General features: G+C 29.7%; 1 protein-coding gene and 2 long non-coding RNA genes across 3 annotated transcripts; 1 reads left to right on the plus strand and 2 right to left on the minus strand.

The window, feature by feature from the left end:
* Window positions 1–9,362: 9,362 nt before the first annotated feature.
* LOC133031868 (uncharacterized) lies at window positions 9,363–10,341 on the minus strand. Its single transcript, XR_009684926.1, has 2 exons — window positions 10,172–10,341; window positions 9,363–9,537 (listed from the first exon to the last, which is right to left on the minus strand). It is a non-coding gene; the product is annotated as an uncharacterized LOC133031868 (long non-coding RNA).
* A 24,276-nt stretch (window positions 10,342–34,617) lies between these two features.
* On the minus strand, window positions 34,618–37,664 carry LOC115705428 (uncharacterized). The gene is made up of 5 exons (XR_009685138.1): window positions 36,983–37,664; window positions 36,766–36,864; window positions 35,574–36,392; window positions 35,288–35,380; window positions 34,618–35,027 (listed from the first exon to the last, which is right to left on the minus strand). It is a non-coding gene; the product is annotated as an uncharacterized LOC115705428 (long non-coding RNA).
* A 20,460-nt stretch (window positions 37,665–58,124) lies between these two features.
* Window positions 58,125–59,333, plus strand: LOC133032623 (peroxidase 15-like). Its single transcript, XM_061106663.1, has 2 exons — window positions 58,125–58,413; window positions 58,567–59,333. Exons 1-2 carry the CDS (start codon window positions 58,201–58,203, stop codon window positions 58,774–58,776), a joined length of 423 nt encoding a protein of 140 aa, XP_060962646.1. The 5' UTR covers window positions 58,125–58,200; the 3' UTR covers window positions 58,777–59,333.
* Window positions 59,334–72,089: the final 12,756 nt, after the last annotated feature.

Raw genomic sequence — 72,089 nt, forward strand, 5'->3', positions numbered from 1 at the left:
CCAAATTTCTAAAGAAAATTAAAGTTGTATTAACTACGAAAGTAAAATATTATGATATTTTTATAAGTAGGTAATCGTTTAATTAAAGCCCGATATGAAAGTCCATTAGGTTTTAATAATATATTTGTTAGATTTAATTAATTGTATAGGTGGTATTAAATAATATTATTATTTGATTAATGTTAGAAAAATCGTAAGTTTAGAGAAATTCGCAGGTTTAAAAACTATTTTACTAAAATGACCATATCTGGAGTTTTATAACTTCGATTGAGGTGATTCCAGTGGCGTTGGAAAGATAATTCAAAGATCTATAAATTTTGTAGAAATAGCTATATCATAATTCGTAATTTTTCTAGGTCAAAACTAAGCCCTAAAGTTACGATATTGAGAGCTTACAATTTAAATTTAAAAGTTAGATATTTGTTTATTTAATAATTTATTATGTTTATATGTTAATATTATTATTATTATTTATAAAACTAAACCATAGTATAGGTTTCATTAACCCTAAAATTATATCGTTATATTCTTCCCACCCATCTGAGCAAGAGTAGCCCTAAAATTTTCAAGTCATCTTTCCATTATATCCTTAGCCAAATCTAAACCACTCTTCACTTGAGGTAAGAAACTTTACATTTACTTATTTATTGATCACAATAGGAGAACATTCGTAGGTCTCCTTTTCTTATTTTTCAAAATGAATCATGTCTCAGTAAAACTGTCATATCTCTTTAAATACTCATCTGATTCTCACAATCTTGGTGTCTATAGAAAGCTTATTGAATTTCCCATAATTCTTATGAAGAAATGTTTTACTGAATCGAAATTTATCTATGTCAATCTGTAAAAAAATTTTGTAAATCATTTTTTCATATTTTCTATACAAGTTGTCTCAGTAAAATCTGAATATCTCTCTCAATAATGATCCGATTCTAGCGATCTTGGTACTCTTTAAAAGATAATTCAATTTTGTAAATGTTTTATGAAGAAAGCATTCACCAATAATTGATTATTCTAAGTCAAAATTATTGTTTAATTGCTGTAGTTCGAAATCCATTTGTTTCAGGATTTCTAAAAAACTGTTTCGGTATAATATTTATATCTCTTACGTTATAATTCCGATTTTAAAGATTTTAGTGTCATTAGAAAGGGAATTTAATTTTATAAAACTTTTATGAAGAGAGTATTCTCTGATTTGGAATATTTCAGTATCAAAACTTTGTATTTCCGATGTCTCCTGTGATTCGTTACTCCATATTCCTTCTCAGAAATAATTTCAGTAAAATTATCATAACTCTCTCAGTTTTAATCTATTTTTAATGATCTATATGTCATTGGAAAGATGATTGAATTTTTTATAATTTTTATGAAGGAAACTTTCACTGAATTTGTGTAGTTATTGGTCAAAAATAGTGTTCTTTCTGCTGTACTGTAAAAGTACGAATTTTAATGTTAGGGCCTTGACCCATGTGTTGTTATAGGTAGTAGTGATGAGATAACAAGTCTTAAGCAGCGGGATTTGAGGTAAGGAAATTAGATAGTTTTGTATTTGTTTATCTGCATAAATTTAAATTCTTTATGTATTGAAATATGATTTATGATTTGTTATTATGAATATGTATATGGTATTGAGAATGTGTGGTATGGACACAATGTGAGTTTGTGAATTGATACATAAATTATGGTTGTATGACTTGTATATGTTGTATGTTGTATTTGTATGTTTCAGGTTGTATGTTGTATGTTGTGTTTGTATGTTGCATGTTGTATGTTGTATGATAATGTCTCAGGTAAAGTGGGGGACCATGGTGGGGTATGATACGGGATAAGGCCGTTGAATGTAGAGATACCCTACCCTGCATTTTACTGAGTCGTGTATGGGATTGCTATGGTGGGTATGATACAGTGATGTTACTGTTGAATATAGAGATACCCTATCCCATAACAATGGTAGGGCTGTATAGGCCCAGGTTATTATATGGGCAGATTACGCTCAGGATATTGTAGGGCCAGGCTAGGCCCGGGTTATGTAAGTAATGTATATGATATGCCAATGTTATGGTAATGACATTATTATTTATAGTATTGATATGATTATGTTATGAATATGGTACTGGAGTTATGATCTCTGTATATATGTATGGTGTGAACAATTATTGTAGACCTATATGATAAAGGTTTCTATGTATACAGTTATTTGGTTATGGTTGTAAGATAAGGTGTATGATATTGCTAAAACTTAATAAATATATTAATGGTATGTGTGATATTATATGATATTTTATGAAAAGCATTTCCTTACTGAGCTTTTAGCTCACCCCCTTACTTTCCCCTACAGGTATTAGACAGGGAACATTGAATGTAAGTTTGATGAGTTGGGTCAGTTCTGGTATGTATACTGCGAGGGGCTATGGACGAGCAAACAGTCTAGAACGTTGGTGGAGCCTTATTTTTGTTTATTTATAGTAAAGTAATCTGAGCTCAGTGGGATGTTACAAATTTATTTTTTTTTTTTGCACTCAACTACTTATTTTGTTTTTAATATGAATGATCATTCACCTTTTTGCATATTTATTGTAAAACCCACTGTGTATTTCTAAACAGCTTTGAATCTTTTTAATTAATGCATCAAAATTAGTATTTTGTAAAATAAGGCAAAATATTGGGGCGTTACAGCTGGTATCAGAGCCTTGACCTAGCCAGAAGTGTGGTCGACGAGGACGTCGGACCCTGTAAGGGGGTGATTGTGACAGTCAGTAGTCCCGTAATCCGTAAGGGGAAATACTGGGTAAGCTGTGCAATCCCACATCGCTTGGGGAAGGTCAAGTGGGATGATTCTGAAAATGTGTAGTTATGGGACTACAGAGTTGAAGAGAGCTTAAATGGATTGATTAGTACTACCTATATCAACAAGGTGCATCTTGTTTTTCGGTAGCTCATCACGAAAGAACTCCACAGTTAAGCGTGCTTGACTTGGGGTAATTTCAGGATGGGTGACCTCCTGGGAAGTTTTCTCAGGAAGAGTGCGAGTGAGGACAAAGCACGCTGAAAACACTTGTGTTGATTTGTAGGGTCAGTCATCATTCCATGAAGCAGCCAGAGTGACGTACTCGTGTATAAGAGCCATGAGTCCGTGGGTGTAAGGACCCAATGGAGGCTTGAAGCGAGGACGTTACAAATGGTATCAGAGCTGATCGTTTCTTAGCCCGAAGGATACTCACAGTATACATACAGAAGACTGAAAAGATCCCTCTCACTATAACGTAAGTGTTAGTTTTAATATGCTTAGTATTGCTATTAATAGTTTTATATGTGATACATAGATTTTTGTTAAAATATGTTTCCTAGAATTAGAGCCTCATCTGTAGTGGGTGCTTAGAGAAATTAAGAGTATATTACCTCTTATGATTGATTACACTTTTTTACGAAGAAGATGAATAGGTTTTATATTTCTTTATTGCCTTGAATTGATCTAGGAAGGACAGTGTTCCTTTCTTGAAAATTTAGAATAAATTATATTAGGAATTCATAAGACTTTGTTTGATAAATAGAATATTATTAGTTAAGCTTGACAACATTAAGTTTAGATATGTTCATGGAGTCTTCTCTCCCTATAATTGAACTCTTTTGTTTCTATTAAATCACGCTTTCTTGTAAGTGCTCACACATGCAACTAGAAGATCAGTTAGAATCAATGTGAAAGGAACGACCAGTAGAGGTGGGGGCTAAGGATGTGTGTTCCGACCCACAAATGGTTGATGTTCCAGATCGAACCCAATAGTAATTAAGGCTAACGATCTAATAGAGGCATTGGAAGGAATGTGAGCATGACTAAGACGATTCGTTGAAGAGTTTTCATAGGCTCAGCGCAATAGATCATCAACACTAGTAGTGGAACTTGAAGCACATAATGAAATGTACCAATAGCCAACTAAGTATCGATGCATAGAATTACACCTGTCTACAAATGGTTAAAGATGAAGTCTCTACACCTAGTTATGAAAGGAAGCCCAACCTATAGGGAGTAGGGAATGATTTAAGATAGTGGGTGCTATACTAGACTAGATAGGGTATTTTATGAAACTCACTTATTAAGAAAGATGAAAGAATAGACCTATAAGGAGCAAGTACTATCTTGATGGATATTCTATGGATACACACCCCTAAGTTAGATGGTAAGAAGTATGAACATTGTATACGAAGACTTTAGAGAAAAGTTTATTATACAAATTAGTCCAAAGAGGACTATGCCATCACGTAGAAAGGAGTGTAGCGTACTGAACAAAATCTAGAATAAGAAGTTAGAAAGAGACCTGGTATAATTTTTTTTTTTAAAGTAATGACTTATGAAGGTATCTTGAACACCAAGAGATAAGTAGAGCATCAACAAATATTAGATTACCGAAGGAAAATTGTAAGCTTCAAACTCAAGGTCAGCTACTTTGTGAGGAGACAATAAAGTAAAATGCGCATGGTTTTGATAAAGAAAATTTCAAAGGAGGAATAAAAAGAAGATTTAGACACGGCTAACAATTTGGGTACAACATGAATGAGAGGCAACACAGAGGACAACTATACAGAACAATTCAAACTGGACAACTTAGAGATCATAGATACAGCTTTGTAAAGGATGAAAAAAATAAACAACTATAGAAAGTAGATCATAAATTCAAGACTTGAGGAAGAGGGGAAATTAATATTCAAGGGTGACATCCCTAGATTCTAAGTACCCATCGATACAACAACGGTGTAGATCATAACTCAAGGAGAAGAGGTTAGGAAAGCTTCACTCAAAGGCAAGAGACAAGTGAGACAGAACTAGGAATAAAGTGATACATCTAGAATAATTTCATGGAACGACAAGGACCATACGAGTTTTTGTGAAGTGTTGGAATTATGAAATGATCAAGCAACATAAAAGGCACAGAGTATGCAAATGATGTTGGAAATTATTTTACCAGGATCTTAGATTTACTCACAAGTATGTTGTTTAACACCCTAAATATGAACTTTCTAAAACGATAAAATAAACACATATAAAGTTAAGAAAACCTTACATTGATGCAGTGGAATTAATGTCTCATTCCACTCAGATCTCTAACCCTTGTATCCTTTCTGTCGCAGAGTATTATCAAGATCTGAGCCCAAATGTCCTTCTCTTTGTGTTTGATCATTCACAGTCTTCCAATCTATGATTGAGTTACCACTTGCTGTGTGTGGGCACTTACCCTGTCACTAAGGTTTGAAATTTAGAAGAAGAAAAGAGAGAGAGAGGTTCGGCCAAGAAATAGAAAAAGGAAGGCTGAGTTTTTCTGAAAAATTGTTTTTCTGAAAAGTAGTGTTCTATTTGACTGAGCAATCACTTTCTATTTATAAGCAACTACTAGGTTTAGGTTAGGAATTATTTGGCATTAAAATAATGAAAATATAAATTTGAAATTCCACATAAAGTGGCCGGCCAAGGTGTATATAATGGGCCCCACTTGGTTTTGCAGTTTTAACAAATTTTATTTCTATTTTCTCAAAAACGCCAATTTTCCAATTCTAACCATTTAAATGCAAAAACTAATTATTTAATAACTAAAATAGATTATTAAATAATATTATCATTTAATTTAATTATTAATTAGACATATAAAGTCCATTAATAAATAAATAAACGTAGAATCTCTTTTCTTTACAATTTCGCCCCTGCTTAGTGAAAATTCATAAATTAGACATAGTCTAACTTTAGAATTATAATTGATTAATCACAAATCAATTATTGAGTCATACAAGCAATATGTTCTCAACTAGAATGGGGACCATGTATCTATATGTGGAGCTTCCAATAAGTGAACCGAATTTACTAAGTAAATTCCTACTTATTAATTCTTCGTTGAATCCACTCTTAGAACTTAGAATTGCACTCTCAGACTTATATAGAGCATATTATATGTTCCACGATATAAATATGCTATCTCATTTAACCATTGTTATAATCTTATTGTGATCAAAGATCCTCTATATAGATGATTTATATCGAGATGGGATAATTTTACCGTTCTCACCCCTCAATGTATTTTGTCCCTTAAAACACTTAGCTACCTGTAAATGATGTTTAGTGATCTAAGAATTAGTCACTTAAACAAGAGCTCATCCATTTACTTCTATTTGCTAAGCTCGAAGGGAATCATCACTTGACTTCTATACACCAGTGCTATAGATTCCATATTTATGTTCAGCACTCCCACTCAATCATACTATCATGTTCCCAAAATATACGTATCACCCTGACCCAAAAGTAGGCTTAACTAATAAATCAAAGAACATGAATAGTACTCCTGAGTTAAGCCTAAGCATATCAGGATTTAGATTCTTTTAATCTTAAGATCAACTACTGATATTGACTTGGAAAGATATAACGGTAAGTTTGTAATATCTTAACTAAGTTGCAATATCGGTCCAGTCCAATGTATACTCCATACATTCGAAACTAGTATACTTTACTAATGTCCTGGAAAGAACATAACACTTACTCCAAGTGTAAGTACACATCATCGCTGATTATAACATTAGTGTAAATCCAAAACACTGATGAAACAGGGACTTAGTCTTTTGATTCATATGATCACAATCACATTCCACTGTGTTGACGATACTGTAATTGTGAATAAACATATGATCCGGATTTAACTGATTTTGTGTATAAATGTAATAAACATATTAAACCATTAGCATGTAAAATTCATGCAAACATTAATCACTTCAAATTTCTTATATTGATAACTCATCAGATTGTAAAGGGTTTTATTTAGGGCACAAAACCCAACAAACTCCCACTTGCACTAACATAAAACAAACTATGCAAATAAGTCAATCTGATGTCTTGATCATAAGATCAAGTTATTATATTTGAATCCACCCAAACTTCTGGAAACTAGTTCATAAATACATTTATGAAACATTCTTTACTATATGCTTTACTCATCAAGGGATACTGAACTCCTTTACTGTTTCAAAGTACATCTGAATGAACAGAAGACATATCTCTCATATTTTAAAATATGAAATTGAGATAATACAGTGTAGACTTTTTTTCAGTAATATAACTTTCTGGTAATTTCAAATTTACAAAGTTATAATTCTTCTCTGGTAGAGCTTGAATTATTATAGAATAATTCCTCCACCCCCAAAGTAACCACCATCTCATAATTTTCGAACAAGTTAGTGAGATACAAGGATAACTGATATACAGTTCCTTAATATCTAACATATAGATCACTTCCATAAATCTTTCTTGAATATCTTCTAATGTTCCTTATTTGATTACATCTCAGATAGCTCCCACTCAATAGCAGATGTCTGGTTAAATAATACTTTTAACCTCTTTCTTGTTTGGAGAGTTATCTAGTTGTGACTTATTAGTCTGAAACTTTAAGTTAAGACTAAGTCATCAACATAGCAGACTAGTATTTGAAGTGAAAAATACATGCCAGAGATTAAGTAATCAAAATTAAGATACCATAAAATGTTATGAGAATTAAGAATTCTTGGTTCAAGTCATTCGAATAGACTGAACTAGAGTTCTATTATCTAATTCTCATAATTCTGATAAGTTATATCTATCCACATGAATGGTTAGATTTGCTTTTCAGTAGTGTTCTTAAGTTCCTATCACAAGTGTCAACCTAATGAAGATGGGTAAAGAATTTTAAAATTCTCCCACTCAATTAAGGTAGTGTGAAACATTATCAAAGAACTTTTATAGGTATCAAATTTTTACTACAACAGTAAAACGAATTGGAACATACAATCAAGATCAAGGATTTATATTGATAATAGCTAAGTCATTATATTACTTCCATGTTTAAAGAAAATATGTGTTACATAGGGTATTATGGAGTAGACTCCACCCCTAAGTATATAGAGATTATGATCCATTCCTAAAAGGTTGTAAAGATTGTAAAGATCATGATTCTCTAAGTGTAATAGAGTTAATGTGGAGTTGAAAACATTCTAGAGTTCATTAGATATAAAAGATCGTTGAACTGCATAGTTTTCTTAACTTTTCTCCACCCCTATCAGATCAAAAGATCCTTTTATTAAATAAATTCTTAATAATTGTATTAAAATTAACAATTATTAATAAACATATAATTAATTTCTAGTGTTTATTTAATATAACTCTATGAAGAGTTGTAAATATTATAGAATTTGCATCAATAATAAAAAACACTACACATACAAACATATAAATATAATGTGGTAATTGTTGTTTAAGATAAAGTAAATGAAGCTCAATCTCATAAATTGCAATTGGTTTGAATTCGAAAATAATATAAACTTTATTAATAATAAAAAAAAATGTATTGCAACAATATGAGAAAAACAGGGATAAAAATCCTTTACTAAAATTCGAAATCCAAATTGTCTTTAAACTAAAACAGTTAATTCAAAAAATAGATAGAAGAGCTTCATCTTCATCTGGACGATTTCACCCTTGGTCCAGCTTTCCGATCCAACTCATCTGAGTTCAAGTAGCTTGGCCTATAAGAAGAAGAAACAAATAAACAAAGTTAGTCCAGAATCATAAATCCAAGTGGATAATAATTCACTAAAACTCTTAAAGTTTATAGAAAGAAATACCTTGTTTCTTTGCAAGAAGTTTAGGACATTGGGGTTTCCAATGACCTTTCTCATCGTTAAAGAGAAACACTTTCCTTTGAGTGTAGCATCACCAGAAGCAGCAGCCTTTTTGTTTTTCATGGCTTTTGCACGCTTCTTGGTGTTCTTCCACTTCTTCTTCGATTTGGGTTTTGAAGCAGAGGCAACATTTGCTTCAGATTTGACCGTCCCATTACCATTCCCAGAATTTTGAGGCTTACTCCCTTTCTTCTTGGGTCCTCCAATCAAATTTTCATAAGTTTGAAGGTCATTGACTAATTCATGAAAGTCTATGTCCTTCTTATTCATGACATAATTGTTGGGTTTTATGCCCCAAATAAAACTCCATTTCAATATAATCTATTTTATTCAACATCAATAAAGAAACAGAAGTATTTTTCATTCATTTGTGTATGTTTTGGTTCACTTTATCAATTGCTTGTCTATTTGATTTATAAATTCATCTTACTTGATCTTGTTTATTGTGTTCTCAACACTTTGGAAAGTAAACATGACTATGTGAATAAAGTTTCCTAGATTTATCAGACACAGGGTTTTACTGATATGAAATCTACGACAAGAGTTTACTTGCATTTAGAGAAATGCTGTAACGCCCCGATTTTTCGAGACGTCACACTAGCTAGTCCGTTTAAAACCATTTAAGATAAAGACAATAAAAGACTTCTTTAATAAAAATAACTAAGCATGAGATCTCATTATTTTTAAAACAAAACATTTATTTATTCATAACTTTAAAATATAAAGCCTTACAAAAACTATTTGAATCATAATCTTAAATGAAATATTTTTAAACCAAAACATCGTGACAATCCCCTAACATGTAATCCATGCCTCGAGCTCGCCACCCTCACTGTATAGTTTTGCCTTTACCTGCACACAGAGTACCCGTGAGCTAACGCCCAGTAAGAAGAGCTATGTAGGACATAACCCCCCAACCAGATAACATAGTCATAAGTATAACAATATCACAACATCAAATCAATTCATACCATACTTGCATACATATAACAACATGTCATATCACATATTATTCTTACATACAATACAACATCATATCACAGTGTAATCTTAACGCATGCTATACTCACACACATAACACATAGTATCTTATCGCACATTGTCCTCACATACGATAATCTACTCCCACTCATGTTGATCAGACATGAAGTGTAACTTGCCCTGCCTTGTGCTGTTCTCACACTCGGCATCCAATAGGGCAATCCCTTTTCACAAGTTGTACTCACCCATGAAAGGATAACCTGCAAGTAAACCCATACAAGCAGCCAAAAATATATCCTGCAGTGCTATGCTCACACCAGCAGCAGAAAACCTATCCTATAAGTGCTATTCTCACACAAACAGTCAAAAGCCTTATCACTATCACACACTAATAACATTAGCATAAAACAACAATCTACCATAGAATAAAACATGTAAATACAAACCCATAATACAGTTGTATGTTTCAACATACACCCTGTGCACAGATGTCCACTCTTCTTACCTCAGTTGTTAAGAACACCTTCTTGCTACTCCAAGCACCTCAATAAATTTTCTTGTTGAGGACAAGATCCTCAAATCCCACTGCTTAAGACTTGTTATCTCGTCACTACTACCTATAACAACACATGGTTCAAGGCCCTAACATTAAAATTCGTACTCTTACAGTACAGCAGAAAGATCACTATTTTTGACCAACAAATATACGAATTCAGTGAAAGTTGTCTTCATAAAAATTATAGAAACTTTCATTATCTTTCCAATGATATAAAGATCATTAAAAATGGATTAAAACTGAGGGAGTTATTATTGTTTTAATGAAACTAGTTCTGAGAAAGAATATGGAGTAACGAATTACACAACTTAGCAAAAATACAAACTTTTGACATTGAATGGTTCAGAACTAGAAGATAACATCTTCATCAAAGTTTTAGGAAATTAAATTCCCTTTCCAATGATACCAAAATCTTTGAAATTGGAATTATATTCAAAGAGATATTACAATTTTACCAAAACAGTTTTGCAAGAACAAGATTCAAGAAACGAATCACATGATATTGAATAAAACTAACTTTTTGACATAGTATGACTTCGAATTAACAAAAAGTTTCTTCATAAAACTTATGGGAAATCGAATAAGCTTTCCAACGATATAAAAAGCTCTAAAAACGGATCAATATCAAGAGAGATATCATCACTTTACTGAAACTTGTTTTTCTGAAAACGAAAAAATATAATAGATCCGAACCCTAGATAACATTTAGCATTATTGAGCAAGAAAAATATTTCATACCTCTTCACATATTTCTATTCGATGTCTCAAGCCCGCAAGCCTTGATTATAAATCCAAAACTTTAAGAATGAAGGTAGAAAATAAGAAGAATTGTGGAAGGTTTGAGAGGAGCAAACATGAAGAAGAATGAGGCTTGACTAATTGGTTTGGAGAGGAAAAATAAAACTTTTAGGGTTTGATAAAAGAGATTATGAGATTATCGTATTCTGATAGGTTTAGGTTAACTAAAAATAATAATATATAATAAAATGCTAAAATATTATTAAATCAACAAATATCTAAATTTTTAAAAATTTAAAAGTAAGCCCTTTATTTCGTAACTTTAGGCTCAGTTTTCACCTAGAAAAATTCCGAATTTTGATATAACTATTTCTACAAAATTTATAGATCTTTGAATTATCTTTCCAACGCCACTGGAATCACCTAAATCGGAGCTCTAAAACTCTAGATATGATCATTTTAGTAAAACAGTTTTTAATCCTGCGAATTTATCAAAACCTACGAATTTTTGTGACATTAATTCCATTATAATGTTATTTAATGCACTCATACAATAAATTAAACCCACTAAATAATCTATAAAACTCTAATAGACTTTCATATTGGGCTTTAATTGAGTAATTAACCTAATTCGTAAAAACACCATAATTTTACCTTGACACTTACTATAATTTCAACTATGTTTAGAAATCTATCAATACTATTCTAAGCAATAGTCTCTATTCACTATGAGTAGAAATAAATGAATATTTATTCTCACACAAATTGTATAACAAATAAAATTTAAAATATATGTATATTTTTACCGGGTATTACATTCTACCCTCCTTAAAGAAATTTCGTCCTCGAAATTTAACTACCAAATACACGAGGGACTTCATGTTTGTCACCACTGACTACATGACCTCCTTATCTACCTTATGGACCCAACAAATATGTACTTAACTTTTATCTTATTGGTCAAGCTACAACACATATAACATATACAGCCTAATTTAAGTATTGTTATTCCTTTATATATTACTTAAATAACAAAGCATACTCCATCACAATACTTACATATACGTGCTTTAAATACATAAATTTTGCAATAACATGCTCGTAATTTTATATATATAAAAAAAACTCTTCTCTTATGAACATCCTTATATGCCACTTGAGAACACATTATACAATACAAAAATAACAAACAACAAGGAGTAGGGTAGAAGAACTTATGCAAACTTCTCTTTAGTTGTTCCCATTCTTTCATTGAATGTTAATTTTTTTTTTAACTTAATTTCCTCCATAAAGCTACAATTCCGTTATTATAGTTACGTAGCATAATTATTAAGAATGTTGCCCTACACATAACGATCCAATATATCATCAACAAACCGATGTCATTCAAACAGACCACATGTCTTCTATAAATTACATGAACTACATGTAAGCTAAAGATCGTTAAAGGTCTTCTTACACATGCGAGCTAGCCAATATATAGGCTTAGAAGCATACAAGTTAACATACTCTCAGGAATGAGCTACATGCATATCACTATAAAAGAAACATTTACTAATCCATCCAACTAATGAAATATGAATAAAACTTTCTATCAAAATCACTCTTTCTAAGAATAACTCGAGAACGAAAATCGCTTAATCCAATTCTCATATATATTTTTCTTTACTCGCTTAATCATATACCATTTATTTGTACTAAACGAAACCATTACATATATGTAGGGATCACAACCCTAACATCATACTCATAGCACAATCATAGCAATAACATATAAAAATTATTTCAATCATATCATGTCTTTACCATAACATTGGCATATCATAGCCATTACTTACATAACCTGGGCCTACCCTAGCCTTACAATATCCTGGGCCTAATCTGCCCATATAATAACCTGGGCCTATGCAGCCCTACCATTATTATAGGATAGGGTATCTCTATATTCAACAGTAACATCACTGTATCATACCCCACTATAACAATGTCATACACGAATCAGACAAATGTAGGGTAGGGTATCTCTACATTCAACGGCCTTATCCCGTATCATACCCCACCATAATAATTTCAAACACGACTCAGAAAAATGCAGGGTAGGGTATCTCTACATTCAACGGCCTTACCCCGTATCATACCCCACCATGGTCCCTCACTTTACCTGAGACGTTAGCATACAACTTGCAGCATACAACACACAATATATGAATGCAACATACAACATATACAAGTCAAAACAACCCTAATCAATATATCAATTCATAAACTCATATTGTGTCCATACCACACATTCTCAGTACCACATACATATTCATAATAACAAAGCATAAACCATATTCCAATACATAAAGAGTTTAAATTTATGCAAATAAACACAAACAAAACTATCTAATTTCCTTACGAATCACGGGGCTACTGACTGTCACAATCTATTCTTCTATTATAACCTTAATGATTAGATTTCACCCTTAACCAAAATTCAACTTAATTATTTCTAATAAAAGAGTAGAGCTTAAAATATCTATCCATTAACACTTAAAAAAAAACAAACTTAAGAACGTACCAATAGTTATATATGTCTAATTTATTAAACCTGAAACATACACTCTCGTTAGAAATACTAATATAACAACTAATTTTTTTTTTTTCCTAACATACTCTATTCCAATCTGCTTATAACGCAATTTCTTTTGAAAAATACTATTCTTATGCTCCTTATTTATGAAAATAAGTACAACTCATCAAAAATCAAACTTAAATTACGTAATATAGCAATACCTTGAAATATTTTCTTAATTTTTTTTTCCTTCCAAAAATATCTCATTGATCGAATCCTACCCATAAAATTTTAAGACATATTCTTCTAAACACAAAGAAAACTTCTAGTTACACTGAAGATGTAATGCAACATAAAATATGTAAAACTAACATGAACATATTGAAAAAAAACTTACAGTACAGTGAGTCGAGCTCGTCTCGTGGCAATGAACTTTACATGTTAGGGTCAACCACATCCTTTAGGACCGTATTGCTCTGATACCATATTGTAACGCCCCGATTTTTCGAGAACGTCACACTAGCTAGTCCGTTTAAAACCATTTAAGATAAAGACAATAAAAGACTTCTTTAATAAAAATAACTAAGCATGAGATCTCATTATTTTTAAAACAAAACATTTATTTATTCATAACTTTAAAATATAAAGCCTTACAAAAACTATTTGAATCATAATCTTAAATGAAATATTTTTAAACCGAAACATCGTGACAATCCCCTAACATGTAATCCATGCCTCGAGCTCGCCACCCTCACTGTATAGTTTTGCCTTTACCTGCACACAGAGTACCCGTGAGCTAACGCCCAGTAAGAAGAGCTATGTAGGACATAACCCCCCAACCAGATAACATAGTCATAAGTATAACAATATCACAACATCAAATCAATTCATACCATACTTGCATACATATAACAACATGTCATATCACATATTATTCTTACATACAATACAACATCATATCACAGTGTAATCTTAACGCATGCTATACTCACACACATAACACATAGTATCTTATCGCACATTGTCCTCACATACGATAATCTACTCCCACTCATGTTGATCAGACATGAAGTGTAACTTGCCCTGCCTTGTGCTGTTCTCACACTCGGCATCCAATAGGGCAATCCCTTTTCACAAGTTGTACTCACCCATGAAAGGATAACCTGCAAGTAAACCCATACAAGCAGCCAAAAATATATCCTGCAGTGCTATGCTCACACCAGCAGCAGAAAACCTATCCTATAAGTGCTATTCTCACACAAACAGTCAAAAGCCTTATCACTATCACACACTAATAACATTAGCATAAAACAACAATCTACCATAGAATAAAACATGTAAATACAAACCCATAATACAGTTGTATGTTTCAACATACACCCTGTGCACAGATGTCCACTCTTCTTACCTCAGTTGTTAAGAACACCTTCTTGCTACTCCAAGCACCTCAATAAATTTTCTTGTTGAGGACAAGATCCTCAAATCCCACTGCTTAAGACTTGTTATCTCGTCACTACTACCTATAACAACACATGGTTCAAGGCCCTAACATTAAAATTCGTACTCTTTTCGCGACGTCACACTAGCTAGTCCGTTTAAAACCATTTAAGATAAAGACAATAAAAGACTTCTTTAATAAAAATAACTAAGCATGAGATCTCATTATTTTTAAAACAAAACATTTATTTATTCATAACTTTAAAATATAAAGCCTTACAAAAACTATTTGAATCATAATCTTAAATGAAATATTTTTAAACCGAAACATCGTGACAATCCCCTAACATGTAATCCATGCCTCGAGCTCGCCACCCTCACTGTATAGTTTTGCCTTTACCTGCACACAGAGTACCCGTGAGCTAACGCCCAGTAAGAAGAGCTATGTAGGACATAACCCCCCAACCAGATAACATAGTCATAAGTATAACAATATCACAACATCAAATCAATTCATACCATACTTGCATACATATAACAACATGTCATATCACATATTATTCTTACATACAATACAACATCATATCACAGTGTAATCTTAACGCATGCTATACTCACACACATAACACATAGTATCTTATCGCACATTGTCCTCACATACGATAATCTACTCCCACTCATGTTGATCAGACATGAAGTGTAACTTGCCCTGCCTTGTGCTGTTCTCACACTCGGCATCCAATAGGGCAATCCCTTTTCACAAGTTGTACTCACCCATGAAAGGATAACCTGCAAGTAAACCCATACAAGCGACCAAAAATATATCCTGCAGTGCTATGCTCACACCGGCAGCGAGAAAACCTATCCTATAAGTGCTATTCTCACACAAACGAGTCAAAAGCCTTATCACTATCACACACTAATAACATTAGCATAAAACAACAATCTACCATAGAATAAAACATGTAAATACAAACCCATAATACAGTTGTATGTTTCAACATACACCCTGTGTACCTGAGATGTCCACTCTTCTTACCTCAGTTGTTAAGAACACCTTCTTGCTACTCCAAGCACCTCAATAAATTTTCTTGTTGAGGACAAGATCCTCAAATCCCACTGCTTAAGACTTGTTATCTCGTCACTACTACCTATAACAACACATGGTTCAAGGCCCTAACATTAAAATTCGTACTCTTACAGTACAGCAGAAAGATCACTATTTTTGACCAACAAATATACGAATTCAGTGAAAGTTGTCTTCATAAAAATTATAGAAACTTTCATTATCTTTCCAATGATATAAAGATCATTAAAAATGGATTAAAACTGAGGGAGTTATTATTGTTTTAATGAAACTAGTTCTGAGAAAGAATATGGAGTAACGAATTACACAACTTAGCAAAAATACAAACTTTTGACATTGAATGGTTCAGAACTAGAAGATAACATCTTCATCAAAGTTTTAGGAAATTAAATTCCCTTTCCAATGATACCAAAATCTTTGAAATTGGAATTATATTCAAAGAGATATTACAATTTTACCAAAACAGTTTTGCAAGAACAAGATTCAAGAAACGAATCACATGATATTGAATAAAACTAACTTTTTGACATAGTATGACTTCGAATTAACAAAAAGTTTCTTCATAAAACTTATGGGAAATCGAATAAGCTTTCCAACGATATAAAAAGCTCTAAAAACGGATCAATATCAAGAGAGATATCATCACTTTACTGAAACTTGTTTTTCTGAAAACGAAAAAATATAATAGATCCGAACCCTAGATAACATTTAGCATTATTGAGCAAGAAAAATATTTCATACCTCTTCACATATTTCTATTCGATGTCTCAAGCCCGCAAGCCTTGATTATAAATCCAAAACTTTAAGAATGAAGGTAGAAAATAAGAAGAATTGTGGAAGGTTTGAGAGGAGCAAACATGAAGAAGAATGAGGCTTGACTAATTGGTTTGGAGAGGAAAAATAAAACTTTTAGGGTTTGATAAAAGAGATTATGAGATTATCGTATTCTGATAGGTTTAGGTTAACTAAAAATAATAATATATAATAAAATGCTAAAATATTATTAAATCAACAAATATCTAAATTTTTAAAAATTTAAAAGTAAGCCCTTTATTTCGTAACTTTAGGCTCAGTTTTCACCTAGAAAAATTCCGAATTTTGATATAACTATTTCTACAAAATTTATAGATCTTTGAATTATCTTTCCAACGCCACTGGAATCACCTAAATCGGAGCTCTAAAACTCTAGATATGATCATTTTAGTAAAACAGTTTTTAATCCTGCGAATTTATCAAAACCTACGAATTTTTGTGACATTAATTCCATTATAATGTTATTTAATGCACTCATACAATAAATTAAACCCACTAAATAATCTATAAAACTCTAATAGACTTTCATATTGGGCTTTAATTGAGTAATTAACCTAATTCGTAAAAACACCATAATTTTACCTTGACACTTACTATAATTTCAACTATGTTTAGAAATCTATCAATACTATTCTAAGCAATAGTCTCTATTCACTATGAGTAGAAATAAATGAATATTTATTCTCACACAAATTGTATAACAAATAAAATTTAAAATATATGTATATTTTTACCGGGTATTACAAATGCTATGTTCTTTCCAGAACATTGGTTAAAGTAAAGCTCAGGTTGGATGCATGGAGTATGCATCGGAAGGGACCGATATTGAACTTTGACTTAGATTTATTAAACTTACCGTAAAATCTATTCAAGTCAATATCGCCTAGTTGATCCTAGATCAAATGATCTTAATCCTGTTATGATTAGGCTCAATCTTAAGAGGCTATTCGTGTTCTTTGATTTGTTAGTTAAGCCTACTTTTAGGTCAGGGTGATACGTACATTTTCATGAAATCTATAGCTTCTATCTGGCGAATAGTAAGCAAAGGATGATCTCCTTCGAGCTTGACCAAACGAAAATAAATGGTGGAGTACTCATTTCACATAAGCTGAAATATCATTTATACGGGGTCAAGTGTTTTAAGGATAAAATACATAGTAGGGTGTAACGGTAATCTAATCCCTTTACAGTGTAGATCATTCATATAGAGGATCAGTGATCAAATTAGAATTATAACAATGGATAACTAATGATGTATCTATATGGTGGAACATATAGATCATTCTATATACTGAGAGTGCAATTCTAAGTTCTATGCGTGGATTCAACGAAGAATTAATAAGTCAGTGAATTTAGGTAATAAATTCTTGATCTGCTTATTGGAAGCTCGGTTATATAGACCCATGGTCCCCCCACTAGTTGAGATAATATTGCTTGTAAGACTCATATAATTGGTTTTGCTTAATCAATTATAATTCTCAATTTAGACTATGTCTTTGTGAATTTTTCACTAAGTAAGGGCGAAATTGTAAAGAAAGAGTTTTAGGGGCATATTTGTTAATTATGATACTTTGTATGGTTCAATTTATAAATATGATAAATGACAATATTGTTTAATAATTATTTATAGTTATTAAATAGTTAGAATTGGCATTTAAATGGTTGAATTAAAAAATTAGCGTTTTTGAGAAAATCAGATGCAAAAGTGATAAAAATGCAAAATTGCAAAAAGTGAGGCCCAAATCCATACTGCCATGGCCGGCCACTTTTATAGGAATTATCCTCTGATATTTTTATTATTTTAATGCCAAATAATTCAAACCTAACCCTAGTGGAATGCTATAAATAGATAGTGAAGGTTTTAGGAAAATTACGCTTTCATTCAGAAAAAACCTGAGCCTCTCTCTCTACCTTGGCCGCCCACTCCCTCTCTCTCTTCTTCCTTAAGATTTCGAATCACTTAGTGATTAGAGTAGTGCCCACACACAGCAAGTGATACCTCAATCATAGTGAGGAAGATCGTGAAGAAAGACTTTCAGCAAGAAGGAGTTTCAGCACTAAAGAATCAGAGAAAGAGATCCAGGTTCAGATCTTAATAATACTCTGCGACAGAAAGGATACAAGGGTTAGAGATCTGAACAGAAGGAGTCATTTAATTCCGCTGCACCCAATGTAAGGTTTCCTAAACTTTATATGTGTTTATTTCATCGTTTTAGAAAGTTCATATTTAGGGTGTTAATCAACATACTTGTGAGTAGATCTAAGATCCTGGTAAAATAATTTCCAACAATAATTTGATGTATAGGGCAGAAATGCTGGAGTCAGACTATTCAAGATAAGACTTACTTGAGTAGTGTGATCCATTTCAGCACCATGATCCTGGGCTTCTTGGAAATAACTTGCCATGAGGAGAACATGATCACGCATGTTTTGATGGGGTTCCATCCGTGCATTGATGTACTTCTTAGTCGCGTCGAAGCGAGACTGAAGAGATGCCTTACCGAATATCTCAGTCAACTTCGTCATTACTTCAGCAGCCTTTTTCGGTTTTAGAAAATCGAGTTTTGAGGGTGTCAACCATGCTGGAAAGCATAAAGTATAGAGCTTTGTCATTTGCTTTTTGCCAACGCTCATACTTTTCTTTCACAGCTTTCGATGCATTATCTCCAGGCACTTCAGGAGATGGCTCAGTTAACACAAACAAGGCACTTTCTCCTATGAGAGCAATATTAATGTTCTCATGCCATTTAGGAAAGTTAGATCCATTTAGCTTATTTTCAGTCAACAGTGATAACATGGAATTCATCATGGTTATACAGGATACTACAAAATAATAGAAATCAACAAATAGAAATCAATAATGGTTTAACACAAAATCAATTCAGAAATTATAAGCACATAGCATGTAGGAATGATAAGAGAAAATAAAAAAAATTCAATCCTAAATAATTTCCAAGGTTTTTCAACAAACTGATATCAGTGTCCCGTTTAGGCGAGAGTCAAAGCTACCATCTATTGAATAGAGTTGTCAGCTCATCTAAAATGTTAAACATTCTAGCAACCTTTTATTCGATCAAGATTGGAATCCAGCGTTGTCCCGTTTAGGCGAGAGTCAAGGCTATTCTATCTTATGAGCTTCTACCATTGTTTCATAATTTGCAAGTCAAATATGGTCGCCACCATTAGGGTGATCCATACCATATAAAACACTTACAAACTACTTATCTTTCGAGATTAAACGGTGCGAAATTGCTAATGAACGTTCCTCCATTAGGGAGGATTACTTACTAAAACAAACGCGATGTAAAACCAACAATGGAGATCGAATATCTTAATAATAATAAAGCTCATTCTTTAAAATGTATTTTCTTTATTATTCTAATAAATATATTCATTAAATATCGAATTTAGAATTAAAATTCAAAATAAGAATTTAATTTAATATTTATAAAATTATACTTAGATGGTGATTGAAATAAAATGAATTATTTCCATCTTAGTAGTAATTTTGAATATAAATATTAAGAAAATTAATTTAAGTTGTATTAATTTAAATTAATTAGCAACTTAAAATAAATTTTCATAAGAATATATTTATTGAATTCGAAAAATAAAGTATAAAACTATACAAATTTTCAAAAATACTTAATAATAAATACTTAGAAAAAATACTTCAAGCAAAAATATTACCTATCTAGATTTTCCTTTGACTAATTAATTCAATTTCTAATAATATATTTAAATTTATTATTTTAAATTAATCAATAGATGAAAAAATCATTGATTTAAGTTGGTCCAAGAATTAATTAAAATAAATAATTAATTTACAACTCAATCTATTTTTCAAGATAAATTCAAAATTCTTGCATAATTAAAATGCAATTTCGAAATTGATTAATAAAATATTAAAAAATATATATATTTTGAAAATTATTTAATTTAAAGTTGAAAAAAATAAATTCCAACTAAAAAATAATTTTCTATTTAATTAAGTGTCATGAAAAATAAATATTTATGTATCATGATGAGAATCAACTTAGATATTTAAATTTTTCAATTTAATTAAAGGTATTAAATTCAAGAAATAAATAATTAAGTGTAGAGAAGGCTAATTAATTATTAATTTCTAGTTTAATACTAGGAAAAATATACTTAAATAAAATTGTACCAAAATTAATTATTTAAATAATTAATTTCACAATGTATAATATTTTCCTATTTAAATATTAGAAATAATAAGTAGTCTAGAAATAACTATCTAGAAAATATCTTATTTGACTAAGTATCTTTTCAACAAAAATTTGAAAAATATCTAATTTAAATTGTTTAGAAAAAATCTAGAACTTAAATAATTTAAAATTTAGATTTAATTAAATATCAAAAATTAAGTTGCAACCACTTAATTTGAAAAATATTCCATTTTAAGTTTAAAAACTTACTTAAAAAATATCTTAAGAAACTTTAATAACTTATGCCTAGGATTCCTCAACTTAAAATAAAATATTCAAATTTAAGTTAGATAAGAAAAATCAGTTGATACATGTAACACCCTAACTAACATAGGCGTATTACGTGATTTTTAAACATGCTGTGCAGCTCGTTGCTAATCAACGAGGTTTATGGAAAACGTGATTAATTAAAATTTTTGCTTTTTAATTAAACTTATAAAATATTTATACAAAAGACTCGGGATCCCGATTACAAAATCATTTACAAAAATTTACTGTTCATACAAAATAATTGTCGCCTAGCAACTAGTTACAAAAATAGCCTTGCTGTCCCAAGGATCGTACGCTCCAGGCCTAACCGCCCCGACATGTACAATCTTCATAGGCTCGTTCACGGTCCATCAGCTCTAGCCTTGCCTTTACCTACACATAAACATAGCACTGTGAGTCGACAGACTCAGTAAGAATAGCATAATAATATTCATACATAAACCCGGTCATGATCAGACGCCCATACCCCTGATCATAACCCTAACTGCCATGTCAAACACGATACTGAGTCCCCCTAACTGCCGTGTCCAACACGGTACTGAGTTCTGAACGTTCATAGGGACGGTACTATTGACAAGTAACAGCCTTATCGGTCGAACTGGTCATACTCCGGCTGCTGGTCATACTCCAGCCTGTACCGACGTGTTACAGTATCCGCCTGATCGGTCCAACCGGTCATACTCCGGCTGCTGGTCATACTCCAGCCTGTACCGACGGGATACGTCAATAGTACGGAACCACCAACCTAAGTGTCAGCCTGATCGGTCGAACTGGTCATACTCCGGCTGCTGGTCATACTCCAGCCTGTACCGACGTGACAGGGTTGGATGGTTCGAAGCCAACATACATAACTAATGTAATCTAACAGGCCTCCTACATGCACGCTAAACATGTAATCTACATATGCATACTGTTATACTAATCTTACCTGGATTCCGAATTCGTGTGTCTTGGCCAACTCCGACTGGAACTTAACTGCGCGGCGGATTACAGTCTCCTAAACCATAAAAATCACAACACGATAAGTGATACGCTAAATCACTTCCCGGGGACAAAAACTAGGAACTAAAAGTTTCCCTATCGATAAAAAGCATGGCAATACCCCCAAAAACACAAAAACGAAGAAAACTAGGGTTTCTGAAATTTCCCCAACCGGTAGACCGGTTGCCCAACCGGAATTCCGGTTCTGGGAATTTTCGAAGCCCATCCGAAATTCCGGATGCACAACCGGAATTCCGGTTCCTCGCAGACAGAAATTCAAAAATTCATATCTCAACCAAATCTAACCCAAATCATTTCAAACCTTCCAGACCTACTCCATATAACCCAAATAACATTTCTAAGGCATTAAACTCACCCAGAAAGCACAGAAACGAAAAGTGTCATTAAAGCCCAAGCTTTGAGTTCTAAACTCAAACTTGGTGAAAATCAACTAACATGCATTCAATCTATGCTTCAAACTCATAATCAAGCTTATAACAACATCAGAAACTAGAATCTAACTCATGCAAACACTACAGCCACCAAAACCTCAATTTTTCTTTGAAAACCCAAGCTTTTTACATAGAAAATCTATCCAACTAGAACAAGAAATTCAAGCATGCAATTCAACCTAATTAAACCTACTTAACTCAACATTTTAATCAAGGAAACAACAACAACAATTAACAGCAACAACATCACCAAAATCATCATGCATTACTCATCTTTTTCATCAAAATTTCAAGAAAACAAAGTAAGAAATTGAACAAAGAAATACCTCTACTAGAATCACTTAATCTTGCTGAAAAATCACTTGAAAATGAAGAGAAAACACCACTTTGCTTGCTGCTTCAAGTGGCCGAAAAGAGAGAGAGCTTGAGAGAAAAAGTTTGCTTTTCTTTCTAAATTTTTTTCTAACTTTTGAAACTTTGTAACTTTGTAAAATAAAATAAAGGTTTTATTTAACCAATTCAGCCAACAAATAAAGGAAATAAACACATATAATTCAATAATAAAGTCACTAGAAGACAAAATACTAATGGGGCAAAAAGACCATTTTGCCCCTCCACACTAAAACCACATAAATAACACTAAAGGGGTATTTTTGGGAAATTCTAAATTCCCGGCCATTCCCGACATTCCCAATGTCTAATAAATCGTCCCAAACTACTAACATACTAAGTTGTGATTTTTACTGAGCCAAACACTAAGTTCCAAAATACCGGGCACCGGAATGCAAAATTATGCAAACTACTATATGACATAAAAATGCATCTCTGAATTCGATAATAACAGTATAAATAATTATTTAAATAGCTATAAATAAATTCATAATTAAACGTGATTAACTGCTAATTTCCAAATTAAACTAAGCGGTCTTTACAATACAACTAATTTATAACTTAAATAGAAATATTTAATTAAATAAGCTCCAGAAAGAATCTAGTTAGTTAAAATTCTTTATTTAATTAAATACAAGAAAAATACAAATAGTTTGTCTAGAAATAATATCTAAAACTAAAAGTGTTTTTCTTAAAATTAACTTTAAAATATTAAAATGAAAATAAATTTTCATATATTTTAAAATTTAATTATGTTGCTAATTAAATTTTATTAGGTTAAACTAATTTAATTAACCTAGCACAGTTATTTAAATCAGGCAAATGGGCCTTCACAATTGGGGTAGTTCATGTGAGGGGGTGCTGGGTTCAGTATGTCGTACCCACTTCTATGGCTCCCAACTCTCACATAAGGCCCAAAAGAGAGGAATTTAAACTTAAAATAAATAACTGTTATTAATTGAATAGGTCCAAAAACTAAATGGACCTAAATAAAATCTATTATGGTGTGACATTTTATTTAGCAACAACTTATATGCATCTATATAATAAAATAAACATATAGGCTCACACATGCACACATTTGGATGGATCCTATCATGTTGCTAGGTCATACACAGATGAAAGAAGATTGTAAATTTTACCTGTTACAAATTATTTACTTGACCAAGGGAGCCATGAGTTAAAATCAGATCATTGGATCTGTCAACAAGTTAACCATGACTATTTGCAATCAAGAAATAATAGGTTTTAAAAAACTTACAAACAAGCTAAAACCACATACTCCTACAACAAGGTTAGCTGGATAGTTGGATGTAGGATTTATTTAATTTTAAATAATTAAATTTCGAAAATTAATTAAATAATAAAAAAAATATTTTGAAATTAAAAAAACAAATATATATATTTCGAAAATAATAAATTAAATATTTAAAATTAAACCTACAATTTTGAAAAATTAGGTTTCAACTAACCTAAATATCATTTCAAAATTTGCTAACTACTTTTAAAAATTAAATGTTATTTTATAAATAAAAATTAAATAAAAATAAATAAATAAATAAATATCTTTTTCAGATTTTAAATTTAATTTAAATAAATAAAATAACAAAATTTAAAAGTTAGCAAAATATCTTACATCTATTTAAAATATCATGATTATAGTTATCTTATTTTAAATTTAAATAAGGTCAAATAATTTTAAAAAAAAAATTAATTTTAAAAAATTTAATATCTGACCTTAAATTTAAAAATAAGATAAGATATAATTAAATTTAAAAATAAGATAGATAATTAAGCAAAAAAAATAGATATATACTATTTTCAAATTCAAATTACACTAATATCATAAATTAAATTAAAAAAAATATTAAATAATTTAATTATGATAATTAGAATTGAAATAGTAATAGTAAATGTCTAAATACAAAACTACACGAAAAATCGGAAGTTAAATCCATGAAAAAGCATGAAAAATCGAAGAAAAACGAAAAAAATACGAGTTGTACGGACGGTATGCTGTGCATACACGTCCGCGCGCGTATGATGAGGTGCCTGCCGAGAAAACTCGGCGCAAGGGAGGGTGTGCAGGATTTACGCGCGCGGAGGGGTGTGTTCAGACACCCTGTGCGTGTTGCTCGGACAAGATCCTGTCCGAACACGCGTATGACCGAGGTGCACTCGGTTCCGCGCGCGCGTGGGTGATGCAGCATCCCTATCTTTTTTTTTGAATCTTCAAAAAATCATAACTAATTCAATTAAATCGAAATTGAGTTCTGTAAAAAGTAACTTGCTTAATTTTTTCCATACTATCCAATAAAAATAATTCTAGACACAAAATTTCAATTATTTTTTACGAAAATTCACAAACATCAATCAATCATCATATAACACTCAATACAACATGAAACCGTCCAAATAACAAACAATCATTTTAAAGTCCAAATTTCTTGCAAGCAAATCAATTATCATGGCTCTGAGGACAGTTGTTGAGAATTATTTTACCAGGATCTTAGATCTACTCACAAGTATGTTATTTAACACCCTAAATATGAACTTTTTAAAACGATAAAATAAACATATATAAAGTTAAGAAAACCTTACATTGATGCAGCGGAATTAATGTCTCCTTCCACTCAGATCTCTAGCCCTTGCATCCTTTCTGTCGCAGAGTATTATCAAGATCTGAGCCCAAATGTCCTTCTCTTTGTGTTTGATCCTTCACAGTCTTCCAATCTATGATTGAGTTACCACTTGCTGTGTGTGGGCACTTACTCTGTCACTAAGGTTTGAAATTTAGAAGAAGAAAAGAGAGAGAGAGAGAGAGAGAGAGAAAGAGAGAGAGAGAGAGAGAGAGAGAGAGAGAGAGAGAGGTTCGGGCAAGAAATAGAAAAAGGAAGGCTGAGTTTTTCTGAAATTTTTTTTTTCTGAAAAGTAGTGTTCTATTTGACTGAGCAATCACTTTCTATTTATAAGCAACTACTAAGTTTAGGTTATGAATTATTTGGCATTAAAATAATGAAAATATCAATTTGAAATTCCACATAAAGTGGCCGGCCAAGGTGTATATAATGGGCCCCACTTGGTTTTGCAGTTTTAACAAATTTTATTTCTATTTTCTCAAAACTGTCAATTTTCCAATTCTAACCATTTAAATGCCAAAACTAATTATTTAATAACTAAAATAGATTATTAAATAATATTGTCATTTAATTTAATTATTAATTAGACATATAAAGTCCATTAATAAATAAATAAACCTAGAATCTCTTTTCTTTACAATTTCGCCCCTGCTTAGTGAAAATTCATAAATTAGACATAGTCTAACTTTAGAAGTATAATTGATTAATCACAAATCAATTATTGAGTCTTACAAGCAGTATGTTCTCAACTAGAATGGGGACCATGGATCTATATGCTGAGCTTCCAATAAGTGAACCGAATTTACTAAGTAAATTCCTACTTATTAATTCTTCGTTGAATCCACTCTTAGAACTTAGAATTGCACTCTCAGACTTATATAGAGCATATTATATGTTCCACGATATAGATATGCTATCTCATTTAACCATTGTTATAATCTTATTGTGATCAAAGATCCTCTATATAGATGATTTACATCGAGATGGGATAATTTTATCGTTCTCACCCCTCAATGTATTTTGCCCCTTAAAACACTTAGCTACCTGTAAATGATGTTTAGTGATCTAAGAATTAGTCAATTAAACAAGAGCTCATCCATTTACTTCTATTTGCTAAGCTCGAAGGGAATCATCACTTGACTTCTATACACCAGTAGAAGCTATAGATTCCATATTTATGTTCAGCACTCCCACTCAATCATACTATCATGTTCCCAAAATATACGTATCACCCTGACCCAAAAGTAGGCTTAACTAATAAATTAAAGAACATGAATAGTACTCCTGAGTTGAGCCTAAGCATATCAGGATTTAGATTCTTTTAATCTTAAGATCAACTACTGATATTGACTTGGAAAGATATAACGGTAAGTTTGTAATATCTTAACTAAGTTGTAATATCGGTCCAGTCCAATGTATACTCCATACATTCGAAACTAGTATACTTTACTAATGTCCTGGAAAGAACATAACACTTACTCCAAGTGTAAGTACACATCATCGCTGATTATCACATTAGTGTAAATCCAAAACACTGATGAAACAGGGACTTAGTCTTTTGATTCATATGATCACAATCACATTCCACTGTGTTGACGATATTGTAATTGTGAATAAACATATGATCTGGATTTAACTGATTTTATGTATAAATGTAATAAACATATTAAACCATTAGCATGTAAATTTCATGCAAACATTAATCACTTCAAATTTCTTATATTGATAACTAATCAGATTGTAAAGGATTTTATTGAGGGCACAAAACCCAACAAATGATACTACAATCCACTCATGATTTGCTTGTGGACAATAGTATGAGTATGTTTAAGTGAATAGAAGCAAATAAGAAAAAAAGACTTACAAAAGTGTTAATTTTGGTCAAGAGAGGTGGCATTTTTATGCTATATAGTGTTAGAGGAAAGAATGACATCAGATCTGCCGAAAGTTAAAGTTGTCAAGAGCTAAGAATTCAGACAAATATTTGAAACTTTCTCGACCCAGAGGGCTAGTAATGGAGCAATATCCTAGAGGAACATACTAAGATGGAATAAGACAATAGCCATTGTTTGGAAACTAACTAAAGTTTATCTAATTGGAAGTGAGGAAATTATAAGGAAAGAGAAAGGGATGTATATATTGATAACATGATTGCATTCAGATATGGAATGAAGATGCTTAAGCGAAGTATGGACTTATTTTTAAAGGTAGTTTAGGAAGTACGAGTCAAAGAGCCCTGGCTAAATAATTATAAAATGTGAGTCTCTAGTAGCAAATCAGATACAAGTGGGGTGTAGGAGGTATAGTAACGATGAACAGAGTAAGGTCTGTTCGGCATGATTTGCCAATTATGTATATAGTATCCTTACCCCGAAAACTTGGTTGATTAATATATTATGAGATTACATGATTAACCTATGGTTAAATAGTAAATGATAAATGAATAATTGGGCTACCTAGCCTATGTTAGGGTTGAACTCGTTTTAAATGGTTACTAATGCACTTACGATATTTTAGCATATATGATCTTACTTAACTAAAAGTAGATGGTTTGTACTCGAATGTAAGTTGGTTTTAGATTTTGGAGGTCTTAACAGTGCAATTAAGAAGTTGAGATTTATTTTTGTGAACTATAGAGGTCTACAATATGTAAGACATAAATATGGTTAGAAAAATATATGATATTATAAATATGAAAGTGATGTGATACCCAGAAGGTTAGTATAATAGAAGAAACAATCATTGAACACAATTACACAAATCTATCAGCATTGCAGATTTAGACTTCATCAGTATAGCAATGTAACACCACCTGATGAAATGTGGAGGAAAGAAGGACAAATGGCTGATACTACTGGAAGGATTCCTCTTTGGATAATAGGTACTGCAACTGGTGTTCTGGTGATCGGTTTACTCGGTATTTTCTTTTATGGTTCATATTCTAGATTAGGTTCATCCCTTAGTTAATATTTAGTTAATAAATGATAAAATGAAATATAGATGCTTATGGGCGATATCTAATGAAACTGTCGCTGGAATTGAGATCTCATTCAAAGAGAAGGATACCAAATATCTGGAGTTTCTTTTTTGTATATTATATGGATGATCCGATCCGTGAGGACCATGATTGGGAATTGTTTGATCGTCTTTCTTTGAGGAAGAGGCGAAACATAATCAATTTGAGTTCGACATAGCTATTTGAAATCTTAGTGAAAGACTGAATTTGTTATCTCATGTTTGCCTAGCAGACAAAAGTTAATGGGAAAAACTAGATAATCTCATAATCAAGTCAACTTGATTGAAAGGAGTAATGGAGGACCAAGCACCATAGGAGAGATTAGCGAAGAAAATACAATAGAGTGATACAAGAAAGAGACTACAAAAGAAACCAACAGCAGTTACCTCTAGGAAATTGGGAAGGCGTGACAAGTGAAATGAATACATGGATAAAGGATATCAAGAAGTGAATGTTAGACAAAAAAAAGTGGTCGAAATGGATCATTAAAATATCTATATATAGAAGACCTTTTTTTAAGAGCTTACATGTCTATTTCCAAGTGTCATGGAACAAGTGTCTATCGATGAGTGAGTAACATCTATGAAATTGAAAGAATGACACTGTAGCCTTACAATAGAAAATCAAGTAGAGAAGTAAGATTTTTCTACGTAATAAAATTTAACTAAAGAATGGGAATGATTAAAGAGAAGTTTGCATAAGGTCTTCTACCCTACTCCTTGTGTTTATTATTTTGTATTGTATAATGTGTTCTCAAGTGACATGTAAGGATGTTCATTTAGAGAATAAATAGTTTTACTTTTAATGGCATGTAAGGATGCTCATAGAAGAATAAATAGTTTCACTCTTAATGTCATGTAAGGATGGTCATAAGAGAAGAAATTTTTTTTATAATATTACGAGCATGCTATTGCAAAGTTTATGTATTTAAAGCATGTATATGTAATTTATTATGATAGAGTACGTTTTGATATTTAAGTAATGTATAGAGAAATAATAATGCTTAATTAATAAGTTATTTGTATTATATGTGTTATGGATTGATCGACAAGATATATGTTAAATGTATATTTGTTGGCTCCATATAGTAGATAAGGAGGTAATGCAGTAAGTGGTGAAAGACATGAAGACTCAACACCCCGAGTGTTGGTAATTTAAATTTCGAGGACGAAATTTCTTTTAAGGAGGGTAGAATGTAATATCTAGTTTAAAATAGTATTTAATTTTGTGTTTGGATATTAATTGTGCGAGGATAATTATCTCATTTATTTGTGTTGTTAGTGAGTTGATATTATTGCTTAGAGTAGTTGTACCAATTTTCTAAAGAAAGTTAAAGTTGTATTAACTACGAAAGTAAAATATTATAATATTTTTATAAGTAGGTAATCATTTAATTAAAGCCCGATATGAAAGTCCATTAGGTTTTTATAATATATTTATTAGATTTAATTAATGGAATAATTACATAAGACACCATTTTTTGTAAAATATTTACATTTTTACGTTCAAAGAAATTTTTTTTACATTTTTACGGTTTTCTAAAAAATAACACGAAAACAACATAAAATTAACAAGAAAATAACATAAAAGTAATATGAAAATAACATGAAAATAACAACAAAAAAAAATAAAAATAACATACATAGAACAAAAAATTAACAACAAATGAACAAAATTTTAACATAAAAAGACCGTATTTTATGTAAATAAAATCAAAAAAATCGTAAAAATGTTTAAAATTCCGTGAAATCGTATTTTTGTTGTTTTTTTGTTATTTTTGTGCATTTTTGAAATTAACCCTTAATTAATTGTATAAGTGGTATTAAATAATATTATTATTTAATTAATGTTAGAAAAATCGTAAGTTTAGAGAAATTCGCAGGTTTAAAAACTGTTTTACTAAAATGACCATATCTGGAGTTTTATAACTCCGATTGAGGTGATTCTAGTGGCGTTGAAAAGATAATTCAAAGATCTATAAATTTTGCAGAAATAACTATATCATAATTCGTAATTTTTCTAGGTCAAAACTAAGTCCTAAAGTTACGAGATTGAGAGCTTACAAATTTAAATTTAAAAGTTAGATATTTGTTTATTTAATAATTTATTATGTTTATATGTTAATATTATTATTATTATTTATAAAACTAAACCATAGTATAGGTTTCATTAACCCTAAAATTATATCGTTATATTCTTCCCACCCATCTGAACAAGACTAACCCTAAAATTTTCAAGTCATCTTTCCATTATATCCTTAGCCAAATCTAAACCATTCTTCACTCTCATCTTTGATCACCATCATCTTATGTATATCGATCCAAGCAACTTGAGGTAAGAAACTATACATTTACTTATTTATTGATCACAATAGGAGAACATTCGTAGGTCTCATTTTCTTATTTTTCAGAATGAATCATGTCTCAGTAAAACTGTCATATCTCTTTAAATACTCATCCGATTCTCACAATCTTGGTGTCTATAGAAATCTTATTGAATTTCCCATAATTCTTATGAAGAAATGTTTTACTAAATCGAAATTTATCTATGTCAAAAATTTGTATTTCTACGCTGTTTGTTGTAAATCATTTTTTTCATATATTCTATACAAGTTGTCTCAGTAAAATCAAAATATCTCTCACAACAATGATCCGATTCTAGCGATCTTAGTACCGTTGAAAAGATAATTCAATTTTCTAAATGTTTTATGAAGAAACCATTCACCAATAATTGATTATTCTAAGTCAAAATTATTGTTTAATTGCTGTAGTTCGAAATCCATTTGTTTTAGGATTTCTAAAAAACTGTTTCGGTATAATATTTATATCTCTTACGTTATAATTCTGATTTTAAAGATTTTAGTGTCATTAGAAAGGGAATTCGATTTTATAAAACTTTTATGAAGAGAGTATTCTCTGATTTGGAATATTTCAATATCAAAACTTTGTATTTCCGATGTCTCCTGTGATTCGTTACTCCATATTCCTTCTCAGAAATAGTTTCAGTAAAATTATCATAACTCCCTCAGTTTTAATCTATATTTAATGATCTATATATCATTGGAAAGATAATTGAATTTCTTATAATTTTTATGAAGGAAACTTTCACTGAATTTGTGTAGTTATTGGTCAAAAATAGTGTTCTTTCTGCTATACTGTAAGAGTACGAATTTTAATGTTAGGGCCTTGATCCATGTATTGTTATAGGTAGTAGTGACGAGATAACAAGTCTTAAGCAGCGGGATTTGAGGTAAGGAAATTAGATAGTTTTGTATTTGTTTATCTGCATAAATTTAAATTCTTTATGTATTGAAATATGATTTATGATTTGTTATTATGAATATGTATATGGTACTGAGAATGTGTGGTATGGACACAATGTGAGTTTGTGAATTGATACATAAATTATGGTTGTATGACTTGTATATGTTGTATGTTGTATTTGTATGTTTCAGGTTGTATGTTGTATGTTTCATGTTGTATGTTGTATGATAACGTCTCAGGTAAAGTGGGGGACCATGGTGGGGTATGATACAGGATAAGGCCGTTGAATGTAGAGATACCTTACCCTGCATTTTACTGAGTCGTGTATGAGATTGTTATGGTGGGTATGATACAGTGATGTTACTGTTGAATATAGAGATACCCTATCCCATAACAATGGTAGGGCTGTATAGGCCCAGGTTATTATATGAGCAGATTAGGCTCAAGATATTGTAGGGCCAGGCTAGGCCTGGGTTATGTAAGTAATGGCTATGATATGCCAATGTTATGGTAATGACATTATTATTTATAGTATTGATATGATTATGTTATGAATATGGTACTAGAGTTATGATCTCTGTATATATGTATGGTGTGAACAATTATTGTAGACCTATATGATAAAGGATTCTATGTATACAGTTATTTGGTTATGGTTGTAAAATAAGGTGTATGATATTGCTAAAACTTAATAAATACATTAATGGTATGTGTGATATTATATGGTATTGTATGAAAAACATATCCTTACTTAGCTTTTAGCTAACCCCCTTACTTTCCCCTACAGGTATTAGACAGGGAACATTGAATGTAAGTTTGATGAGTTTGGTCAGTTCTGGTATGTATACTGCGAGGGGCTATGGAGGAGCGAACGGTCTAGAACGTCGGTGGAGCCTTGTTTTTGTTTATTTATAGTAAAGTAATCTAAGCTCAGTGGGATGTTACAAATTTATTTTTTTTGCACTCAACTACTTATTTTGTTTTTAATATGAATGATCATTCACCTTTTTGCATATTTATTGTAAAACCCACTGTGTATTTCCAAACAGCTTTGAATCTTTTTAATTAATGCATCAAAATTAGTATTTTGTAAAATAAGGCAAAATATTGGGGCGTTACAAATTATCTCTTTGTTGCCTTGCTTTGGAAAACCCTCTTTTGCTGCTGAAATATTGGTAAAATTTTTATTTTCTTGTTTGGAACCCTTATGATTTTGGATAGTACGTAAGCTTTCATTGTTCCCTTTTACTCTTGTGTTCCTGATTCTATTACCTAGAACAAATGATCTCCCTGAAAGGTTTTATTCCTGGATAGCAAATGAAATGAGGACCTCTTCCAAGCAATTATGGGGAAGGATTCCCTCGTGCCCTTACTATCTTAATTAATTTATGTGACTATAACTGCTTTGTACTCTTTCAGCTTCCATAATGTCCAAGAGAGCTCGGTAGAGAGTAGTGGGGGCAGACAGAGAAATCTTTGTGGGGGAGCAAGCTCCTAGTCTAAAATTAGTGTTGAATTTATTTCCATGGGATATGGATTAATACAAAAATACGAACCTATGATAACCTTCAAAAGTATGAGACACAGAGTGGGCTCGAAAGTGTTCCAAGACTGTTTTGGAACAAATTATCTATCATGAAAGAAAAACCAAGCAATAGTATTTACAAATAATACAGTACTTTGGGCCAAGTGAAACCCAGCCCATGAGGCAGTGACTGTATGCTAACTTTCATGTTGATCACGGTCACAACTGTTATTACCTTGTCCCTTGATTGTGGATAATTAATTGTGCATTAATTATTTCATCTTCAATTATGTAGTTTCATGTTTTAGCTTGGTATTATTCCCTAATCCTGATTTGAGGAGAGTAATTTCCTTATTTTGTGCAGATTAACAAATGGGAAACTACTACTAGCTTCTAGTTACATGCTGATAGGCCCTTCTGGCTACGCGGAGCTAAGTGTCCTCCAGATATGAGCTACACTTAGCAAAGACTTGCTTGGGGTGAGTAATGCGAGTGTCCCTTATCAAATATACAAAAAAAAAAAAAAAAAAAATACCATTTGTCTCTAATAACCTTGTCAATTCAATCAAAAGGCAAGGATATCAAGGACGACTTTTATGTATCATCAACGACTATTTTTTATTCCAAATATTACTTATCAGATGTTATCCATGATAATTAACCACTTTTAAGGAGAAAATATTAAATATTTTTCACACATTATCATTCCTGATTACACTATTTTCTTGTGGTATTATTTATAGATGAGTAGTCGCTTAAAATAAACGAAGAGTTGGTGTTAATTTAAATAATTTTAACGTGAATTTTTAACAATATATATTTTTTATATTTTATTTATAATTTTATGACTTAAAATTTTATTTAAAAAAAAATACTCTTTTTAAATTTTAAAATTAAGAAATTACATTTATCTCACTGAAAAGTAAGAAAAAATTGAAAAAAAAAAATCAGCCTCACAATAATTATTAGTCACCTATATATAAACTAGGTGAAAGTTACGTGCCTAGCCACGTATTGTTAGTTTTATTTGAAGTTTGGTCTTTTTTTTTCTTTAAGATTTTGGATATATCTTTTGTTTAAGGATTACATCATTTTTTTCGAAAAAAAGAAATTACATTCAACACTTTATTATAATAATGCATTAAAGCTATGATAGTAGTTATGAAATTACAAATAAATTTAATATTGTAAAAATATTTCTTGTGTCACATGAATAGACATGGTCAATAAATTCAGTTTAGAATTCAAAATGCAGAAAGAATCAATGGTACTACTCGTAGTAGTTGGGATGCATTTCACTTTGGCAGAATTAACATTCATTGTGCAACAAGAACTCCAAACAAAATAATATATATGGAAAAAAATGTGCTCTGAAAACCATGGTGAGTTGTATCATCTTCTCATGCTCCTGCAATTTACATAATGAATTCCTATGATGAAAAACATAACATCCAACCCCCAAAAAATAATGATGTAAAAACATATTTTAAGTTCGCAATTTGTTCCAAACAAAAATATATGGAAGGCACTAATGTTTTGAAACCATCATGATAATTTATGGAACTTTTCGTAGTAAAAGAATGACATAATATTTGATTTGTTCTTTATTTATTGTTCCATTCACTTATATATAGAGCTTATAATATTCATAATCATGACATATCATACCTTGCTTAGGATATATATGTCATGGATTAAACGATATAAATCTTTCAAAATCATCACTCAAAGCCTTCATGTCTGAAGCAAACCGAACTTATCCTGCAGATGATTAAGTAATAAAACGTGTTCTTTATTTTATCACTCACTAACTCATAAAATAAACAATAAAATTCATAAATTCTCAAACTGTAAACAATAAAACTAAGCAACAACAAATAATAAATAGACTGAAAATCAAAGGCACTCACATTCTGAATCTAGGAATACAAAGTATATGAGAGACCACAAATACCTCAATAATTGGTCTATTTGGGAATGTGATTCAAGCTTTGGCGAGTCAAGAATGGAATGAACATTATGATTCCATCGAACTACTACCTTCCAACCCTTTCCGTTCCCAAATCGACCTGGTTTCGAAGCCTCTGCCTCAGCCACCACCATCTCCCTAGAAACCGAATCAATGTTTGCAAGCACACCACCGACCATGACGCCATCATCGAGACTCAGCAAGCAATTAACAGAAATCCTAATCTAAAAACCCCCTCATAAGCAATCAACCAGCAACACCATTAAGAAAAAGGCATGAACTTGTAAAGTTGAGAAAAAAGTATGAATAAGATAAACCTGATAATCAGCTATGAATAATAAACATGAAAAAAATGCATGAACTTGTGAAGTTGAGGGAATAAATTATTACAAATGTAGAAATTAATTCAATACATGAGAATAAAAATGTCCAAAACTAAATCCCTACATAATAAATAAGATTAAAACATTCCTTCATATAGAAATGATAAGGATAACCCATACCAATCCAAATATACTGTGCAAAAATAATTACACACTAATGCAAGTGTAGTAGTATAAAGTTCTTGTAATAAGCAAATAAAAGTTTGGCACATACAAATTTTTTTGCAAGATAGCTTGCACACAGTTCTAGAAGATAATCGTTGGCTGCAATGAATTTTAATTAGTAAAAATTTAATACCAAACTCTAAACATTTACTAAAGCACTCCCAATCTCCCCTATCTGAATGATAGCTGGATCATTGTTAATTGGTGGTGTAGGTTAAGCAGGGTGAGTGGGTGGAGAAGATTTGACCTGCAAATCCTGTAAAATAATAATAATAATAATAATGTCAATGCTCATCTCAAGAGTGGGGAAAAATCAGCAAATATTCCACAAGTACACATTTTCTTTGTCTGAACATCATCAACTTCCACTAATAAGATCATGAAAAAATAAAAGCAATGGGGTATAACAATTTAGGGAATTAATAATTCTCACCAACATATTGTCAAGTGTCAACAAAAAGTTAATCATGTCTAAAAAGAAATGTCAAAATACCATGGACCTGTTTAGAATTATAAGGACAAAAAATACCTAGAATTATTTAACTTTAACTATGGAACTATCTAACATATACCGCTAAGGATAGGTTCAAGCCAATATTCTTATATTTAAGTTACAATATATAAAATACCTTGATTTCACTTCCAGGGAATAATATATATTCATAGACTTTGTCACTTGGTGGAATTTGTGATCATCCTTTTTCTTTCCTTCTGTTCTAAGGATCGTACTGCCATTAATGAAGCAAATTACAAAGTGAGTACAGAAAGAAATATACATATAAGAAAACTCTACGGAGAAACAAAAAAGTCCCTTTTTATGAGACTTAAAAACTTGCAACAACTTACTAATAAGAATGTTGTGTGAAATTTAAGCAAGATCTTAAATTCTATACAGACAAAGGTAGTGTGAATTTGAGATTAAGAATGCCTCCATATCTGATCTCACTCTTGGAAGTCAAACATATCAAGCTCCCTATATACGAATCGACTGCTAAGCTCGATCGAGAAGCACTCTCAGTAGCCATACCCTATGAGTCGAAACTTCAGAGCATGGATATAAGAAACAATAGAGAGAGGGGAAGGGGAAGATACAGGTTTTTTAGGGTTTGTGATTATTTGGTCTTTTCCTTAGGATGGAAAAGGAAAAAGATCATAAATATAAAAGTTTCAATTCCCTTTTACACCGTTCACCCAATGGGAGGCCACCACATTGACGCAATCTTGGACTTGTTGGTCTTTTCAGCAAGGAATTGTATCCTCTATCCATCTCCCCCTTACCTGTCTATCGCATCTCAACACCCCGATTCGGTTCGTCGATCTCTTCACCGATGAATCGTAGAGAAGAAAGAAGAATTACAATAAATGGGGATCAAGAATCGGAGAGAATGGTCTTTGATTTCATGCAGTGATTGAAATATCAATATAGATTTAAGAGAAAAGAAAAAGGAATCTTGTTCTCGGTTTGAATCGCAATATGTTTGTTTGTAGGTTTGAAGAAAGAGAAGAACAAGTCAATCGCGATATTAGTTTTTAATGATAATATTAATAAGTTAACGGCGTTAATGATAACGTTAAAAAAAATGAAAAGATCGTTAAACCAAGAAATGCCGTTAGATAGTCACTTTTAATATATAAAGATATAAACTATACAATAACTAAAACAATAATCTTATGACAATTATAAATAAATAATAAAATAACTAAAAAAAAATGAATTATATTTTTACTAAAGATATATTTTTATAAATAAAAAATTTTAAAGAGTAAAAATAATATAAAAAAAAGGATGTTAACATATTTTTTTATCCATTTTGTAAAAAATTATAATTTTAAACCGTTATATAATTTAAACAAGGGCTGAGGTGTTCCACACACAAAATAAATAAATAAAAATAAGGAGTTTTTTTATTTTTATATTTTAAAATAATTTTTTTTATATATTTATATAGAATTTCACACAAAACTTTTATAATAATTAATGTAGCAATTTAAATCACAACTAAAATTTACATAGCAACTTACATATAACTATTAAAGAAATTACTGAAACAATCTAAATTATAAATTTAAAATAACTAAATTCCTTACAAAATAAACATGTATATATATAAGGATATGATTTTGTGTCGTGATGTACTTTCACAGAATGTATTTCGTAGTACATTAGATCGGTCTCAGAGTACATTAAATAAGTGTGAGGGTACGTTTTTACTTTTTAACCCTAATTACTCTCAGATCAATCTCAGCTGTCAGATCAAATAACTCTCTCATCTGACGGCTGCCATACATCACGGATTACAATTTGTGAAAGTACAAAACGAGATAAAATTATATCCCTATATATGTTTTGAAAGGATAATTGTGTTTTTGAATGGTACTACTACTACATATAAAACAAAATAATGAAAGGTGATAATTAATTCCAAACATTCAGTCAGACAATGCATGAAATAAATTAATTAATTACTGATCATGAATAATATTGACCCTACGTACGAAACTTAAGAGAATTATTTTAATATATATATGTAGAGATATATATACTCTATCAGTAATAGTACAAAACTTTTACTGTGTTATATATGCACGTACATTTTAACCTCTTTCTTTCCTTCCAAAATAACATTAATATATTTGACTGTTAGATTAGATATCTAAAATTAAATACTCCAATATGTCTCCATCTAATATATATATATAATCAACAAAGAGAATTTAATTTAATTAATGTATATAATATATATGTCTTCTTCTTTATAATATATACTAGAAGAGAGTTACGCGGCGAGCCACGTAAATATTAGTTTTATTTTAAGTTCTAGGGGGTTTTTGTTTAAGAATTTAGTGACTAATTGTAAATTATGTTATAAACGATATGTTTTATAAAACTAATTGTTAAGAATATCATAATTGTATATATAAACCTATAAATGTTTTATGTTATAAACGATTTTTTGAGTTTAAATTTTATATTGATGATTGTTATTTAAGGTGGGTATTGGTGTAGTTTTTTTAATTTAAAAAAGATTGTTTAATTTTTTGGGTTTAATTATTGGGTTTAAACGTTTGGGTTTAAAAAAAAAATCATGTAAGCCTAATCTGTTAAGCTAATCGTGTAACAATATTAATATTTGTTAATTTTTTATTTATTTGTTAACGTTTAACTAATAAAAAAAATATCAAATATACGGTTTGTTATGTTAGAGAGATATGTGGCTAGGATAATTTTTTTTAATTTAAAAAAGATTGTTTAATTTTTTGGATTTAATTATTTGGTTTAAACGTTTAAAAAAAGATTGTTTAATTTTTTGGTTTAATTATTTATATATTTTTGAAAGTTAACGGGAGATCAAACCTATCGTTAAATTTAACAGAATATTCTTTTATTATTAAAGTATATTCTGTTAAACCAAGAAATGCCGTTAGATAGGCACTTTTAATATATAAAGATATATCGACTTTGTTTATAAATTAGCTATAGGTCATATATTATGTGCTGTATATTCCCTAATAAAAAGAAAAAACTGGCCTTATGCATCAGTCAATAATCAATAGTCAAATGTACGTTGAGAAACTATATATACAGACGCGGACCCACTAGACAAAGTAGGGCAGTCGTCTCTTACAAAAATTTTAAAAATATATATATATATACAATTTAATTAATTACAATATATATTTATAATAAAAAATAATATTTAAAAATATAATATTAATTTTAGTGTAATGATTAAATTAAATTACATATAGATTAAAAATTAATAGTTCAATTTCCATAAAAAGAAAAAAGGCTAAAAATTATTATTATTATAAATTAATTATATGCTGTGATTTCTGTTCACCGTTTAGAAGTATTTTTTAGTTCATTATTTTTATCAATAATATAATTATTTTTTTAAAAAAAAATAGTAAAAACAATATTCTTTAAATATTTTACTGAATGAGTAATTATTTTTTTTATACATACAATAAATAATTATTTAAATTTTATTTTTTGATACTATAAATTATTTAAAATGTTTTAGTAATTTACAAACGGCTCATTAATCCTTGTTATAAAGAGTTTCAAATTAATTTAAAAATCAAATACAACCGTATATATATATATAAAATGTATAAATTATATTTTTCTCATTTACTACTTAATTTTAAAATGAAACTTCATTAATATATATACACTCATACTCTAATATAATTTCTAAATATATATTAATATAAAAAATAATCAAATTAAAAAAGAAATGTCCTCCTTATTATCGAAACAGATCGAAGTACAGTCTAAATTTAACCATTAACTATATAAACTTGCAAAAACAAATTATAGGGTGGTTATAGCAAGTGGTGTCACATGGGGTCTAAGTTTAAGTGTCTCACTACACTAGGAAGAGGTAAATAATTAATATTATTCCCACAATATATATATATCTTTATATATTAAAAGTGCCTATCTAACGGCATTTCTTGGTTTAACATTCTTGGTTTAACAGAATATACTTAAAAATAAAAGAATATTCTGTTAAATTTAACGATTAGGTTTGATCTCCCGTTAAAAAATAAACCCAATAATTAAACCCAAAAAAATTAAACAATCTTTTAAATAAATAATATTTTAAATATTAATAATCTCTTTTTAAATTAAAAAAATCATCTTATCTAACAAACCTATCTTGGGAGAATATTAATAATTTTTTTATTTATTTTTTAAAAAAGAAAAATATAGATAAAATATCTAGAAAAGATAATATAAAAGAAGATTGATTGTGTTGGCTTAGAGATTTTTGGGCTTGGGCTTAAAAAAATAATTAAAAAAAAAAAGATGAAATGGGTTGTAATTAGTATTTACCTTATATATTTGTGCTTATTTTTAGTTTTATTTTTAATTTTACCACCAAGAGGAGAAGGTTGAAAAATATTAGAATATGAAAATATTATTGGTGCTTATTAGTAATTTGCAAAGAATGTGAAAGTCTATAAATATATAGTTGTGTAAAAATTTTATTATTAGATATGAAATGAGATAATAGAACTTTTTTCAATTAGAAGATTAATGTACATTTTACTATTAATAACATACATTATTATAACACAACTATGTTTTACTTACTAAATATACTGACACATATTTTATTTTTATAAAACAAATCGTTCAAATAATTATACTATTTTAATTATTAATTAAAATAAAAAACTAAAATATTAAATAAAACTAACACTACGTGGCTTGGCACGTAACAATCACCTAGTATATATATATATATAGGCAATCACCTTAATAATTATTAATAGGGTAAATACTATTTTGGACCCTGTGTTTTGCAAAAGTTACAGATTGGACCCTGTATTTTGTTAAATGACAAAATGGACCCTGTATTTTCTAAAATAGTAAAAATAGGACCCTGAGCTTAATTTTTGACAACTTTTTTTTTAATACAACTAATTTGAAGACAATGCTTAATACGAACAGATACAAAAAATGTAAACAGTTTTGTCATAACACTTTTAGATCGGATTATAATTAAACTTTATTTTGACAAAAAAATCAATTCAGGGTCCTATTTGTACTATTTTAAAAAATACAAGGTCCATTTTGTCATTTAACAAAACACAGGGTCCAATTAATAACTTTTGTAAAACAGAGGATCCAAAATAGTATTTACCCTTATTAATAACATTATACATATTTTATATCATTACTGTAGTAATACCCCTTGTCCACATCAACCTGAGTTTTTTTTTTAAAAAAAACATGAGTTTATTTTAACCACCAGTTAATGTATATATGCAGATCAAATTTCAACCTTATTTGAATTCTTGCCACCTTGTTTTCTAATAATAATTATCAAAATTACAAAAATATTTTTCAAAATAACATATAAAAAGTAATAATAATCTATATATATCCCGTGTAATTTACACGATCGATCATTTGAAAAAAAAAATTATATGTGCTTTTTTATTATTAATATTGCATAATTATTTATTTACTATACCTTTTATATATAATTATTTATAAATATATATAAGGTACTCGAACATTCTCAAGTACTCTCAAAAGTTTAATAATGTCTGTAAAATATGTCTTGTCTAATACTTAATGAATTAGGTATACATATAATTTTACTCATGATTGGTATTTATTATTTTGTTAAAAAAACAATCTTCTTTTCGTTGTTCATTTTTATATTAAAATATAATGGATAATTTAGTAAGTAAATAATTATACTGAATAACTTGCTTTAATCAAGTTATTGGATTGAATTATTTCTAAAATATTATATAATATATATTATATATTTTATATATTAATAATAATATGTTAATATTAATAAGAATAAATTAAAAGTGAGAATAATTTATATGAATAATCTTTTTAACTTTAATTATATGATTTAGATTTTGTAAATATCCGAGTTGTTTAGATATGAAGAAAAAATTATATTGTAAAAATTATTATATTTATAATATATAATGCAGTGCGATTTAAACTGTAAATATTAAATTTAAAAAGCAATACATAATGTGGCAAAAATTTAAGTTGTAACTACACTATAAATAAAGAATCTCAAACCGTATTTTATATGCAGTCTAATACCAAACAACATATAAGAGATATACATTTTTTTTATTTCTTTCCAACCAAACATAGGCGAATTTATGATCAAATTTAATTTTCCTAATGAGGCTTGGATATAATATTTGGACATCCATGGAAGATAATTAAAGGCAGATTTTATTTGTACTCCAAAATTTTATAAAACACTTTATTTTCATGGTGTTTATTTTATATAAAATAAATACCTTTAATCTATAATAGTTTTTTTATTTTTTTTTTATTTTTTCTTTTAATATTTGTAAAAAAAATATATGTATCAAATAAAAATAATTATTTTTTATATATTATAATTAAAATAAAAATTCATATATAATTTTTCTAAAAATATATATATAAAAATAAAATTATAATAGTATTGAAATTAAAATAAAAAAAATGTGAAAAAAAATAATAAGAGCAAATTTTTAAAATTATTCTAATTATTTTTAATAGTTATGTGCACTTATAATTATATGAGGTACAAAAAAGAACTACCACTCTCATTTTCTCCAGGGAAGTTCTATTTGCACCTCATTTAAAAAAAAAAAACTTAAATAATTTTTAAAAATTATTTTTAATGTTTTTTTAATATTGTTTCCTCATATTGTTTTATCATTTATGTTAATTTAATACTTATTTTGATTTTATTGTCATAATTTTTTCTAAATTATATGTATATAGTTTTTTATTATTTTTTCAAGGAAAATTTTATGTACTTTTTATTTTCATTTTTTTGTCATAATATTTAAAAGATAATTAATTTTTATTCGGTAGGTATATTTTTCAAAAATATAGATTAGAAAAAAAAAAGTTAAAAAAACTTAATACAATTAAAGATATAAGTCACGTAAAAGAAAAGATATAATTATCAAAATATGGCGTCTAAAAATTTTAAGAGTGCAAATAAAATTTGCGTTAGGAAAATTTTATTTACACCTCAAAAATTTCTAAAGACACCCCATTTTAATAATTTTTATTTTATAAAATTTATATCTTTAATTGTATTAAGTTTTTTTTTTTAACTTTTTTCTTCTAATTTATATTCTTAAAAAATATACCTATCACATAAAAATAAATTATATTTTAAATATTATGAGAAAAAATTAAAATAAAAAATTATATGAAATTTTCTTTAAAAAAAATAAAAAAATATATATACATGAGTTAGAAAAAAATTATGAAAATGAAATTAAAATAAGTATTAAAATTAACATAAAATAATGTGGAAAAAAATTATTAAGAAATTTTTAAAAATTATTTAAATTTATATTTTTTTTAAATAATTAAGTGTATTTATTATTTTTTTATAGAGTGCAGGTAAAATTCTCTTTTGCGATAATCATCGTTATATTAGTGAAAGTACAATAATATCCTTGGAAGCTAACTCTAGTCTCTACAATTATTACCCTTAATTTCTTGGCTAGCCTTTTTCTACGACTAACACTTCGCAGGGTGACATCACGTGAAGTTGTTGTTGAATAACCTAACCAACGGCCAATCAGAACCCAGCGTACTTATGCCGTAAAGTACCGACCCCACTGGAACCAAACTCTCCTTTTGTAAAATATATTTTTTTATTTATTCTTCTTAATTAAGTGGGCACCACAAACTGTACGACCGCTTCGTGAACGACTAAGAATCGGACATGTCAGCATCACAAAAAGCTGGTTAGTACTGCTAACACTACACGACAGTGACTGTAATGATCTGACGGCCAATTATGGTTCCGAATTCAATTCAACGTGGCCCTACGTGGTTGGCCGACACGATAAATCAAGATATCTAAGTATTATGATCTTGTTGGGCTTTAAGTGGGCCCACTATATGTCAGCTGTCTCAAATTTTAGGCCCATATGTTTATTGCAAGAAAAGCCACTTTGTCTTCGTTAGTTTTTGGATTTTTCTTATTTTCATCACCTTTGTTATTTTATTTTATTTTGTTTTGATTATTCATTATATAAATTTCTGAGCTATAAGTCAAAAACTACTTTTCTCTTTTGAGCATTCGAGGGTTCTTATACGAATTTTGGGTATTTTCTATGCCGACAAAAAACAATTTTATATTGTTTTTGTCTTATTTTTCTACAGTCAATAAAATGGGCCGTATGTGGCCCAATTAGACTAGTTTGGGCTTTAACAAATGATTACATAGGTTAAGAATGAGCTATCATGTGATGTAATTGTTGGTTTCAATTTGTTAATTTAGTCCAAATGAGCACACTAAGCTAGTTTATTATTCTTTATTATTTATTATTTTTTCTAAAAAAGTTCCATTTTTCATTACTATAAAGATAATTAATTATAACAAATACGAATAGTTTATAGTTATACAAATTTGTAGAATTCAATTTTAAAAAAAAATTATCCTTAATTATTTTGTAAATTTATTAACAGAAAATAAACTATATATTTATAATTATGCTCCTCTGTCATTTATTTTCACTTATGTATTTTTAGTAATTGTTTTTAAAAACTCTTTTTTTTTTTTACATATCAAAATAATTAGTCTCAATTTTAATACACTATTACATTTAAAAATATCATAATTAAGGAAATGTTCATGACCTATATGATCATGTCTTGGGTTTTAACTCGATATTCCTATGATTATTAGTTAAATATAAAAAGGATGATAATTGAATATATATATATATATATATATATATATAGTTAAAGTCATTAAATTTAATCACTTATAAAATGTTATCATCAAGGTAGAGTAATAATGCCTTGGAAGGCTTATAATTAAGGCCCCACTCAAATAAAGAATTATTTAAAGATATATTATACATTTCATAATTTATTAACTATCTATTAAATATAAATAAGAAAATTTTAATATTTATTAATTATTTAAAAGTAATAAAAACTTCATAATACAATTTTTTATTGTTCTCAAAATTTCAGTTTCTTGTAACTTTATTTTTAAAAATTATTTTTTTGAAAACAATACCAAAACCTCTACTTGTGATCTATATCATTATTGTCGCAAGGGACGATCTTGGATTAAGGCGGATTAAGTTTGTATTTAGGGCTCACTTAGTCTAAGGGTCAAAAAAGATTTTTTTTTTTTAAAAAAAAAATATATATATTTTTTAGTGATCTTTAAAAATACTACCTAGTCTTTTGATAAGGGGAAAAAAATTATTTTTTCTAAAACTCAATAAAACTCAGAGACAACCCAGATTGCTGTATTTATCCTAATTAATTTTATATTTGGATGACCAACATATCTTTCTATAAAAATATAAAAAATGTTAGCTTATTAATTAGAAATATTATTAGTGGAAGTCCATAAATGGATAATGACACAATAATCTCAAATAATTTTAGTCATTTTCACCAAAATGTTATGTTTTTATGGGTTTAATTATTATCATTGTGAGACAATCGTTATCTATGTTTCCACATAAGTAAACATTATACATAGAGATCAACTAACTAACAATATTTAATTTCAATGATCAATATATTTATATAGAAATTAATAAATAGACAAGTGAAAGAAACAAGGGAAAAAAAGTATATAATTGTAAGGAGGCAAGTTTATTATTAGAAAGTCAATAATTTAAGTTAGGGGACCATATAAGAATAATAATAATAATAATATTAATCCAATAGGGAGATCATAAAAAAATCAGTATATTATTTTTTTCCCAAACACCATTGCTATGAAGATTTCAAACATAGAAAAGACCACTCATAATTTATTATCTTCTAGCTATTATATATCTTGTCTTTCATCTATTTATATTTATTTTTCAATCAATATAAATTATTTTCATTGTTTATTGAATAATTGATTTCATGATCATGTATAAATGGATTAAATTTACTTTGGTGTTATGATCAAATAACATTATGAGAGAATGTTCCTCCTCCACCTTTAAAAATTAATTAAGTTGTTTTGTGCTAATTAGTGGAATGTTTGGTTTTTTTTTTTTAAAATAATATATGGATAGCGAAAATGCTTTAAAAGTACTTAGTTTCTTTTTCTTTTTCTTTATTCTTTTATATAGGAAAAGGCTTGATTGTGATTGTTAAATAGTTGTGTCTATGCATTATTAATTTGTGTGATTGCTATTTAGAATGAATTAAGATCATTGTTAGTTATAGATTGGAGATTGTCATTTTGAAATGATTTAGATTTAGACTTATTGTCCAAGAATTTTAATAATCTACTATTTAATTTTTCTGAAATGTCCCTAATTTTTATTTATTGTACAATTAATATGATTTTTTATAAATGGGTTGCGTATTCACTTAAAATGAATGATGAACTAGTTTGGATGAATGATTTTTTATTTCTTCTTTACTTACTTTTTCCTTAAAAAATGGATCTTAATTTGACAAAAATGATTACACGATTATTTGAGTATTATTATTTTTGATACATATCATGTAATTAGACAAAAAAAAAATTATATAATAGACAAAAAAAAATATATTAACATGAAATTTTTTTATTTTTACACTTTAAATATTTTTTATTATATAAAAAATATCTATCTTTTCAGTAAAAATAATAAATTAATTTTTTGATTATTTTATAGTTTATTTATTTGTATTATAATTGTGATGTGATTGTTTTTTTTTTTTTTTAAATTCTCGTTATTTTTTAAATTTTTTCATATTTTTTATTGAACAAAGTGTAATTTTTACTTTTAAAACTTTACAGATATATTTTTAAAAATAAATAAATACTTTAGACCGTAAAATTGTAAAAAACTTAAAAAAGAAAAAAAAAATGTATTTTTGAAATTCTCCATGTATATTACCATACGTACGTAGTATATAACTCTAAGTTAAACTTATGTTATTTGGTTTTTCAATTTTAGTAATAATCAATATTGTGTCAATATTTATATTATAGATATATATATGTAATGTTATATATAACTATATATATATGTCAATATGTGTGTGTTCTAATTATCGATATATAGCAGATGATGACTACATTATGATCAAATGATGATCTCATTGTAATGTATATATCTATAAATTCTAATATTATATGCACACAATTAAAAACTTTTCTTTGCAAATCTTCCACTGCATGGTTCAATGTTGGGCTATATATTACGTATAAATATTTAATTTATACATATATATATATACTAGGTGATTGTTACGTGCCAAGTCACGTAGTGTTAGTTTTATTTAATATTTTAGTTTTTTATTTTAATTAATAATTAAAATAGTATAATTATTTGAACGATTTGTTTTATAAAAATAAAATATGTGTCAGTATATTTAGTAAGTAAAATATAGTTGTGTTATAATAATGTATGTTATTAATAGTAAAATGTACATTAATCTTCTAATTGAAAAAAGTTCTATTATCTCATTTCATATTTAATAATAGCTACACAACTATATATTTATAGACTTTCACATTCTTTGCAAATTACTAATAAGCACCAATAATATTTTCATATTCTAATATTTTTCAACCTTCTCCTCTTGGTGGTAAAATTAAAAATAAAACTAAAAATAAGCACAATCATATAAGGTAAATACTAATTACAGCCCATTTCATCTTTTTTTTTTTATTATTTTTTTAAGCCCAAGCCCAAAAATCTCTAAGCCAACACAATCAATCTTCTTTTATATTATCTTTTCTAGATATTTTATCTATATTTTTCTTTTTTAAAAAATAAATAAAAAAATTATTAATATTCTCCCAAGATAGGTTTGTTAGAGAGATATGTGGCTAAGATGATTTTTTTAATTTTAAAAGAGATTATTAATATTTAAAAGATTGTTTAATTTTTTGGGTTTAATTATTGGGTTTATTTTTTAACGGGAGATCAAACCTAATCGTTAAATTTAACAGAATATTTATATTCTGTTAAACCAAGAATGTTAAACCAAGAAATGTCGTTAGATAGGCACTTTTAACATATAAAGATATATTTATGCAAGTAACTAATTCCAGAGATTTGGGGGTGACATATACTTATATGTATAAATATTATATATAATTGTACAAGTTTCTATGTTGACTATACTTATCTCTTTATACATAACACCATGTATTCGAACACCAACATTATGTTTATTATGTACTGTTCGATCTATTTACTGTATTTCCACCAAAACAGGAAGAAAAAGAAAATTACAGTACAGCCATATATATGTATATATATCACACGTAAGAAAAATTAGTATTTTTTTTTAAGTCTGAGCTATGTATGACACTTATGACAAAATTACAATTGAAGTATGGAATTAAATTATTTAAAACTTAATTATCAGGAAACTATCTTATATATTCACTTTATTTTATATGTTTTAATTTTTATATTAATTTTTTAAAAAAAATTACTTTTATAAATGATGTTTCTATTATATACTTAGATTAATGCAAATTATGTGTCATTTCAAAAAAAAAAATGTAAATTATGTGTTAGAGTTAAGTAGAGGGTGAGGAGGAATTGGTCAACCCACTCATAAAAATAGGTATATTTTAATAAAATATATTTTGAGGGTATTTTTAATTAATAGATAGTATTTCTCAACTTATCCCAATAAATAATTAGTAATGATAAGATTAACAATTCACACATAATAATTGGAGATTAAAACAGGAATGAACATGAGATAAGTTGAAAAATACTTTTTTTTTTTTACATCCATATTAATCAAAAACACACTCATATATATTATATTTCATTAAAATATACCCACTTTTGTGTGTGGGTTGCTTAATATACACTCACTCTCCTCTTAAGTCTAGTACATAATTTATATTAACCTAAGAGATATAATAAGAATATCATTTATAAAAGTAAGTATATCTTAAAAAATATGAAAATAAAGGTAAAAATTATAAATAAAATAAAATAGATACACAATGTAATTTTCTCGATTAACTTAGTATTAAAGAACAAAAATGATAAAGCCATAAAACAACACCAAAATTGATTCAAGTCTTATAGAGATCGATATGATCTATGACTCTATTCTAATTCTGGAACCCCACCAAAAATCTTTTTATTAATTGAACAACAACAGGGTACACTACATTCAAGATTGATTCTCTGTTGGATTCTCTCAAAGTGTTTATCTCTCACTCTTACCCAATAATCTTCTTCATCTATAAAAGATTCTTTATACAAAACCCAAACACAACCTCTCTCTTTTCTTTGTACCTCTCTCTCTACCTTTCAGTCTTTCTTTCTCATGAACACCTCTCGTAACTCGTCTGAACTTATTCTCTCACACAAACAAATAAGTGTTGGTGGTATTTATAGATCCAGAAAATAGATCCTAAAGTCGATGGCTACCAAAGATAAGTTGTTAAGTTAGTTAGACTAAACAAACTTAACAAATTCTTTGTAACAATATATCCACGTCAACATAAGTAAAGTGCTTCTGGATGAGACGTATGCTTCCTGGAAGATAGAACAAAGCGTACGTTGAATGGACTTTCTGGATAGGAAAGACAACAACTAGAGTCGACTATCTAGGAGGGAATAGCTGGCCATCCGAAATTCCTTTCCAGAGGAGGATAAGCTTACCTAGAGACTTCATCCGGGTGGACACGATAGGTGTCCAGTAATGCCCTTTCGGATTACATCTATCATTCTAGAAGAGTACTTCCAGATGAGAGAGTTAGACTTCAAGGAATGTCCTTTCAGAAGATATTTAATTTTGTAATGTCCCTACTTCAAGCCTCCATTGGGCCCTTACACCTATGGAATGATGACTTTTATACACGAGTACGTCACTCTGGCTGCTTCATGGAATGACGACTGATCCTATAAACCAACACGAGTGTTTCCAGCATATATGCTTTGTCCTCACTCGCACACTTCTTGGGAAAACTTCCCAGGAGGTCACCCATCCTGAAATTACTCCAGGTCAAGCACGCTTAACTGTGGAGATCTTTCGTGATGGGCTACCAAAAAACAAGATGCACCTTGTTGATATAAGTAGTACCAATCAATCCATTTAAGCTCTCTTCTACTGTGTAATCTCATACCTACATAGTCTCATAATCATCCCACTTGACCTCCCCTAAGCACTGTGGGATTGCACAGCTTACCCAGTATTTTCCTTTACGGATCACGGGACTACTGACTGTCACAAGGTCTGACGTCCTCGTCGACCACACTTCTAGTTGGTCAAGGCTCTGATACTGTAACACCCATATTTGAAACTTGCTTAACTCAAAAGCTAATCTTATTATATTATAGTTAAATAACCATATAGGTATGGATCCCGAGTATAAAGCACAGTTGAAAATTTCATTTACTATTACAAAATCTCTATACTTATTTTTTATATTACAAATGACAGGCAACATCAAAAAGCAACTCAAAAGGTTGAAAGACTGAAACCTTCCAGGTTGCACTACCGCGATATGTACACTCACTGCCAAGCTCCAGCTCACTGTTCCTCCAGCTTAGCTTTTTCTTTACCTACACAGGATAGCAAACTGATGAGTCAACAGACTCAGTAAGATATGCATAACATATATACAAGCAATGCTATACCGGCTTTATGCTTAAGCCGCCCTTAGCCCAAATATCGACCTCACTAAATGGTTAAGAACGTTCTTAATGGAAGTATGACCACTGTACCATATGCACTAAAGTACCAACTCTATACTCATGTTGGTAGAGCCATTATTGTACTCTCGGGAGTTACTAAGTGTTGTACCACATGCACGACGCACCCCCTGGTACTCGTGTTGGTAACACTATAACTACCCTAAAATCCTACACTATACTAACACCCTTAAAATCATCACATAAACGTTAGTGTCAGTAGTGTAAACATCCAATACAAGCATCCATTCACATATATGTAATATTTATGCTATCTTACCTCGTTTTCGTGCTCAGGTGTGCCGGTTAGTCTGAGTGGAACTGCAACTCGACGTGTTATAGGGCCCTAAACCACAATATTTAAAACTCGATGAGAAACACGCCTAAACACATTTCGGGGATTTAAAATCAAAACTAAGGATAACCCTATTGATGAACAAGATGCTAACACCCCAAATATCACAAAAATGGGGAAAACTAAGGTTCTGGAAAATGGCCCAACCAGCAGACCGATTCCCAACCGGAAGTTCAATTCCTGGGTACCAACCGGTCGACCGGTTCTGTGCTGGGAACCCAAAAATTGAACACTACACTTCAATTCGACTCCAAACTTTCTAATATTCTCTAGTATACCTGTATATACTCCAATAAACCCAAATCAAGCAATAAACTCAACAATTCATGCAGAATCTTATTTCACCATTAAAGCTCAAAGCTTGAGCTTCCAAACCCTAACCTCACATAAACACCTCACTTACCAACCAAATCAACTCTAACCAACCTAAAATCACAACCTAACTCCAGAATATCAAACTGAACAATCCCAATACAAACAGCAACTAAAAACTAAACTTTAACATCAAAACCTAACTCAACATCAAGAAACACAAAGAAAGAAGGCTTAGAAAGTAATACCTTGAATCAAAGTACTCAATTACAACTAGAAATCCTTGAACCAAATCAAATAACTCCAATCCTAGCTGCTGCCCAGAAAAAATCAAGAGAGAGAGAGGTGTTTTCTAGACTTTTTCCATATTTTTCCTTCCAACTTAAGTAAATAAAACATTTTTTTTTTGTTTTTTATTTAATTAGATTAATTTCTAATCAGCCCACACTTTCTACAAGACAAAAGAGGATAAATATAACATAAAGACTACTTTACCCTCAACACATAAATTAAAAGTTTAAGATTATCAAGGGTAATTTGGTCATTATTTATCCCCGCTAACCTCCTGACACCTCCAATGTCTAACAATGGTACCCTACTATCTAAAACATTCTAAATCATATGAAAGCGTGACTCTCTAATGGCCAAACGTCGCTTTCCACCGTTTCCGAGCACAATCACAAATAAACGAAAAATTTACATAAATAACATAATAAACATATATTAACTTAAATAAATCTTCACAATATGCATACTATAAATAATAATTAAATCTCATGTATAAACCCTAATTATTTAATAATCTAAAGTATTAATCATAAGCAGTCTTTACCGATACCATTTGTAACGTCATCGCTTCAAGCCTCCGTTGGACCCTTACACCCACGGAATAATGGCTCTTATACACGAGTACGTCACTCTGGCTACTTCATGGAATGACGACTGACCCTATAAACCAACACGAGTATTTCTAGCGTGCTTTGTCCTCACTCGCACACTTCCTGGGAAAACTTCTCAGGTGGTTACCCACCTTAAAATTACTCCAGGTCAAGCACGCTTAACTATGGAGTTCTTTCGTGATGGGCTACCGAAAAACAAGATGCACCTTGTTGATATAGGTAGTACCAATCAATCCATTTAAGCTCTCTTCAACTGTGTAGTCTCATACCTACACAGTCTCATAATCATCCCACTTGACCTTTCCTAGGCAGTGTGGGATTGCACAACTTACTCAGTATTTCCCCTTACGAATCACGGGACTACTGACTGTCACAAATTTTTCATAACCAGAACAACTTTTAGAGATCTTTATATTTGGAGGAACTATACCATAAATTCTACCTAGTTTCTTCAAATTAAAAATATTGACAGTGATGAAAAAATGATGCAGCCATCATGGTTGGTGTTCTAGATATCTTAGTATACTAACTTCTGAGATTGATCAAATTCAAGCAATGCTTGAACTTATTTACTGCATGTTAAGACCTTAGTCCCAACATCAGCAAGATTATCTTCTATTCTGACTGGGCCAAATTATAAATACTTAAAGATCATTTTATGACGAGTCTATAAATAGGTAGTGGTCTCCAAGAAACACTAGGGTTTCTGTATTCTCTCTTTCTCCATCAGAAAAAATACTTTAGAGAAATATTGTATTATTGAAATATCATAACCTTCCGTGCAATCTCTCTAACAATGACTTCAGATTAATACTTCTGCTTATATGTACGTATTTATTTTCTTTTTTAATTTAGCAAAAGGTTTATAAAATTTAGGATTTTTTATATTAAAATACTTTGAAAAATATATTTAAATTTGTGATAATATATATTTGTTGAGTGTTTATAACCTAGTGTCATAAGTTAAAGAACAAAAATAATTAGTATTCTATATATATATAACACGTTGTGTACACTCTTTCTTCCGAATTAACACAGAATATATATTAATAATGTATATTATAGTTATTATAATTTTTTATCTATAAAATTTAATGAGAATTTGAGTAATCTTTACATTGTAAAATACAAGCTTCAAAATAATACATGTGCACATAAGAAAAGTTTTAAAATATACTTGCTTTCGTATTTTTGGCAAATACGTTGATACTACAATTTATATTTTTTAAATAACCAAATAAGTTGTTTATAAATGTTTTTTACACATTTATAAAATAAAATTAATTTTTGATACGGTAAATTATTGAAAATTTTATAAAAAGAAATAATAGAAAATCCATATAATATGCATGATAAATTTTTGCATGTGTATATTTTTAATTTTATATATAAAGGTGAAAATAATTATTTTAAATAATTTAAACTAGATTTTTCAAACATTTACACTATATTCATCATTTATATGTAAATACAAAAAATATGTGTTATTATTTTTTTTTTAACTCAAACTACACAAGATTAATATCCTAGCTAATTAAAGAATGTTCTAAAAAGTAGTTTTTCATTTAATAGCACTACATACACTTAATGATTTTTAATTAATAAATAAATAACAATTAGGCTGTATATTTCTAGCCTTGCAAGTCTAGATTAATTAATTAACATAATAATAATTAGCATCACCACTAATCACTAATGTTCGAATAGAGTTAGCTAGAGAGTCCTAGTAAAGGAATAATATATCAATCAATAAACGTGGCTAAAATACTATAGAAGATATTTGATTATAATTAATGAGATAACAATCAAGAAAAATTCCTCTAATAATTAATAATAACAACCTTATTAGCCCACATATATTATAACCAATCTAATCATTAAAAAAAAAAACTCACAAAGCACCAAAATTTCATTATAGTTAGATATATAAGTCATGTTCGAGTGAGCTTTTGGTTTTTACTTCTAGAATCTTCGAAAGTTGTTTCTGAAAAAATTACTCAAATTAACTTCTGTTAATTTTTTTTTTTTTTAAGTAAAAAGTTAAAACTCATTTATTACTCAACCAGTAAAAAAGATATTTTTTTTAAAACTTTAAAATGCCTAAAAACAATTTTTGATAATCTAACCAACCAACAACGCAAAATATTTATTTACATTTGTATTAGATCGTGAAAAAAATTATGTTAAATACTTTTAAAAAAGAAATACTAAAATATACATTTGTCATATAGTTATTAATTTTTTAAAAAAGTTCATCAATATTATAAGGCACATCGTTAAAGAAACCACTCAAATAAAAGACACACGTTACGCTAAATAATTAGGCAAATTCGGCCACTAAACACGATGCAACTCAAGAGAGAAATATAGTTGTGTAACTACATGAGCATTAATATTATTAACCCGCTTACAATGACATAATATTAAAAAAAAGAATCTCACACACAAAAAATATCATGAATTATAATACTAAACTCATAAAAAACTTATTCTTTACAACTCACACCTTTGTCATATCAGTATATATTACTATAATTAAGTATCAAATCTCACATAATCGAATATAATAATTTTTTAATAAATATCGCTAATCAATCGAAAAACGATATCTATAATTAGTGTTAGACCAAGTTAAATGGAACACTAAAATGCTAAATTTATTAAAATTTTACACCAAATTCATTCCAACCACACTCTAAAATCTATCCTATAATAACATTGTCTATAGTGTCACACTAATATTAGTGTGACATTATAGACTACACCCAATATATTTTTATTACTTTTTAATATTTAAATAATATATTTATAAGTAAACTTTTTGTATTTATACTATTTGTGTTTATTTATAATATAATAATTAAAAATATAATTTTAGTGTAATTTTTAATATTGTGATTGAAATAGAAAAAAAAGTTAGTGTTAAAATTTTATTATTTTTGTATTAATTTAACACTAAAATTAATATTTATCCTTGAAGATGTCCTTAGAGAAACTATCTAGCTAGGTGGAATCACATTAGATTCTCAAACATCATATAATGAAAATAAGTAGGACCCTATAAATAATTATAATTATAATAATAAAAGGTTATTGATTCTGAGTGTCACCACGTTGTGTGAGCAAACCATCCAAAAATAGTATAGAACAAAAAGAAAGTGGGGTGTTTTATATTTACACGTGGCAGTCACTTAGGTTGCCGACAGTCACTTTCACTAACGTTCACATCAACTGTTTTTTTTATTTATTTATTAAAAAAAGATAGAAATTTAGTAAAATAAAAATAATTTCCTTAAATGGTTCAAATTTCAACCACATTCAAGTCTTGGCTTTCTGGGGACAACGATTGTGACCACACCACGATTAATTCGCAACTCTGCTCTCATAATTTTATCTACATTATATAACAATAAAAATAATAAAAAAAAATTATACATAAATCATGATATAACATTTCAAAATATAAATTTATATATATAATTTCATTTTCATAGTACTCTTTACAAAACCCTTGTTATTAATATTATTTAAACAAATTACCCTACCTATTGATTTTTTACATATTTATTCAATTATATATATTATATAAATAGAAAAATATAACCAAAGTCGGACATGATATTAGAGGGTTATAGAAAAAAAAAAAATAACATAAGACATTATTTTTTGTCAAAAAATTACTTTTTAACGTTTAATTTTTTTTTTTAAATTTTTATGATTTTTTTATAGAAACAATACGAAAATAACAAGAAATATACATAAAAATAACATCAAAATAATAACAAAAAAATATCGTAAACGTAACAAAAAATTAACAATAATTAATAAGAGTACAACATAAAAAAACTGTATTTTCTGTAAATAAAATTAAAAAAATTATAAAAATATTTAAAATTTTGTGAAATCGTATTTTTGTAATTTTTTTGTTGTTTTTATGTATTTGTAAAATAATCTAAAAAAAAATATTTTTAGACTCTTATTTATAATAAATGCTGTATTTTTTGAAATCAGTAAAAAAAATGTTTAATTTTAATAAAAAATAATTTGGGTTGCTAGGCTAAGTAGGCCCTAGGCATAGGCCCAACCTGCTATGCTCAAGGCGGGGCTTGGATGTTATAACACCCTTACAATGAATGAGAAACCCAAAATTTAAGTTCGAGGGAAGTGGACTTTTGTAACGCCCCAATTTTCTAAGACATTTCGCTCGATAGTTCGTTTAAAATTATGTACGATAAAAATATTAAACTCATTAAAAAAAAAACATGGGATCTTATTATTATAAACAAAAAATTTAATTTATATATTCATAAACTTTAAAACATAAAATTTTATTTACAAAACTCGTGAGTTATAATCTTTAACAAAATATTTAACACCAATACAACAATCTCTTAATATATTTGAACTTATGACCTTATTTCAGTACGTATAAAATAGCTTAACTATAATACTAAATTACTATATATATTTTAATTAACTTAAATACATAAAGACTGTCCCCATTGATTACCTCTATATGTGGATCTTCATGTAAAATAACTTAACTATGCATAACACATTTATTCTAATGATCTTCATGTAATGCTGTACACATAATTATTATCGATAATTATAACTGTAAAAAAATGGGTATAAAATAATATAATATTGCTTTCACTATTTTAAATTATAAAAAGTTTTGCTATAAAATTTTAAATAATTTAAGTTTAAAAATAAATTGTTAAAAGATCCTTATATAGTAATAAATTACAAAAAATTAATTGTTAATTATAATTAATTTAATTTTAAAATATAATTAATCTTAATTAAAGTTTTATAAGAAAATAAATTATTAGGTTAATTTTAGGTTACAAGTTATTTATTTTTATTTAATTTTCAAATCAATCACAACCATTTAATAGTAGTCCAATGACTTATAAAAATATAACTATAATGGCTACAATAAAAATGTAACCATTAAAACTTCTTCCATATATATATATATCTTTATATATTAAAAGTGCCTATCTAACGGCATTTCTTCGTTTAACAGAATATTCTTAAAAATAAAAAGAATATTCTGTTAAATTTAACGATTAGGTTTCATCTCCCGTTAACAAATAAACCCAATAATTAAATTAAAAAAATTAAACAATCTTTTAAATATTAATAATCTCTTTTTAAATTAAAAAAATCATCTTAGCCACATATTTCTCTAACAAACGTATCTAATCTATAAAGATCTTTATTTGACTAATTCATATATATTTGGTTTTGGCTTATCTTCGTAACCAGCATTTATGACTATTGTTTAATGTTCTGCCCACAATAAACAATAAAGATATATTGGGCTTAATAAAACCAAAAAAATGGCAGGCTCATCACAATATATTTTGGTAATAAGTCTTTGCTGCATTGGCTTTTTGGCTGGAGGGTTTGCTCAGCTCACTCCATTTTTTTACATGCAAAGCTGCCCAAGTGTGACCAATATTGTTGGAGGGGTCATTCAACAAGCTCTGCAGACTGATCCTCGTATTGCTGCCAGTCTCATTCGTCTTCACTTCCACGATTGCTTTGTTATTGTATATACATATTAAACACTCTTATCTTAATTAGTATAATCGATGTTTTTTTTTTTTCAGTTTGTCTATACTGTATATATATATTTTAATATTGATGATAATATAATTTCCTTTTAAAAAATATATATTGCTAATATAATTTTAATGTTGTAGGGTTGTGATGGATCGCTATTGTTGGACAGCACTGATACAATAGTGAGCGAAAAAGAAGGTTTTGGAAATATTAACTTGGCTAGAGGTTTTGAAGTTGTGGTTAATATTAAAACTGCCGTTGAGAATGCTTGTCCTGGTGTTGTCTCTTGTGCTGATATTCTAGCCATCGCAGCTGAAGAATTTGTGCGCTTGGTAAATACAAATAATTAAGGGCATTTTACATAAATGTATACATTTTTTTAAATAATTACAAAAAATGTGCAAAAAAACACAATTTTAAAAATATACACATTTCAAAACATATTTACAAAAATTCATACATATTTTTAATTAAATTATAATAAATATATTAATGATTTAACTTTCTATATATAGATTTGTATAAAAAATATTTATAACCAATTGATATGATATTAATGAAAAGGCCACAACTAATTAGCAAAATATATATATTAATAATTAAAAAACATAAAAGATTCTAATTATAAATTTGTTATCATACAACTCACGTGAATATCATAACTGTTATATTTTTAAAATTGAAATCATATATAATCATAATTGCAAGGGAAATGAAAACTAATTATGATATTATTTTAATAATCTGATTATGTTATATGATTATTAAAAAACTTATAGCTATACGTATATTATCATAATCTAATCATAATTATCAAATTCTAATTATGTTATATGATTATTAAAAAGATTATATTATCAGATTTTATTGGAAAAATATTAAAAATTGATATTAATTATACATATGATCATATCAAGCCAATTTAATATATTTTAATGTTAATTAACATATATTTTGAATTAGTGATATATATATATGTTCCATATTTTACTTTTCATTCATTCATTCTTTTTTATTTTATATATGTTGTGTTTTTTTGTTTTTTTTTTTTTTTGTGGTGTTTCTTATTATGTTTTGTTGTGTATGGTATTGTAATATTTTTTTAATATGTTTATATGTTTTTAGTGTTTTTTTTAAATTTATATATGTTTTTGTTAAACTTGATGGGTTGTTTTTGTTTATTTTTTTTAATGTATTTTTTTGGTGGAAGAATTATTCATGCTCCATTTATAAAGGTCCTTTTTTTTTTTTGGTATTTTTATCTTTTTTAGTTGTTTTTTTTTTTGTTTTTTTTTGTGTTTCTTATTATGTTTTGTTGTGTATCGCATTGTAATATTTTTTTTAATATTGTTTATTTATTTTTAGTGTTTTTTTTTAAAAAAATTTATATATGTTTTTGTTAATCTTGATGAGTTGTTTTTGTTTATTTTTTTAATGTATTTTTTTGGTGGAAGAATTATTCATGCTCCATCTATAAATGTCATTTCTTTGTTTTTTTTATCTTTGTTAGTTGTTTTTTTTCTTTTGTTGTTTTGTGGTTTTTTTATTATGTTTTGTTGTGTATTGTGTTGTAATATTTTTTTAATATTGTTTATTTGGTTTTAGTATTTTTTTTTTTTTAATTTATATATGTTTTTGTTAAACTTGATGGGTTATTTTTGTTTATTTTTTAATGTATTTTTTTCGCTTTTTATTATTAATTTAAAACTGTTTATTATTTTTAATCGTTAATTATTTTTTTATGTCTTATATTTAAAATATTACATCTGTATATTTTTTATAAATCATCTTCTCATCTATGTTATTGTTTTGTTTATTTTTTGGTTTTATTTTTTTTTTCATGTGTGTATTTTAAGTACTTTTCATATAAATTTATTCATCGTGTTTATTTTCATGTGTTTATTTATATTAGGATTAGGATTTTTATTTCATGTGTTAATCAATAAAATTATGATTATATATGTTTTAAATTTTAAAAATATTGCATTTATGTTATAAATGATGTTGCCGTGAGTTGTATGAGAACAACAAATAATATTGTTTATAAATAGAATTTTTAAATTATTAATATACAAATTTTGTTAATTAGTTGTGGCCTTTTCATTAATACCATATCAAGACATAAATATTTATTATCCAAATCTAAATATAGAAAGTTGAATCATTAATATTTCAATTATAATTTAATTAAAAATATGTATGAACTTTTGTAAATATGTTTTCAAATGTGTACATTTTTAAAATTGTGTTTTTTTGCACATTTTTTGTAATATAATTATTTTTGTTGTACACTAATGAAAAAACCCCAATAATTAATACTACGCCAAAATAATTTGTTGTGTCGAACAAATAGCAACCCTCAAAACTATTATCAAATATATATGGCTAAGGTCACAATTATAATTAGTTGTCACCATAAAGAGCACTAATAGTCAGATCGTAATTAATTAAGTTAATAAGTCATTTTTAACTAACTATCACTATAAAAGGCAACATTAACTACTAAATTAATGTCGCTAAAAGTTAATTAGGTACTACAACACAACTTTTGGCTACAGATAATTTGGGCCAAGCCACAAAATTATGATTATTAATGTTTGTTTCAAAGTAACCCTCTAGCGAAAAAGGTTATAGTACTATATTGTTTTTCATGTTTTCCATTCTATACATTCATATTTATTGTTATATCTTTATATATTAACATAATATACTTAAAAATAAAGGAATATTTTGTTAAATTTAACGATTAGATTTGATCTCCCGTTAACAAATAAACCCAATAATTAACCCAAAAAATTAAACAATCTTTTAAATATTAATAATCTCTTTTTAAATTAAAAAAATCATTTTAGCCACATATTTCTCTAACAAACTTATCTTGGGAGAATATTAATAATTTTTTTTTTTATTTTCTAATGTTTTCTCTGGATAAGCATAGGAAGCAGAAATACCACTTCTATCTTTGTGTGATTGCAGATATACCACTTCTGTCATTGACCCACTTTTTAGCTTTATAAATGGAGATGTTCATATAATATTAACACTTTACAGAATATTTATAGATATAAACTTACATTACAATGCTATCTTAAAAAAGAACTAAATAGAATAATCTACTACTCCAATAATAAATTAATTTACAATTTTATAATTACACTAATATTATTTTAATACATTATTAAATAATATTTCAAATATAAATATTTAATTTTTTCAAACAAAAAATTTATAATTTTAAAAATAAAATACATTCACAATCTTAAAAATACTAAATCTTAAATGAAACTAGCAATACGTGGCTCGGCACGTACATTCACCTAGTATATATATATATATATATTACGGATTAATTTTGACCTAAAAATTTCATTTTATACTTGCAAATACATATAATAATTATTATCGGGATAATAGGGAATAAGTAAAAGTAAAAATTACTCATTTGACAAGTAAATTTTTTATGATATATATTTATAAATATATAATATTGACCAATTACTAATTGTACTTCACTATATCATGGTTTTTTTTTTTTAATAAGAGCCTTATGTTTTTAATTGTCACTAATTAATCACTAATGTAGTTAGTACTTCTCTACTTTCCTTATCATTGGAAAAAACACAAATATGTTAACTCATTTATTTATACTACAAAAAACATTTTCAAGGGTTGTGAAATAGTGAAGAGTTTAGCAAAAGAAAAATAATAAGGAAGAAAAGAAAAAAAAAAAAAGCCCATTGGACTAGCTATGATGAGTCCAAGTAAGTAATTAAATAATAAGCTTCGTAACATAAATGGTAATTAATTGGGTAGATTATAATAATTTCTTGGTGTTTTTCATTTGCATGGCCCCATTTTGTGTGCAAATTAAAGATTACCTAACTAATTTATGTACAGCACCACAAAGTTAGTAGTTACTTATTATATATGCATAAGAATATATTTTAATACATATTCCATCTCTAAAATATATTTGTATATAATATTAATATGGATGCATATTTTTGATAGGAGTGAAAGTTTATGTTTATGGTCGTATTTGTGTCGTGTTAAAGTTTAGGTATTATAAACAAATCTCATATTTAAATTCGATCTATTTATTAATCATATCAAAAACCCAAAACTTAGTGCCCTCACAATTTTATTTTTGGACACATTTCTAAAATGCCTTATATTAATGGAGATAATGTCAATCCTTATATACCCATGATTTTTCACATTCTTAGTCAATGTTGGACTTTAGTTGCACATCCAACAATCCTTCCTTGAAACACAGAACCACATAGCGCCTCCCCTCAAATGATCTTCTATCTTGCACCGCCACTATCACTAAACGGAACACGTCGCTTGACCTTCATTGTTAGGAAAACTTTCGACACAAGTTACCAAATACAGATCTCCGTCTTGTACCACCGTAATTATCAAAGGGATATACCACCTTACTATCACAATATCAAGTCTTTTAATACAAGGCATCATACAGATCTTCAATCGTGAGGTTACACCGAGGCTCCTCATGCTTTAAGATGATTCAGAAAATTCATTCGCATAGCTAATGTTGGGATCTAGATACCACTTGTTGGCTCTTGTATTTCTACCTTATCGGGTTGTCGCCTCACTTTGACTCCCACAATTGCGGAATTGAGACAAAGAGAGAAAATGTTTTATTTTGTGAAATGTAAAAAAATTCTGCAATATGATATCAGAGCTGCAATATTGGGGCCTGTTATAACTATGTCGTCAACATAGACAAGCAATGCAATGAATGTGTCTTCTTTGCCACGAGTGAAGAGAGTATAGCTAGCAAGGGATTGTGTGAATCCTTCTTGAATGAGAGCATCGGACAATTTCTTGTACCATTGCCGGGAAGATTGGCAAAATCCATATATCGACTTGTGAAGTTTGCACACCAAGTTGGAATTTGTGGAAATAGAAGAATTAAGTGTTAAACCAGGTGGAAATTGCATGTAGACCTCTTCATTGAGGTCTCCATTCAAGAAGGCATTATTAATGTCTATTTGCAACATGTGCCATTGTTTTATAGTAGAAACGGCAAGAAGCAATTTAAAAGTGACCATTTTGGCCACAGGGGAGAAAGTATCAAAAAAAGCTAGGCCTTCTTGTTGAGTGTATCCTTGAGCAACGAGTCTAGCTTTGTTTCTTTCAACAGATCCATCACTATTGAATTTGATTTTATAAACCCAACGACAGTCAATGGCTCTTTTCCCTGGCGGAAGAGGAACCACAATCCATGTTTTATTATTTTTGAGGCCAATTAATTCAGCATTCATGGCATCAAGCCATTGCTGAAATTGAATTGCTTGCTTGTAGGTCCGAGGCTCTTTTAATGAAGTCACTGCAAGGATAAAAGCCTTGTATGAGTTAGCAAGTCTAGTATAATAAATATACTTATCAAGGTAATGTGAGGTAGAGGAGTGATCCTGAATTGTTGAATAGCATTCGAAATCTTTGAGATAACCAAGTTTTTTTGAGAGTCGGGTAGATCTTCTAGGTACTGTTGGAGGTTCATTTGAAGTGGCTGGTGGAGAAACTGCAAACTAATATATATAATACATAAGCACCGACTCAACCTAAAGGAAATAACAGCTAACTAAAGTTAGTTGATTAGCAAGAATCAAGACTAACAATATAACAAACTCTGACACTAACCAACCGAAATACCGATTATAACTAACAACACAGTGTAACAGTAAAGATACAGTAGGAAAACAGAGTTATAAACTTATTACCCCCCCCCCCCCTCTCAAAGTGGATTGTATAGATCATATACAGACATCTTGTATATATGGGAGTTGAGTAATGTTGAGGGCAATGGTTTAGTGAATGTGTCAGCAAGTTGGAGTTGACTGGAAACAGGAATGAGGCAAATGGTGGAGTTGGCAATCTTGTCGCGGATGAAGTGACAGTCGAGCTCGATATGTTCTGTGCGTTCATGAAAAGTTGGATTGTTGGCGATGTGTATAGCCGACTGATTGTCACAATAAATGAAAGTAGGAGTCTTTGTGGTATGTGCAAGTCATTGAGAAGATATTGGAGCCAAGTGATTTCGCTTGTGGTGGCTGCCAAGGCTCTATATTCAGCTTCAACTGAACTTTTCGAAATGGTAGGCTGCTTCTTTATCTTCCAAGAGACAAGACAATCTCCTAAAAAGATGCAAAACCCTGTTGTGGAACGTCTAGTGATGGGGCATGAAGCCCAATCTGAGTCGGAGAATCCACGCAGGTGTAAGGATGAGTTTGGGGAATACAAAAGTCCCTGTCCTGGATGTCCCTTCAGGTATCGAAGGAGGTGATTTAGAGCATGCATATGTGTAGTTCTAGGACTGGACATGAATTGGCTGAGGCAATTAACGACATATGTAATGTTTGGCCTCGAGAGAGTGAGGTAGAGTAATTTGCCAACCAATTGTCGATAAGATGAGGGGTTGTTGAGGAGTTCCCCTTGTTGATCATCGAGCTTCGTTCTTGGATCCATGGGTGCTTTAGTAGGTTTACAGCCGATGTAGCCTTTGAGTCTTCAAGTAATTGAAGGGTATATTTGCGTTGGGAGACACATAAGCCATCTTATCTTTGATCAATCTCAAAACCAAGAAAGTATCTCAAGGGGCCGAGAGCTTTCAATTTGAATTTCTGATGCAGAGTGTCTTGTATTTGATGTAAAGCTGCAATATTGGGGCCTGTTATAACTATGTCGTGAACATAGACAAGAAATGCAATGAATGTGTCTTCTTTGCCACGAGTGAAGAGAGTATATTCAGTAAGGGATTGTGTGAATCCTTCTTGAATGAGAGCATCAGACAATTTCTTGTACCATTGTCAAGAAGATTGGCGAAGTCCATATATCGACTTGTGAAGTTTGCACACCAAGTTGAAATCTGTGGAAATAGAAGAAGCAAGTGTTAAACCAGGTGGTAATTGCATGTAGACCTCTTCATTGAGGTCTCCATTCAAGAAGGCATTATTAATGTCTCTTTGCAACATGTGCCATTGTTTTATAGTAGAAACAGCAAGAAGCAATTTAAAAGTGACCATTTTGGCCACAGGGGAGACAGTATCAAAAAAATCTAGACCTTCTTGTTGAGTGTATCCTTGAGCAACGAGTCTAGCTTTGTTTCTTTCAACAGATCCATCACTATTGAATTTGATTTTATAAACCCAACGACATCCAATGGCTCTTTTCCTTGGCGGAAGAGGAACCACAGTCCATGTTTTATTATTTTTGAGGGCAATTAATTCAGCATTCATGGCATCAAGCCATTGCTGAAATTAAATTGCTTGCTTGTAGGTTCGAGGCTCTTTTAATGAAGTCACTGCAAAGATAAAAGCCTTGTATGAGTTAGAAAGTCTAGTATAAGAAATATACTTATCAAGGTAATGTGGGGTAGAGGAGTGATCCTGAATTGTGGAATAACATTCGAAATCTTTGAGATAACCAGGTTTTTTTGAGACTCGGGTAGATCTTCTAGGTACTGTTGGAGGTTCATTTGAAGTGGCTGGTGGAGAAACTGCAACACTGCTGGGTGATGAAGATGCTGTTGCTGGTGTGGATGAAGTAACATTACTAGGTGATGTTGTAGCATTCTCATCCTCAGTATGTGAAGTAGTACCTGTAGGGTTAGTATCACTAATAGGATAATTACAAACCGGGGTGTTAACAACATCAGTGGTAGGTAAGACAATTTCAGTAAAAGCATCCACACCAGTAGCATTATCATTTAATTTGTGGAATGGGAACACATTTTCATGAAAAATAACATTGCGAGATAAAAAGATTTGTTTATTGTTTATATCATAGAGTTTATAGCCCTTGACACCTTGAGGATATCCTATGAAAACACAAGTTTTAGCACGAGGAGAGAATTTAGTTCTATTAGCCGTGAGAGTGGAAGCAAAGACAAGGCAGCCAAAGTTTCTTAAGCTGTTGTAGTCGGGTTGTCTTTTGAATAACAGCTCATAGGGAGATTTGTTTTTCAAGTTAGGAGTAGGTATCCTATTTATCAAGAAGGCAGCCGTCATGACACATTCAGTCCAATATTGTATGGGAATTTTAGATTGGAAATAAAGAGCCCTTGCAACATTGAGCAAATGCTGATGCTTTCTTTCAGTAACAACATTTTGCTCAGGTGTTTCCACACAAGTAAAATCGTGCAAGACACCATGTTGCAAGAACAAATCTTTAAAGACAAGTTCGGGTGCATTATTAGACCTGGACCTTTTAAACATGCATTGAAATTGATTCTTAATGTATGACAGAAACTGAGGTAGAATGTAGCTAACATCAGATTTTTGTTTTAACAAATAGATCCAGGTGAATCTAGTGTGGTCATCAACTAAGGTAAGAAAATATCTATGTCCTGAATGAGAAGTGACATGATATATGGTCCCCAAATGTCATAATGTATCAAATCAAAGGCATTACAAGCAAAGTTATTATTTCTAGAAAAAGGGAGTTTCTTTTGTTATGCCAAAGGGCAAACATAGCAAGGAGTATCTTTATGCAAAGTAGAAGTATTACAATTCAATTTTCTACTAAGTAAAGCAAGATATTTATTTAAGAGATGGCCGAGCCTAGAATGCCAAGCATCGGCAGTAATGGCAAGGACTTCAGATCGAGGTAAAGAAGAATCAAGGATGTAAAGATCATTCTTGGATTCACCTTTGCCAATCATCCTCTTGTGGATGGTATCCTGTATGGTGAAAGAATCATCAACAAACTTAACAGAAATGGAGTTTTGATTAGTGAGACAACTTATGGATATTATATTATATCTGAAGTTAGGAACATAAAGGACATCATTCAAAACAAGATGTGGAAATATAGCTATAGATCCACTTCTATTAACAAGCAAGCTTTCATTGTTAGGTAACCAAAGTTTTGTTGGGGCAACATTGCATATGAACTGAAATAAATAGAAGTCAGAACAGATGTGCCTTGTTGCACCAGAATCTAAAATCCAAGATCCATTTTTAGGAAATGAATTTGTGTTTGAAAGAACAATACTTGTGTTACCTGTTGATGTGCTTGGTTCTGAGGTTCCCACACCAGTGTGTTGTGTAGCAAGCAGATTCAAAAGCTGCTGGTATTGAGCTGAAGTCAATTGGGGTAGCAAGGTGGAGTTATCATTAGAAGAATTTGCTCCTTCACTGCTGGTTTGAATTTGATTGACAGCTGCTTCCTTTCCTTTGTTTTTGTTATAACCAGGTGGGTATCCATGTATTTTATAGCATTTCTTAATTGTATGTCCAAGTATGTTGCAATGCGTGCAAAATGGACGATTTCTTCTTTGAGATTGGGTTTTCTGGGCATTCGAATCCTGCTTGTTGGGGTTTATTTTATCTCCTTAAAGGGCAAATGCCATACCAAGATTTTGTTCTGTTGCAGTGTTCGAATTGCCTCTTTGATTCTCTTCTTGTGTGACCAGGTGGAAGACACAATTTACATCAGGTAATGGATCCATAAGCAGTATACTACTTCTTACCTGAGAATAAGAATCTGCAAGACCCATCAAAAAAGACATTATATATTCCATGTGATGGTGTTCTTGAATTTTCTTAACACCACCACAGGTACATTTATTACAGACACATGTAGGACGATAGTTAGACAATTGTTCCCAGATAGTTTTCAGCTTAGTGAAATACATGCTTATTCCTTGGTTATCTTGTTTTAGGTTCATTAAACCTTTTCTCAAATTGTATATGTGTGGTCCATTTTTTTGATGGAATCGAACCTTTAAATCTTCCCATATAGCAGCTGCAAATTCATCCTACAATATACTAGAGGAAATTTCTTTAGAGACAAAATTGAGTATCCAAGAAATAACAATGTTATTATTCCTAATCCAAGCATTATACAAAGTAGTTTCAGAAGGCAGGGGTTTAGAAATCGAACCATCCAAGAATCCTAGCTTGTTCTTGACAGAAATGGCTAATTGCATTGCTCTACTCCATGACATATAATTATCTTGTCCAGTAAGGAGTTGAGAAACGAGAACATTACCAAGATTATCAGCATGATGCAAGTAGTATGGATCAGAAGGGTCTTCAAGTCGATTTCTCTGTTGAATCGCTTGTTGATTTTGAATCAAGGGATTTATGGTTTCTCCGATCAATACGTGGGGAGAACCGTCTCTAGGATTTGTTGGACTGTCTTGATCGTTAGAAGACATGGTGAAGGTTGAATCAGATCAGGAGAAAGATCTGTGCAAAATAGAGTTCGCAAAGAAATGCAGAGACTGGCGAAATACCAGCTCGAGTGACTGATGCCGGAGAAGAAGACACGACAGAGACGAAGCAAGATCAAGATTGTGGGAAAGCATTCTTTTCCCGCTCTGATACCATATTACGGAACTGAGATAAAGAGAGAAAATGTTTTATTTTGTGAAATGTTGAATTGAATTACAAAACAGAGGAAAAACTAATATATATATATAATACATAAGCACCGACTCAACCTAAAGGAAATAACAGCTAACTAAAGTTAGTTGATTAGCAAGAATCAAGACTAACAATATAACAAACTCTAACACTAACCAACCGAAATACCGGTTATAACTAGCAACACAGTAACAGTAAAGATACAGTAGGAAAACAGAGTTATAAACTTATTATTGTTAGAATTTGGGAATAAAAAGAATGGGGTTCCATCTCAAAACCAATTGGTAATGGGAGGAGTAGCCCATTCATCTTATATATCACAATTTATTTCCACACATTAGCAATGTGGGACTAACTCTTAATACACCTTCCTCACGTTTGGGCCTGGAAAGTGTAGGTATAACGAACGACCGTTAAGAGACCACAGGACCGAACGTGACATTTGAAAGTGTAACACCCGAATCTTATAATAATAAAATTTGAAGTCTAATTTTAATAATTTATATATTAATAATTATATGGATCGGGATCCCGAGTATCAAAATACTAGTTAAAAGTATTTTACTAATATGTACATATACATATTTTTTTTTTTAAAATTTAGCGGACAAGCATCCTCAAAATACAGACTCCAAAATACTAATAAACCGAAACCCTCCAGGTTGCACTGCCGCGATATGTACAATCATGCCGAGTTCCACCTCACTGTTCCTCCAGCTTTGCTTTTCCTTTACCTACACAAGGTAGCAAACTGATGAGTCAACAGACTCAGTAAGATATGCAAGAAATATATAAAAGTAACACGCTGCCAGCTTTATGATTAAGCTGCCCTGAGCTTAACAACGAAGCTCACCAAATGATTAAGAACGTTCTTAAGGGTAGTACGACTGCTATACCAAATGCACTAAAGTACCAACTCTGTACTTGTGTTGGTAGAGCCCTAATTGTACTCCCAGAAATACTGAGTGTTGTACCACGAACACGACGTACCCAGGGTACTCGTGTTGGTAACACCGTAACCACATTAACATTCAAAACAAGCATATACATTCATATATATATTCTTACGCTATCTTACCTCGTTCCGTGCTCAAGTGTGCCGGTCAGCCTGAGTGGAAGTGCAGCTCGACGTTTAACAGGGCCCTAAACCATAATGTTCAAAACCGATGAGAGACTCGCTAAAACACTTATCGGGGATTTAAAATACAAACTAAGCTTAACCCTATCGATAAAAAGGATGTCACTACCCTAAATTACTTAAAAACGGGAAAAAATAGGGCTCGGGAAAAAGCCCCAACCGGCAGGCCGGTTCCCAACCGGAAGTCCGGTTCCTGGGACCAACCGGTCGGCCGGTTGCAATAGTGGTCCCAGTGAACCGAATTCCGGCTTCCGAGTCGGGAACCCAAAAATTCTTCCCCTTAAATCAAATTAACCCCAAACTTCACAATAACTTCCAGAACACCTGTAAACATCATAATAGATCAATCCCAAACAATAAAACTCAGCAATTCACACAGATTTTCAATCCACCATTTGAGAGCTAAGTTTCAGTTCACAAACTCTAACTTTGCTCAAACCTCAAATTAACCTTCAATTTCAATTCAAATAAGCTTAAACAACCTAAAACCATTTCCAGAATACCAAATTATACCATTTCAATCCACACAGCCACCTAGAACCTAAATTCACAAGTAAAACCTAACCTATACTTACTAAAATAAAGAAAAGGATAGCTAAGAATCTTTACCTTAAGTTGAATCTTCTTTTTTAGGTTACAAACTCTAAATTCCAGCAGCAAACACTCCTTCTTGCTGGTTCTTTAGGGTGCACGACAAAGAGAGAAAGGGAATGATACTTTCCCCTAAGGTTTCCTTCTTCAATGGGTAAAGCCTACCCTTTTCTTTTCTCTTTTTTTTTTTTTTTTTTAAATTAACAAACTTATACTCAGCCAATAAATTAACTAGGAAAAGACAAAAGAAGTCTTGTAAAAAGACCTTCTTGCCCCTTCCACTAATAAAAACAATTAAAACATCACAAGGGTAGAATGGTCATTTACTAAATCCCGAAAATACCAATACCGCTAAAACTTAACAAAAATACCCCGAATAAATTCTAAATTATATAAAATGCGACTCTCTAAAGGCCCAACGTCGCTTTCCACAGCTTCCGAACACAATCACAGAAATTAGGTAATTAAATATAAAATAGCATAAAAACATATATGATATATAATATATTTCCAAAATATGCATTCCATAATTATTAATACATAAACCTTAAATATTTAATAATACAAAGTATTATTCATAGGCGGTCTTTACAATTATCCCCCCGTTAAAAGGATTTCGCCCCCGAAATCTACCTGAACAACTCAGGATGCTGGGCCCTCATATCAGATTCAAGTTCCCAAGTGGCTTCTTCCACTTTACTATTTCTCCAGAGTACCTTGACTAATGATATGGTTTTGGTTCGGAGAACCTTTTCCTTTTTATCCAGAATTTGCATTGGTTGCTCATCATATGATAAATCAGGTTGCAATTCCAATGCTTCGTAACTCAGAACATGCATTGGATCAGATACATACTTCCTCAGCATGGAAACATGAAATACATTATGCACTGCTGATAATGCTGGAGGTAAGGCTAACCTATAAGCAACTTGCCCAATTTTTTCCAAAATTTCAAAAGGTCCAATAAACCTAGGGCTCAATTTACCTTTCTTTCCAAAGCGTCTGATTCCCTTCATCGGGGATACTCGTAGAAAGACATGATCACCAGGTTGGAATGTAACATCCCGTCGCTTAGGATCTGCATAACTTTTCTGCCTGCTTTGAGAAGCAAGCATTCGAGCTTTGATCTTGTCTATTGCTTCATTCGTCTTCTGAACTAATTCAGGGCCCAAGTATTTCCGTTCTCCTGTTTCGTCCCAATGAATTGGGGAACGACACTTTCTTCCATAGAGTAGCTCATACGGAGCCATTCCTATGGTACTTTGATAGCTATTATTATAGGAGAATTCAATCAGAGGCAAATACTTACTCCATGACCCTCCAAAATCCATGACACAAGCTCGTAACAAGTCTTCAAGTATCTGAATGGTTCGTTCAGATTGCCCATCTGTTTGAGGATGAAAGGCTGTGCTGAATTTCAAATTAGTTCCCATAGCCTTTTGCAAACTCATCCAAAACTTTGAGGTGAATTTAGGGTCCCTATCTGAAACGATTGACTTCGGTACTCCATGAAGACGGACAATTTCTTTCACATACA

The sequence above is a fragment of the Cannabis sativa genome, chromosome X (genome assembly GCF_029168945.1).
Source record: "Cannabis sativa cultivar Pink pepper isolate KNU-18-1 chromosome X, ASM2916894v1, whole genome shotgun sequence".
Taxonomy (NCBI): Eukaryota; Viridiplantae; Streptophyta; class Magnoliopsida; order Rosales; family Cannabaceae; genus Cannabis; species Cannabis sativa.

What these genes read in the sequence shown, in the direction of transcription:
- LOC133032623 (XM_061106663.1), top strand. Translation starts at nt 58,201, where the DNA reads ATGGCAGGCTCATCACAATATATTTTGGTAATAAGTCTTTGCTGCATT. An exon ending in TCCACGATTGCTTTGTTATT is followed by an intron (nt 58,414 to 58,566) that starts GTATATACATAT and finishes TTAATGTTGTAG; the next exon opens with GGTTGTGATGGATCGCTATT.